This window comes from Rosa chinensis, chromosome 6 (genome assembly GCF_002994745.2).
Source record: "Rosa chinensis cultivar Old Blush chromosome 6, RchiOBHm-V2, whole genome shotgun sequence".
In the NCBI taxonomy this organism is placed as follows: domain Eukaryota; kingdom Viridiplantae; phylum Streptophyta; class Magnoliopsida; order Rosales; family Rosaceae; genus Rosa; species Rosa chinensis.
In genome coordinates, this window is record NC_037093.1 from 24,653,786 (window position 1) to 24,723,633 (window position 69,848).

Here is a 69,848-nt window from a genome sequence, read left to right on the forward strand (position 1 = left end):
TGATGTTCAAACCAATGACAATATTGCAATTAGCAAGAAGGCCTATGATTTGCAGTCATTTACTTTTGAGGGAAATCCCTTCTTGCCTGGTTACAAGGATGAGTTGGGAGTGACTGAAAACCTTGAATTAGGAGTCAATAAGGATTCTTGGGCACCTGAGATCGAGCCTTCAACTGAGGATATATTCAAGGTTTGGAATTTGGAAGTTCCAGAAGAAGAAGATGAACTCGTTAAGCAGTTGAACAACGCCCTTGAAGAAGTATTGCCTCAATCCTTACCATCAAGTTTTGCTGATTCCGATGCACATAAAAATTTGGAAGAAACTTCAGTTAATGATCTGATTGCTGGGATTGCTGACCTTTCTTTGAATCAAATTTTCAGTTGAACAGTTAATTGTTTGGTTTAGATTTGTATTTTCATTATTGTTGTTGTGCTCGTGACAGTTAGCTTCCTGTTGCACATTTTCACTGAACATAGATGGGGCCTAATTCAGTATAGTTCAGCCAACAGTTTATAGATCAACGGAGTTTCATGATTGAATTACCGAGTACTTTACCAATGCAGTTCTGGAAGTTCCATTTATGCCTTTGTCACATTATGTTTCACTATTGGAATGCGGCAGATTGATAATATTCTCATTCATGGAAGATGAATTCTTTAGGTGGGGGTATCTCTAATACAGCATGTGGTTCAACATCTGGCCAAAAGGTCTCATGGAAGCAAGTAGAATGGTTGTTTGTGGCTTTGTGCAAGTCAGTTTTAGAAGGGTCTTAACCACTCATTGGCATTGCAAATCAGCCATGACTGAGGTACTTGGTGAGGACCATTAGATTGGAGCTAGGTAGCAAGGAAAATCGCTAGCACGATCACGTCAAAGAACGATGTGGGATGTTATGTACCGTCCACGTTAATATCGCAGTCTAATCAAACCCTATGTTAAACTAGAGCCATTAGTCGCTAAGAAGGGAACAAACGAGCAAGAGAGATGATATACCAACCTCATATTTACTTGCCAATTTGGAGAGGAATCTCTTATGCCAAGTCTATTTTGGACCTTTTCCCATTGCAAGCGTCATTCACTTGTCTCTTTGCTAAGCAGAAGAGAAACAATATCATGGGTTTTTCTAGACAATAATCCACCCTTTTTACAAGGTGAGCAAAAACCCTCACGTCTGAACCACGTATGCAGATGCCAAGTCAGCAAGTTATCATCCAAATGGCGGACTGGAATTGGCCATCACATAACAGCCTCAAATTGGACATCTTTGATAATACATAGGACAGTTATAAATACAGGAGATTGAGTGCATGTGTGGCAAAGAGCACAAGAGCGCTTTGCAGGAGATAAGATTATATTTTATTTTATAACTGCACTCTCAAAGCGCTGCTAAGTTACACTGCAGCAAGCAATGGCATCTGCATCTCTACTCAAGTCTTCTCCAGTTCTTGACAAATCTGAGTGGGTGAAAGGCCAGACCCTCCTCCGCCAGCCGTCTGTCTCATCCGTCGTCAGATGCCATCCTACAGCCACATCTGGTCTTACCATTCGTGCTTCATATGCTGATGAACTTGTCAAGACCGCTGTATGTTATCTTTTACAACATTTCAACTCATTATGTAACATATATTATTGCTTTCCGAAAGATATGCATGCCTTTATGTCTTGCTCTTAGCTTATACAAGCTTGAATATATTCCTGACCATGTAGTAAACTTACAACATAACATAACATGTCAAGCTGTTTGACAAGTAAATATTAACTGAACATGCTCTAGACAGTGAATAAAGATTAGACATGTACTTATCGATAATGTTATGATAATAAACAAGATACAAGCTCTGTTAGGATTTGAATTGATGTTTGCTTGTTTTTGGTTGGTTTAGAAAACTGTTGCATCCCCCGGCCGTGGAATTTTGGCCATGGATGAATCCAATGCAACCTGTGGCAAGCGTCTGGCTTCAATTGGGCTAGAGAACACTGAGGCTAACCGCCAAGCCTACCGTACCCTCCTTGTGTCAGTCCCTGGCCTTGGCAATTACGTCTCTGGTGCCATTCTTTTCGAGGAGACTCTCTACCAATCCACTGTTGATGGTAAGAAGATTGTGGATGTGCTCGTTGAGCAAGGCATCGTCCCTGGGATCAAAGTTGACAAGGTGAGCCACTGTAATAAAATATCTACGTACTGTAATTAAGCAAGCTAGCTGCAAGCAAAATTTAATCTCATGATAGCTGCATATGCTGATAAGATAATGATGTTGATAACAATAGGGTTTGGTGCCCCTCGCTGGTTCCAACAATGAGTCATGGTGCCAAGGTCTTGATGGACTTGCTTCTCGCACAGCTGCTTACTACCAACAGGGAGCTCGTTTCGCCAAATGGTATGGATCAAATCTCAACAATTTCACCATATGTTTTTGGCCATACCATAATTTGTGACCTCATGATTGAGATAAAGCTAGCTATAACATAATCGCGGTATACTTTGATGAACTAGGCGTACTGTTGTGAGCATTCCCAATGGTCCATCCGCTCTTGCAGTAAAGGAAGCAGCCTGGGGTCTCGCTCGCTACGCTGCCATTTCTCAAGTAAGAGAAATGCTAGTTGTGTCGCAAGAGAACATTACTTGATGTTATACATGTTTTCTTGAATTAGTTGGCAGTCAATAATTATTTTTGACAACGTTTTTGAAAATTTATTGATTAATTACTCTATCAGATTGCTTGATATTTCTGTCTAGTTAGGATATGTTCCTGATTGAGAAAGGTTGGCTTATTGATTCTATAGGAAAGTGGATTGGTCCCAATCGTAGAGCCAGAGATCTTGCTTGATGGTGAGCACGGCATTGACAGGACCTTCGAAGTTGCTAAAGCAGTGTGGGCTGAGGTTTTCTTCTACCTTGCCCAGAACAATGTCTTGTTTGAGGGTATCCTCCTCAAGCCTAGTATGGTTACTCCTGGAGCTGAGTGCAAGGAAAGAGCCACCCCGGAACAGGTTGCCGACTACACCCTCAAGCTCCTCCACAGGAGAATCCCCCCAGCAGTCCCTGGAATCATGGCAAGTCTCACAAAAACTCCCCAAAAATTAACACGTGTTTTTCAAACTTTTATGTTTCGTGTGCTAATATCTTGGGACTGTGTTTTGTTGAGCAGTTTTTGTCTGGTGGACAATCTGAGGTTGAGGCAACCCTGAACTTGAATGCAATGAACCAATCACCAAACCCGTGGCATGTGTCATTCTCCTATGCCAGAGCTCTCCAGAACACTTGCCTGAAGACATGGGGAGGCCGACCAGAGAACGTGAAGGCCGCTCAGGAGGCACTACTTATCCGTGCCAAGGCCAACTCTCTTGCTCAGCTCGGAAAGTACACCGGAGAAGGAGAATCAGAGGAGGCAAAGAAAGAATTGTTCGTCAAGGGCTACGTGTACTAGAACGTTGGTGCCAATGCTATAGATGATGAACAACCGACAGTAAAGATTATCATGATGCTGGAGGAATGAAGACTAGGTTCTGTTAAATGTGTGTATCGGTTTATAGCCCATGAAAGACTATTTTTGTTCATGATCATTTCATGTACTTCTAGCAACTTAATAAGCTTCTTGATGATGAGTTTAGCTAGTGTTTATTTCCTAATCATATATTTAAATGCTTAAAGTCTGAATTCTGAACCCAAAGCTTCTCTAATGATTAATATTCACCGGAAATTAAAATGATTAGGTGTAAGATAACTGTGTTTTGTCCCTTGTTCTGCGATGGTTTGCTTGGCAAGCAGATTCCACCATGATTTTAGATCGTGGATTTTGGGTTGAGCTAGCACTAGGGCCTCGTTTCTCTTTCTTCCCGTGGTTCTCGTTTATCATAAGTTCTAGTGTTTCACTTTTGGGGTTTCTAGCCCTTATGGTTTATGGTTTGCTACTGTGATCGGCATTGAGCCACAGTGTTACGATTGACGTGTTTGTCTGATCAAGTGTCTTTGGTGGTGGAAGTGGTGGCGGCCTTGGTCAATAGAAGATTTGTTTGATCAGAGGTTCATTTGGGTGTTTCGAAAGTCTCGACGGTCTGGAGTGAAAGTTGTTTGTCTTTGTTGGGTATAGTGGTGGTGGATGTATCCCTTTGATGGTGGTTTCTCTACACCTAATGGCACACATCCATGGTGGAACTCTGATGAGTTTCGAGGTTTGGTAGTTGTGGTGGTGTTTTTGTCTAAGAAACAAAATATACCATCTTTTTTATGATAGTTTCGACTCAATCAACACCGATTTTTGTCAGTTCGTGTGAAGGGTTGGTGGCAAGTGTCTTCGAAGATGGGAGAAACATGTTTTCGAGTTTCTGACTGATGTAGGACGAGATTTCGGCCAATTTTAACAAAGAATTTCGAAAAGAAAGAAGCGTCTCTACATTAAGAAGAATGATTTGAATATTGGAAATTGGTATTCAAATAGGCTTCTTAATAATGAAATTAATCATAAATTACTCTTCTTAATTTCACGTCGCTTCTTTATTTTTCTAGTTTTTCAGCTAAACCAGACTCATTCTCGTCCTACATCTTTCTCCTCCACTATAAAAGAACTCGCCCTTGAGTTCCTCTTGAATAAAAGGCGAGAATTGGTAGACAAGAAACCCGATAAAAAATTAGATACTTGAACCTGTGAGTCAATGGTCTGATCTTTTGCATATTCTGATGACACAATCATGAAGCCAACACCATAGATGAGTCTGTCATATGCACTTTGGCTGTCATAGGCAACCTTAGTAGATTCTTCTTGGCTCTTAAAGTTGCATTCTTGAATGACATCTGGTTCTGAATGGTTTATTTCAGGCTCCAAAACTTCTTCATTATTAATAACCCTGTCTACATGAACAATTTCATCTTTAACCTCTTCTTGGTCATGACGGATGATTTCTTGTGGAGCATCTTCCATTAGAAATTCTTCTGACTTTTCTTCAGATAAACTATTAATCTCGTCCAACATCACTGACATTAGTCCTTGCCTCGGGAGAAATATGAACTTTGAGCTAAAGCTACCAACATTGATCCTTGCTCTTGGAGGAAACATTGCATTTGGGTTCAAGTAACTGATATCAATTCTTGCTCTTGGCATGGAGGTTTAAGACTTTGTTTTTTGTTTGAAGAATATCATGGGACCCAGACAAGAAAAAATGTAGACTAGCTAACTCTTAAGCCCAAAATTCAGGAAACAAATCAACATCTGTTCAAGGAAATGCTATTTGTAACTACCACATGTGGTCGAGTTGGTAAGAGCCTCCAGATGTGGAACCCCCACACTCAGGTTAGAATCTCACTGACGCTGATTGGAGTTAAATCTCAGTCTATTCTTGATGGTCAGGGGAGATGAAGCGTTCTAACATGATCCCCCGGCACAGACTAATCTCTGGGTTTAGGAAGCCTTTGAGGAACTGTGAAGGAAATGTTGTTTGTGTGTGCCTAGTTAACCTAGGATTAATCATATATAGATCAGATTAAAGAAAGTGAATTCTTCTAGATTATGGTATTAGATTTAGAATAGGAATTCTGATACCTACCATATTGTATCATGTTCATTCAATGAAATACAACAACAACAACAGTACAACACATCTATTATCTCTACTTTCTCTATGCATTTGTTTTTCTACAACACGTTATCGGCACGAGCCCTAACCCTAAATCAAAAGTCAAATTCTATTCTGCAAGGCATCCTGTTGTGCAAACCTCAAAACCCTAAACCCCAAAACCCTAGGAACCCATGCACACCACCAGAGGCCGAGCTGCTCCGCCGTGCTCCTCCGTCCGCACGCCTCCACCGCCACTGCTCAAGCAACATGTGCTCCATAATCAAGAAGAATACTTCAAGACTCCGAGAAAAAGAAAAGAAAACCAAGTTTTAAGATTAAAGTTGCTGCTTTCCGTACTTTCAATTTATTCTTCTTTTCTCATGGGACTTGCAACCTCCATTCTTCTTCCTCCAACCTTTCTGTAACATGAGATCCTTATAGCTGAGCTATGGGGGTTTGACCTACCTCCGGACGAGGAGTCCATATAGAGTAGAGATTAAAATGACTATGTCCGTCAAAGTTTCACCTAAATCCAACTACTTAGAAAATCGTTTCTTGGGAGCAAAGATTTCTTAGAAACCCCATTGTTTTGGTGGAAGTACCTAGACTCTGAAACTAACCCGAATATCTCTTGTTAATTTCAGGAAAAGATGAACAACTTGAACAAGCTGGATTTCACACCACTGGATACAACAGGCATAGGATACCACAAGTGGGTTCGCGACATTCGCAACCCTCTGAAGGCCCAATGGATCATATCTGCGATCCAAGAGCAACCTGATGTCGCTGCAGAACTTGACCAAGCCACCACTGATGCCTTATAGGCCAAGAATACCAAGGCAATCATCATCATGATTCGTTATATGGACGAGTCTCTTCAATCCGAGTACCTAAATGAGGAAAACCCAAGAACGCCATGGGTAGCACTCGAAGAGCTGTTTGCCAATGTCAAAGAATCCTTGCTTCCCAACTTAGAGGTGAAGTGGCAAAATCTGTGCTACTGTGACTATGCTTTAGTCCTTGAGTACAACTCAGAAGCACTACACATAAAATCCTTAACGGAGTTCTGTGAGAAGAATATCATAGATGCTATGCTGATTGAGAAGAGACCCTTTCAACCTTCCCTATCTCCGACTTGATAGTTGCAAAGAACTATCGTTTGGAAGTCAAGACAAGACGGATCACAATATTCCATGAATTGATCTCTGTTTTGTCTATTTCTAAAAAGCATGAAAAGATCCTTGTGAAGAATTATAATGCAAGGCCCATGGGAAATAAACATGTGCTAGAGACCTATTACAGTGGTGCCCCTAAGAGAAGAAGCCGGGAGAAAAACCCTAAATGTAGGGACAAATCCAGACGTTTTGGTCCATATGATCACTCTACTCAGGAAGGAAGCCACCGCAACAAGCGAGGTGGTGGTTGTTGCAGCCACCAGAAAGGGAGAGGCACAGCCAGTCCCGTGGTAGGGACTGGCGCCAACACCATAGTACTCAAGGGAGGTGCTCCACAGGCGAATGAAGCGCCTCAAACAAAGGAATCTGAACAAAAATCCAAGTGCTTTCGGTGTGGACAACCAGGACATTAGGCAAAGATATGTAGAGCGTCCTTGAATGCTGCTAATGCATACAGACAGTATCATGAAGCCCCAGAAGCTAACAATGTAGAGCACGAGGACAATGATGGTGACGTCAAAATGAGAATAGAAGACTTTGAAGCTGGACCGAGTGAATAAACTCCTAGTTTCGCTTAAGTCGTTATGTTTTCCAAGTATTGTTATAAGGCAAATTTGCCAAACTTTAGTAGATGCACTTTGGCCTTAATTTTTCTTCAAATAGGCTCACTCACTATAGATGTAATCCTGAATAAGTTGTTGAGATAAGTGGTACTTAAGCGAGCCTCACTCCACTGACATCTCTTCTAATTTATTTTGATTATGTTTATTTTGGAGTTAATGAAAGAAGTTAAGTGATGGCCATTGTTTTTGCATTAACTAGTTTATTTTGGATTTAGTTGATTTGTGATCAATTGGAACTTTGATGTAAAGCGTGGGCTATTATATTAATAAAATTTGAGTTGTTTTCTTCCTGAACTTGATTTTAATTCTGAGCTTTTAATTTAGGAATGAATTATGGAGAACTTAAATGTCTCGCAGATAGTGGAACGTCACACCATATTGCATCATAGGCAATTATTTTTAGACATGGTGCCTACACATTCCTCTGTCACTACGGTGGCAAGACCATCGAAACTTGTGCAAGGAAGAGGAACTACCCAATTCCTCTTGTCCAATGACACTTAATTAATGTCACAAATGCTCTCTACACTCTAAAAGGACACAGTACTCTTTTGAGCTTTAAAGATATAAGAGCCAACGAATTCCATGCTGAAACGCATGATGAGAATGGAAAGAATTCCTTTGCATTACTTCTAATAATTGCGGGAGGAAGCGCGTCTTATAAACACTTATTTGTCTCTCTGATGGGGTTGTATATCACCACTATTCGAGTTATTGAATCTAATAATATCATACGGGATGATCGCTTGGATTCAGACACATATTGGCTTTAGCATGACAGGTTAGATCATCCTGGTTGTGACATGATGATCCGTATATTGAAAACTTCACACGGATATTCATTCTATCGAGCTAATAGAAACAAGAATCAAAAATTGATTCAAGGAGAGAGGGTCTCCGCCTCGCCTAGCTCCTCTGCCAGCGGTGCTGCAGTCAGCCGCCGCATGAGGACTGCTACCACCGATCAGCCATCCCCCTATGTCGTGAGCAATTTCTCATGGCCTAACCCTGATTCAGGTTTGAATCAGGATGCCTCCTATGTTTCTGATGCCTCAAAGCCCCATCGCTAGTTTTGCAAAGCCTGTTTCTTAAGGAAATTAGGATCGGGACCGTCCTATCAATGGATTCTAAAACACTTCTTCCATTCTTACATAGAATCCAAAGGGATATCTGTGGACCTATTTAACCACCTAGCGGACCATTTAAATATTTCATGGTGTTGGTTGACATGTCAACACACTGGTCACATGTCTTGCTATTGTTCACCAGTAATGCTGCTCATGCTAAACTCCTAACACAAATAATTCGCCTACAGGCTTACTACCCGGATCATCCTATTAAATCAATAAGGCTTGATAATGCTAGAGGATTTACATAAGAGGCTTTCGATGATTACTGCATGTCTATTGCGATTGATGTTGAGCATCTAGTCCCCCATGTGCACACCCATAATGATCTCGCATAAGCTGCCAGTAAAAGGATACAAATGGTCACTAGGACGTTGGTAATGTACACCAACCTCCCTCTTTCTGCTTGGGGGCACGCAATAGTGCATGCAACCATGCTTATTCGTCTGAGGTCTACCACCACCTAATCCTTTTCTGTGTCACATCTAGTGATAGGTACGAGCGAATTATCTCGCACTTACTCATATTTGGGTGCACTGTTTATGTGCCTATTACGCTGCCACTGCGTATTAAAATGGGTCCTCAACGACTAATGGGTATTCATATTGGATTTGAGTCTCCAACTATTTTCCGCTATGTAGAATCCTTGATAGGCAAACTATTTACCACATTCACGGATTGTCACTTTGATGAGACAATCTTTTTGTCATTAGGGGGAGATAAGAACACCAACGTTAAAAAAGAACAACTAGAATTGTCGTGGCTTGTCCCCACTATATCTCATAATGATCCCCCTACAGCATAAACCAAAATAAAAGTGCGTAGAATCATTAATCTTCAGAAAGTAGCATATTCTCTTCGTGATGCTTTCTCATATCACTAGATCACATATATATGTTGTGAACGTGCCTACAAGGATGGAAGTCCCTGAAAAAGGACTTGAAGCTGCCGCTACATTCAATTCTGGAATAAAACCTGTTGGATATAAATGGGTCTTTGTTAGAAAGCATAATGAGAGAAACGAGATTGTAAGAAACAAAGCTCTCTTAGTGGTGCAAGGTTTCTCTCAACGCCTTATAATCTACTACGAGAAGACATATTCTCCCGTAATGGACATTATAACGTTTCGTTGCCTTGTTAGTTTGGTAGTTTCTGAAAAATTGAATATGCAACTTATGGATGTGGTTACTGCGTATCTCTATGCAGATCTAGATACAGAGATTTATATGAAGGTCCCGGATGAACTTAAATTACTTAAGTTAAGTGGCTCTAAACCATGGAGCATGTTCGCCATTAAATTTCGACGCTCACTATATAGATTAAAACAATCCGGACGGATTTGGTATAATCATCTAAGTGATGACTACTTGATTAGAAGGGAATATGTCAACAATGAATTATGCATGTGCGTGTTCATTAAGAAGACAAGTTCTAGATTTGCAATTGTCGTGGTATATATTAATGACATGAATATTATTGGGACTCTTGATGAGTTGAAAGAAACAGCCGAATACTTGAAATTCGAACTTGAGATGAAAGATCTTGAGAAAACATAGTTTTGCCTTAGATTGGAACTTGAGCAACGTGATAGTGGAATCTTGGTTCATCAATCAGCTTATACCCAAAAGATGCTCATGCGTTCTAATATGGATAAAGTTCACCCTACTTGCACTCTCATAATTGGTGTAGCCTAGACCCAAGGAAGGATCCGTTTCCTCCTAAGGATGATGATGAGGACATTTTAAAGGTTGAGGTGCTTTACCTAAGTGCAATAGGCGCATTATTGTGCTTGGCACAGTGCACAAGACCCGATATCTCTTTTGTTGTGAACTTGTTAGCTAAATATAGCTCCGCGCGCTCGCAATGCCATTGGACTGGCATAAAAATCTATCTTTCAATATTTAAAAGGTATGACTAATATGGGCTTATTCTATCCCTACAGAGAGGCAAGAAAATATGGCAAGATGGGTTTGGACCCTATCCCTGTTGTTGCCGCTGGCCATAATTCCGCCTCTGCCTCCCTCTCCTACCTCCAAAATCCCTGTGATGTTTTGGTTGGTTTTTCCTAATGTAGGGTATCTCTCTGACCCTCATAAAGGGCGTCCAATGGGGTGAAGCAGACGTCTTGTTCTGTCTGAAATATGGAGAATAAGAATAGAATTAGTTTCGGAGTCTAGGTACTTCCACGAAAACAATTAGAGTTTTTGAGCAATCTTTGCTCCAAAGAAAAGATTTTTCAAGCAGTTGGATTTAGATGAAACTTTGACGTAGATGGTTGTTTCAAATCTCTTTTCTATACGGACTCCTCGTTCGGAGGTAGCTCAAACCCCCACAGTTCGGTTATAAGGCTCCCACGTTAAATAAAGGTGGGAGGAAGAAGAAGGGAGGTTGCAAGTCCCGAGAGAAAAGAAGAATAAATTGAAAGTACAGAAAGCAGCAACTTTAATCTCAAAACTTAATTACTTGGTTTTCTTTTCTTGTTTTTGGAGTCTTGAAGTCTTCTTCTTGATTATGGAGCGCAGATTTCTTGAGCGGTGGTGGTGCAGGCATGTGGACAGAGCAGCACGGAGGAGCAGCTCTGCCTCGGGTGGTGAGCACGGGTTCCTAGGATTTTGGGGTTCTAGGGTTTTGAGGTTTGTGCAGCAAAATGCCTTGCATAATAGAATTTGGTTTTTGATTCAGGGTTAGGGCTCGTGCGGATAACGTGTTGTAGAGAAACAAATGCAGAGAGAAAGTAGAGAGAATAGATGTGTTGTTGTTGTTGTATTTCATTGAATGAATAGAGACCTCTATATATAGAGGATTACATGATAACAAGATTCCTATTCTAAATCTACTCTTTGGACCTCTTTTATTTTGAGTTAATTAGTTATAAGTCCAAAAACCATGACCTGTTTTGATTGTAATCCGGACGAAAAGTCTTTTTAATTACGGCCCAGTAACTAAGCATCCACATCAGCTTACTTTCCTATATTAGCATGATGAGTCAACTTCTACTTTTTCACATACCAAATTTACTCAAAACAATCAATAATTTATGCATCAATAAATTGAGAGTTAATATTGTTGTTTTTCAATCAATTTGGTATTCATAAAAACCATATCAATTATAATATGTCATCAGCACAACAAAATCCTTAATTGATGCATCGTCATTAAAAAAAAAATTATAACTTATATAAAATGATCATACCTTACCATCATTTTTCTACACCATATATCTTGTCTCTTTTCTTCTCCTTTATTCTGATCACTTTCTTCTTATTTCTACATCTATATTATAGAATTGTCCTGTTGTTCAACTTCATTATACAATCAAATAGATATTCTAGATGGGTATTCATAAGAATGTTTTGATCCATCTAAAGAGGTAATATTCTACATTGTATCTCTACCTTTGCACCTTAGGATAAATCGTACAAAGGGAAGGGATTCTAGAAAGGGAAATACATTTTTCATATCTTAAGAGAAAGACAAGTTGCTATGGTTCTTCTTTTCCGTACCTTTAGATTAGGAACAATGTCAAAAACTAAGTTGCTCTTTTTTCATTACTTTGTGCATAGATATGTTTGCAATTTTGATACCTAGTACAAAGGTAATTTCTTAAGGGGACAAGCAAGCTGCAATGATTCTTCTTCTTCTTCTTTTTTTTTCCCCTACCTTTTTATTAGGAACCATGTTTAAACTACCTTAGTCTTTTTTCATTACCTTGTGCATAAAAATTTGCACTTTTCATATCTATTACAAAGGTAGAGTAGTGTTGGTTTCTTTTTCTCTACCTAGTAAATAGGAATAATATTAGAACTTGATCATGGACTAATAGACCTCTCGGTATACAATGTCAATAATGCTACTTAGTTTGTTTTATTTTTCCTTTTTTGACTCTGATATAGATACACTACAACATTGTTTAAGAATTTATTGACCTTTCATGTAGGTACATTATATGTTTACATAGATTTAAATGCCATATTATTTATTATAATTACCTTGAGTAGATTTTAGGAATTTGAAATTCAAAATTTGAATATTTAAATTGAAAAATAAAGTCCCTAAATTATGAGATTTTGATTAGTTTCCTTTATTTACCTTGAAGGGCAAAATGGACAACGAAAAAAGTGGTTGGACTGCAATTAAAAATAAAAAAGTGACCCGACTACAATGAAAATTGATGTAGCAAATTGGACCTTGATTTAAATACCTCTTATTTTTATTAAATTTAGAGGTCCAATTAAAACCACTCTCCCTGTATCCAATGAGATTGGTCTAGCGAAAGCATGTTAGGCTGCATAGTGCCCCACTTGCAGAGCTTCTCCTGGTAATAGGAGGTCTCTGGTTCTGGGGTTGTGAAAAACATTCCTTGGGGAGGGGTCATACCCAAGTTGCTCTCTGCCCAGAATAGCAGCTCACTCAGCCACCATTTAAAAAAAAAAAAAAACACTCCTCTTGAAATCGGAAAAAAGTTATATACATATATAAGCTCTGGGCACAACGCCCATTAGTTTTCAACAAAACCCAGGTTGTCAAACTCTGTTCACTTCTTCTTGTTCTTCCACAAGAAAAGAAAATGTGGAACTGGACCGATTCACAACTTGAACATTCAACTAGTTCCATGGTTGCAAAGCCCGACTTGGTAGAACCTTAGAAGATTGAGATACATGATGCCAATTGAAACAAGGTGGCTGCCAGGTATGCCCACCACCTGTTTGATTAATTGTCTGTTTGGTTCTTAGTGCAGTAAAATTATACCAAACACAGGTCACAACTTTTGCTACTGAATCCACTCAAGTCTACCCCTATACAAAACAGTATAGCACTTTTTCTCTGTCCATTGAACTACCATTAATACCCTCACCTCTTTATTGTAATTTTTCCTGGCAGAAACTTGGCTTCATTTTTTTTTCCTTTTTTTGGGTTCTCCCCAGTACGTTAAAGAATAAAATTAGTGAAGTATTTACCAAGAATTTAATTACGAGAAAGTTTCTCTGCAGTGATCGTTTAATATGGATTATTGTCTCCATGTGCTCTCTAGTGTTGAATAATAATTTATTTTTTCACGAGATTAATTATTAAGAGATAAGCCATTGCTTGTCACGCATTTCAATATAGTTCTTTTTTGTATGTTTTTGTTAATCTCATTCTAGTTGCTGTGGAACAAGTAGGAGATTCTCTGAAAGAAATATTCAAACTGATGACACATGCAAGTCGGCTTAAAAACAATTCATATTGCAAGTGCTGCTAAACAACACCTTATTTTATTATAACTGGTGTAGAAATCGGGAATACAATACATTATCTAATCAACTTGGAGTATTTTCATTGCTGGAGTAGTTGACTTTGAGCTGTCCTGGAAATTTCTTCAGTTTATAATCACGGTAGCAGCAGGAAAGGCAACAGCACAACCATTCTGCATTTCTCAGTTCATATCTCTCTCATTTATCTTGTTATCCTTGTCTACGATTTTCTAGCATCAAGAATGGCTGATGCACTGATTTCAGTGCTAGTAGAAAAGTTGGGTTCAATGGCTTTGGAGCGTATCGAAGAAGAGGTGAGACTGGTTTTGGATGTCAAGAAAGAAATTGAAGAGTTCACTGGAAACCTTGAAGCTATTCAAGCTGTGCTTGAAGATGCAGAGCAGAGGCAAGTGAAGGATGCCAGCGTCAGAAACTGGCTGGATAAGCTGAAAGAAGTGTCCTACAAGATGGTCGATGTGGTGGATGAGTGGAACTCTGAAAGTCTGAAACAACAAGTTGAGAAGCAAGAAAGAGAAGGACCAGAAGGTGGAAAAGCTCTTGCTATCCAGAAGCAGAAGAAGAAGAAGAAGAAGAAGAAGAAGAAGGTATGGTTCTCTATTCCCTCTCATTGCTTTTGTCTTGGCCAAGTCAGTCGGGTAATTATTCGTCGTGACATTGCTCTCAAGATTAAAGATTTGAATTCGAGGCTTTCACTGATAGATAAACAAAGACAAACATATAAGTTTCAATACTTAGAGAGAGGTGTTGAGCAACCTGAACGACAAAACTTCATCTTTTGTCGATATATCAAAAACTTTTGGCCGTGAAAATGAAAAGAATAGTTTGATAAGCAAGTTGTTGGGTGAGAGTCAAGAAGAAGAGAGGGGGCTCCTTGTCATCCCTATTGTAGGGATGGGGGGTATGGGAAAGACAACTCTTGCCCAACTAGTCTACAATGATGAACATGTCAAAAGCCATTTTGAGAAGAGGTTATGGGTTTGTGTCTCTGACCCTTTTGATGAGATTAAAATTGCCAAAGCCATTATTGGTGAGGATGCCCCAAATTCAACTGAGTTAGATTACTGCTTGCAATGTATGTCTGAATCCATTAAGGGGAAAAGGGTTTTCCTTGTGCTAGATGATATATGGACTCCAGATCATAGAAAGTGGGAACAATTAGAGTTGCCTTTGATGCAGAATTGTGCTAATGGTAGTAGAATAGTTGTGACCACACGAAAACAAGAGGTTGCTACTATGGTGGGAACAAGCACGCACATAATCCACTTGGAAGAGTTGAGTGAACAATATTGTTTATCATTATTCAATCATCATGCATATTTTGGCAGGGGAAAAGACGAGTCTAATGTTTTTGGAGATATTGGATTGAAAATTGTGAAAAAATGCAAGGGGTTGCCACTTGCTGCGAAAACTTTAGGTAGCCTCTTGCGCAATAAAAAAACAAGGAAAGAATGGCAAGATGTTTTGGATAGTAAGATCTGGGATATAGATGAGGTTGAGCAACAAGTTTTTCAGCCACTATTGCTAAGTTATTATGATTTGGCCTCAGAGATAAGAAGTTGCCTTTTATATTGTGCAACTTTCCCAAAAGATTATCGGTTTGACAAACACAATTTGATTGAGTTGTGGATGTCACAAGACTATCTTGACCTGAGAAGAAACAAAGAGTTGAAAAAAGTAGGTCATACTGTTTTTGATAACTTAGTTCTGCGATCTTTTTTTCAAGATCTTGAGGACGATGTAATTGACAAGACTACTATGCATTGCAAAATGCATGATATTGTGCATGACTTTGTGCAGTTCCTCACAAAAAATGACTGTTTTATGATGGAGGCTAAAGATGATAATGATGAGATAGAGTCAGTCCCTGCTAACAACATTGTAGAGCAAGGGAATGACAAGCTTCGTCATTTTACTTTAATGTTTGCACCTTATGGTCCCTTTCCATCTTCTGTTTCATTTGACCATTGCAAAAATTTGCGCAGCCTCGCAACTTTTGAGTCCAAAATCACTGTCATAGACTCAAATTTAGTTTCACAATTGAAATGTCTTCGGACATTAAATTTGAGTCATAATGACTTAAAAGAAGTTCCAAAGGAAATTGGTGAATTAATACATTTGAGGTATCTTGACTTGACTAAAAATCGTTCTTTAGAGGAACTACCAAACACACTGGGTAACTTATGCAACTTGCAGACCTTGCGCCTTCTTTCGTGTCATAAACTTAGAAAACTACCTGAGACCATGGGAAAGCTGGTAAGCTTGAAGCATCTTTACATTTGGGATTGTAGTCTTCTGATGCACTTGCCAAAAGGGATTGGGAGATTAACAAGTATGCAAACACTAGATGAGTGTCCTCTTTATGGTGGCGACTCTGAGGAAGCTTGCACATTTGGAGATCTGGGAAGGTTGAACCAGCTTCAGGGTAGATTAAAGATAAAAGTTTTGGGGGATTGGATGGATGACAGTGAAGCTGAGAAGGCACATCTTGGTAAGAAAAAACAACTTTTCCATGTGGAACTAGATTTTGCAAACTTGGAAAGCAAGAGAAGAAAAAGCAATGTAGAAATTGTAGATGTCTTACAACTACCACAACATTTGGAGTCTTTAACCATTGCTTGGTATGAGGGCGTCTGTACCTGGCCCACTTCGTTGATGTCATTAAACAGTTTGAGAATCCTTTCTCTTTTTCGTTGGACTGTCTGTGAAATTTTGCCTCCACTTGGGAAGTTGAATTCCCTTGAAGAACTGAAAGTATACAATACGAAAGTCAAAAAGGTTGGAGTTGAATTTTTGGGAATAGAATCTCAAACATCTTCCTCATCATGTATTTTATTCCCAAAATTGAAGAAACTTAAACTTGAACAAATGCCAGAGTGGGAAGAATGGGAAGGAGTGGAGGAAGTGTGGAAAGAGGATTGTAACATTTCGATAATGCCATGCCTTTCTTCCTTACAAATTGATAGCTGCCATCAACTTAAAACACTACCAGACTTCTTGCGGAAGACATCACTACTGCAGAATCTTACCATCAGTGGATGTAGGACACTTGCTGAAAATTGTCAAGAAGGCAGCGGAAAGGAGTGGCCCAAGATCTCTCACGTCCCAAACATTGAAATTGAAGCCCAATCATGGATTGAGAAGCTTTATGCTATGTATTATGGTGGTCATGATGATGGTGACAATGTTGATATTAAGGATGAGGATCAATGATCCTGAAAGGCATGCCGAAAGGAAGATTCTGCAAATCATAGGTATGAATTGAGCTGAGTTCCTCTTCATTTATGACTTTGTTAGTTACTATAATTTACAGTTCCAATTCTCACCACCAGTACCTTTTTGGTTTTATATTAATTTTTATCATTACTATTTATAAAATCTTCAAATAATCAATACGAGTTTCCTTAATGGTTTAGGGTCCACAACAGTGCTACTGGCCAGACAACACCGTGCAGCAATCACCACAGGATCTTGTTTTTACAAGCTTGGTAGAATCCAAATCATACTGCAGGATCAATGCGCATCGGCCATTACATTTTCTGGTTTTATTTCTTCATTTTAAGGTAAGTATAAAGCAGCTTTAGTTATGACATGTAATGAATTAGTATTCATCAATATATGCAAGCTTACGTACTTGGAACCTTGGAAAGAGCTTCATTTTTTTGGCTCAGATGCAGTAATCCTTCAAAAAAAAAAAAATTGATGTAATAAAATTGTTGCGCTCTGGTGTCTTTTAGTCCCTTGATTTGAGACTATACGTTTCAGGATTACACAGCTTAAAGAAAAAGAAAAACACCTGCAAACAGTACAAATTTATGATAAGCATTTTTCTTTTTCACAAACTATAAGAGCACCCTTTTGGCAGGTAGACATCATAAGAAGCAGTACTCACTCATGAGAACCAGGATACTCCGCAAGCTTTGTGTGTCTGAGGTGTGGACGTAAGGGTTGGCATATTGTTACAAGCCTTGGGATGGGATACATTTAAATCATCCTCATCCTGTACCTAAGTTGAGGAACCTCTCAGCCTTCATGGAAAAAACAGAATGAAGAAGATTTACATCCTTGAATGTCTGGCCCAAGAATTGTGACATTAACATTGATGAAACTAATTCGGTGGGAGGATCGGGATGAGTATCCTTATAGTAATACCAGAAATTACTGAGAGGAGATCAAACTCTGTCAATCTCATACACCTTCGATCTTCTGGTAATCCCACTATTGTTTACTTGCTTTATTCATTCATCATATTCTTACTTGGAATTGCAACTATCATCATATTTCATTGTTTCATTTCTTCAGATAATTATATGATCCAATATTCATGTTGCTATTTTGCATTTGAAATTTCAATTTCTATTAGAATATAGTGAACCTTTAATTGGAACAAATTGTCAGAAGGTCTTGGATAAGTGGACAACTCATTGAAACGGTCTCTTGGTTTATCAGCAGGGCACAGAAAGACTCGGAGTACTATATGGAGAAGCATGGTCATCTGAAAAGGCAAAGCTTCAACATTACTATATGGAAAAGCATGGGAGTACTGGATGGAATTGGATGCCGGTAACTTTCACCTAATTTTTTCATGCAAAATCTTTATGATTGTGCTTCTAATTGGTTTGTGATTAATCACTTTTGGGGTTTAACCACAGGTATTAGGAGATGTGGCAAGAATTGCAGATTAAGATGACTCAACTATCTCAGGTCCAACATTAAACATGGAGAGTTTTCTTATGAAGGAAGATAGAATATCAGCTAGTGGTGGAAGCAGGTAACTTGAAATTCTTTTTCCTTTTTTTTTCTTTGGGTGAATTCCATTTCTTTATATTATGTTTTTAGGTCCTTTATCTTCCAAATCTTGGTTTTCTTCTCTCACATCTATTAAAGATGTTATATAACGAGATCGAATATAAAAAATGTACCACAAGAATCATCAATTTTTCTTTCTGGGCTAGTGTGGAATCAGAGACAATTATTACATATACTAGAACATTCAAATTCTTTAATCTAGAACTCAGAAAGGAAAATTTTTGATTCCAAAGGAAATGCGTTCATTAATAGCCTTTTTCTATGCCATGGCTTTTTTTATATTTCTTTGATTGAGAAAATAAGCAGCTTATGTAAAATCACATGGAAAACATACAAATTTATATTGATGAATTTTGCAGAAATAATTTCAAGATCACCTGGTTGGGAAGTCAGATCTTGAAGTCGCAGTGCTTCAAAGACAACATGACACTCAGGTATCCATTCTAGAATGCCAGATTCTGTAAACCTTTTATGTGGTACTATGGAATTTTTCTTGTAATCCAGGTTACAAACAAGTTCTTCAGCTATGCATCTAATATAGATCGAAACCTAATGTGTAGGCAATGTAGAAGCATGAAGAGCTCACTATTGCATTGGATTTTTTATGCTGATGATCGAGATATGGAGCTAGATGTAAGGTAGATACCTCTCTATCATCAATTCACGCGAGGGTTATTTTTATGTGGGTGTGGGTGTGGCTGAAGGGTTTGCATTTAGCTTACAGGGGATTTTTATGTTGTGTTCTCAATTCTCTACACTAGATTTATGTCCTTTGCTTTCCTAATCAATATAATTAAATCAGCTTAAAACTTTGCTAGATGGATAGCAACTGCATGTTATGAGTTAAGTTTGCAACTGCTAAAGAATGCAGTTCTGTCTATATTTCTTCAGTTTGTCTTGCATTCATGTAGTTGACTTTCATTACTCTCTGCATTGTTTGGGCAGGACAAAATTAAATTCCATGACACACATTTTGAAATTTGTGTCGATCGATTTGACTTTTGTGCTGCTTTCTACCAAGCTGTGTCTTGATCTGTATGTGCGATAAGAATGTAATTGTTAGTTATTGCATGTTCTGGCAGGCGCTAGTTGTTAAATTTCGATAGATATATGAAGGAGGATTTTGAAGCAGTGATATCTAGAAAACTTGTATCTTCTGTTTCTGCATTCATATGACTGAATGGTGAGGCTCTTAACTTGATGGTGTGATTTTTTATCTGTATCTAAAATAGTCCTCTATAAAAGTTTAAGGCTTCAGTTTGCAATTGTGAGTTGTAAGTTATAGTCACAGGTTTTTGTTATCCATTTTCCTTTAGGTGGGGTTTTATAGCCTGAAAGGAAAGGAAGAATCAATGGAACCCAAAGTCTTAAGTGAATTCACTTTTGAGTTCTTAGCATATGAGGTTGGCTGTCCTGTTTTAATCTGTTGGGTTCACTCATTCAGTTGTTCTTTTCAATTTTAATTCTAGAGAACTTGTCGTAAGAAATAAAGTAACCTACATATGCATTAGAGAAAGACTAGTGATCATAATCTTTCCCTTACTAACGTCTTAGTCGTTCAGTAGGTGCCAGAGAAGGCAAAGAAAAAGAGTGGCTCAAGATTGCGAAACCTCAAAATTCAAGATGCATGGTTAGCAAAGGTGGATGGTCGTGGAGGTATCTATAGCTGTTAATACAAATGGTGAATCTTCAAAATTCAATTGGGTGATTGCTCATGTGTCTAAAGTAATTTGAATTTGTAGTTGGACGCTTATTCCAACCTTTCAATGTTTTATATTTTAGGGATAGATGTAAATATGGGTCAGGACCGCCCAGTGAAATACATATGAACATACACTAGCTCTAGAATTGAGCATCAAGCAGGGTCTTGATTTTTCAACATTGGTAGAAGCGAGTATCATATTGCAGAGACTGAGTTGTAAATCTTGCTGGTTGTATTCATTCCAATAACAAGTAAGAACAATGTGTATTTACAACTCTTTTGAGAGTTCCAATGCAATTTTTTTGTTAGTCTAATACACACATGTTTTACTTATTTGGAACACAGATAGGAGCATAAGGGTGTCGATTAATAGCTTCGCAGAGTTCTGAATTGCCTTGAATTCTTAGATTTAGGACTATATGCAAGATAATTTGAATTATCTGCAATCTATAACAATTTAAGGTCATGAAACTTGGCAGCCAATATTGCATAATCATGCTCATACCTCAAAGTTGCAGTGGCTACCCCAACACCTGATGAAGCCTTGGTACTCCTTCTGCTATGCCAAACGTAAAGAATTAACTGCATATATCCCATTTCAAATACATTGTATATCTGCTGTATGTAAAAGTCTAAACAATCTTATGCACAGGCTAGGCTGAGGCATAAGGAATTCAGAATTGCATTGTTTCTGTCAAGCTTCTGAGTGCTATGGTAAGTGGTGGAGATAGAAATGGTAGCAGGTAGCTTGTTAGGGATTCTATGGTGAGTGTTATTCATCCTGTTTCTTCTCTGCTTGGTTCAGATCTTAAAACTTTGTATTTATTGTATCTCTTTAATGGAGCAAGCGTATATAATATATATACATACATATATACATATACATACATACATATATATATATATATATATATATATATATATATATAGACACACACACCACATATATTGCACATGATCTGTTGAGTCATAACATGGGATTGTTAGTCATTGTGTCATCTTAATGCTGTCATTACTCAATTTAATACTAGTTGATTTTGTAAGACTTGCCATGGGCTTTTGAACTCTGCAGTGGATGCGGAAGTATGTGCAGCAAATAAGGATCTCAAACTTGCTATATTGTCAAACCAACAGCGTATCATACTTGGTGTCTGTACTGATCTGGTGGTCTCGTTTCCAGGTACACTTGAGAGTGATTTGGAGGAGCTATTCTCTACTTTTATGAATCTCAGCACTCTGTGCTTCCAGCTCTTTGATGGATCAAGTTGGACTGGTATTCATCATTATAGCTACCAGCACTGCTGATCACACTGCAAATCAAGCTTGCTAAACAGATGTTATGCATGGAAATGGGTTTCCTTCAATCCCTAACCTCTCTCCTATCTTTGCTTTCCATGGCTGACATCAAGGTTATTTTTTGCTTCCTGTCTGTTCTTTTTCCTTGTACCTTTTTCTTCCATTCTCTAAACAATTGGCTGGTATTGTTGTGTATATTTCTTTTTCCCCTTTCTCATTTTTAGTTTTGGTTTAGGTTGTTTGTACCCAGGGGCTGAGTGCCATCCGCCGCATGTTTCTCTGTGTTGTTTCCATTGTACCCTATTTTCCTTAATAAAGTACAATTACAGACCAAGTAAGTGGAATCATAACTCTTTCAAGAGTAATGGGGTTATTTTTTAGAAGTCTAAAATTTCCTCGTTTTGCATGTTTGGAACAGAGAAAGGAGCTGTTACATATGTTTCATAAAGTTGCTCATGCTGTTTGCAGAGCTTTAAATTCCTGCGGACTCTAGATTTAGGACTCCATGCAGCTTATTATGAAAATTATTTGCGCTATTAATAATAGTTTATTTTCATGAAACTTGGAAGGAACTTAAACAGACCTCAAAGTTGCAGTCGCTGGATTCCTCAAGACATGATGACTCTCTGGTACTCTTTATGCTGTGCAATACTTGACGAATAAACTGCATGATTCCCATTTCAAATACAATATATATCTTCTGTATAAAAAAAATCCTAACCAAGTTTATGTGTAGGCCAGGGTGAAGCAGAAAGAATTGAATTGGTGCTGCGACTGCTGTCCAGCTGATTAGTGCTATGGTAAGTGGTTGAGGTTGAAGTGTTGGTAGTTAGCTTGTTAGGGATATCTATGGTGCTAAGTGTTATACATATATCATGTCCTCTGATTAGGTCGAATCTTAAAACTTTGTATTTTATTGTATTTTATCTTATCTCATAATTAATGGAGCATCTATTATACGTAAATTGTAGAGGAACTGGTTAGTTTGAGTTGAGTTTCCTGGGATTGTTAATCCTTTGATCTTCGTAAGGCTATCCTGTAACTACAGATGCCAATTTCTAATTGTTTGAATGACAAAAACATAGATTTAACTACATCTTATATCTGAATGACAGATTTGATGCTTGCATTCTAGGATCCACTCGACTGATTGATGTACATGCAATTAGCGTTTTATATTAACTAGGAAATTCCTATCAGTAGTGGAAGTAATCCTATGTAAGGGTTTAAAGGCTTCAATACTAGTTTTCTGGCTGTAATATTGTTAGTTGGACTTTTTCATTTTCTTTGTTTTAGCAGCTGAATCTTTTCTTGCCATGGAACGCAGGGAAGAGTACGTACATGTACATGCCCCAAGGTGTCAATTGAAGCCACTTTCGAATTCATCATGTGACATAAAGGCCACATGAGGTTTGTTGTATTCTGATATGTATTTTAATTCTGTTGAATTTATTTCCAGAAAATGCGTTAGAGAAATTCTTGTAATGAACAAATTTGACAACCTTTATATGTAAAACCAAATAGGCGGTTGATTTGTAGTTTGTTTTTGTTTCCTCACTCTTTTGTAATGATAAATGTTGGAGCATGGGATATACCTCGAGATAAATATTGTCATTTCAATTGATTCTTGTCCCTTTTGCAGGGAATGTGGCATGCGGATGCTTTTGAAATCTGTAGTATTAGCTGAAGCATGTGCAGCTACTTAGAATTTCAAACTTGCTGCTCCATCAAACCACCATCATATCACTCCTGGCTGAAGTGATCTTGTCTCCATAGTACACTTGCTGAGATTCCAAAACTCTTCTCTACCTTTCTTGTGGAGTTGGACTACTCACAAATGAAGCAAATACCGCTGCTGATTATGCTGCAAATTAAGCTTGCTAAACAGAGCATATGCACCCAACATAACCTCCAACTTCTGTGTGATTACATTGAATTTATTTTTTCTTTAATGAAGTACAATTTCAGACGAAAACCAAAATGGCGGTAATAGTTGTACTACTAAGACACTAGTGTAAAGCAAGACCAACAGACCCCATTACATATGGTACTCTTTGTTGGAAGTGCTAGTTGTATCGCCAGAAGAGTTCGTATTTGGTATTAGTCTCTTGTGATTCTTTAACCAGAATAGGTGACATTTTACTGATATTTACATATGATTTGGTTGAGATCCTCTTTTCTTTTTCATTTTTTAGTGCACTTTATTTTTCCCAAGGTAATTTGATTTCTTGATGGAAGAGAAGATTGTATAGAAAATAAATAAAAAAGATAGAGAGAGCTATAACTCAGCCTGGGGCCTATTAAAAATTTCAACCTACAACTTCCTTATTAATCAAAATCTAACATAAGTTGATTGTCATCATCATGAATCATACTATGATCACTTCCACATGTCGCCCTTACTTGTCCGCAAAACCCAGGTTCTTTAACTCTTGTTCTTTGTCCACCAAAATGGGACTTGATCATTTTTCCTTTTAGACAAGACTCGCAAGTAGGCATAAGATCGGATCCTAATGACTCCAATATCCATCTTTGGATAACTTGTGAATTCTATCTTTGCTAATATGACTAAGCTCAAGGTGCCACTTCTTAATGGATTAATCGTTTCTCAAGATCTCTTGGATCCTAAAGCATTTTCCTTCATAAAGTTAATACTACCATCTAAAGCTAGATGAAAGAGACCATCAATAATATTAGCATGAATACAAACCACTTAGTTTATCAAAATATTCTATAACCATTCTTCAAAAGCATGGAGATGGAGATAAGGTTCTTTATACATATAGCGAGATAAAGACAACTCTTCAACTTCAATGTATCTCCACACGTAAAGAGATTTTTCCAGGTTTAAGCTTCCTTGCTCCCATTAGTTCCTGTAATGAAGTGTCAACATGGTGAGATGCACCTGAATCAAATATCCAACTAGAAGCATTATTAACTGTAAATATTGATTCAATCACATTGATCATACCTGCTTCTAAAGACTTGTTCTTCAAGGATGCAAGATAAGCTTTATAGTTCCTCTTCCACCCATCGTTGTTGCAAAAGAAACAAACACCTTTTGGTTCTTTTTGTTCATTCTTCTTCTTTTGAACTGCTCCCTTAGGTTTTGCTACTTGTTTCTTCTTCCCTTTTACCGTTACCTTTGGACTTAGTGGATGAAGATGAAGTGATAATGGCCACACTTCCACTCTCTTTCTTAATTTATTTCTCAGTTGTTACCAACATATTGAAAGATTAGGAAGAGTATGATGCATTTGTTGCATATTATATTCATTATGAACTAAGAAAATGAATCATCTAAGGAGGATAGAAGAAGATCTTGAGCTAGCTCCGCATCAAGAGTGCAAATCTTAGGTCTTGAATTTACTCAATAAAACTTATCATTTTGAGACCATGTTGATACACAGGTGTACCCCTCACATGCTTTGTCTTGACAAATTCATTGACAATGGTGAAACGTATATTTTATTTCTTTCACCAAACAATTCAGTGAGATAAAGCAATATAGCAATGGCGTTATCCATATTCTCATTCTGTTTCTGAAGTTGTGAGTTCATGGATGGAAGCATAACACATTTAGCTTGAGTGTCATCATCCTTGTGTTTTTAATGAGCAACGTGCTTTTAATGAGCAACATATTGCTAATCAATTGCATTTTCAGCCAAATAAGTGTGAGAAGATGCATTTTGTACAAAATAAACGATCTTATCGAATGTCAATACTTTCTCACCACTCTCCTATGCCTATTAGCCTACGTACCCGACTTTGGGCCCACGGGTCAAATGAGTCCTACCAAGAAATTAATCTCTCTCCCCTATTCCCCTACCACGGGTCAAAGACATTAATTTCTTCTCTAACTCCACCACTCCTTTATATCACTTGCCAAGTCACTGGCCAGTTGTTTATGATTTTTTTTTTTTCAAAAAAAAAAAAATTTATTTAAGTGCAGCTGTGCAGATGTCATGTACCCACCGCTACAGTCAAAGAAGAAATTATTCCATCCTGCTCCAACAACGAACCTCTCCTCTATTTACTCCATCTGCTCAACGAATTTCTCCTCTCTCTCCGACTCCATTCACTCCCCTCATTCACTCTCTCTGCTCCGAACTACTCATAGGTGTGGGTTAAATTTAAAAATGCTAACCAAATTAAACAACTAATAAGTGTGTCATTTCTTTAAACAATACTTGGTTATTTGAGTAAAGTAGTAAACCGTTAATTATATACAAAAGCCTCACAAAATTAGCTTGAATTCAACTTTTGCAACATAAGTAACAACCCACCATAAATCCATAACACTACTATCGAACATGTTTTTTTTTTTTAATAACATATTATCTAACATGTCGTTTCTGCAATAATCTAGCTAAATTGGTTTTCCAAAGAAGAAGAAGTTAACTTAGAGCTTAGACAATTTTTGTAATGCAACACATGCTATATTTGTGACTATTGTACCTAACTTTCCAAGCTTGAGATGAAACTCATGCAACATATATGTTCGTTTATTTTTCTTATCTTGTTGTGATGTTTAAACTTTTTATGAATTTAAAAAGTTTTAGTTTCTGAGGTTGGAGTATTTGATATGTTGATGGACTATATGAAATTTGAACTCTATATTTTTGCGTATTTGATATGTTGATGCACTTATGAACTTTAGCCTATATTATTTATTCTAGGGAAATTTGTCCAAACAGTATCTGAATTATTGCTCCTTATAAACTTCGGTACCTCACGTTTTGAAAATATCATAACGGCACTTTTTTTTTTTTGAAAGGAAGGACGACAAACTTTATTGATAAAACCTAATTGTTACAAAGGATTTCATCAAGTGCTGGAGGGACATCCCCACTCCAAGAAACTTGCAACCCTGAAATCAAAGCACTATGAGCTAGCTTATGAGCAATCTTATTAGATTCCCTATAAACATGACAAAAGAAGGAACCCGCCAAGGAGGTCAAAGCCAGAGAGATATCATCAATAACTCTCCCAAACACAGAAGTATCCTCACCCTCTGCTTGAATAGCCTGAACCAACTGTAAGCAATCAGTCTCAATAGTAACAGGTGACAAATGAAACTCTAAGGCTATCTGGCAAGCCAAGCGACCAGCCAAAGCCTCCACCATATAGGGAGAAGTTACATTATCACATCGGCAACAAGCACCAGCAACAAAAACACCCAAGGAATCATGGACTACAACACCTAGTCCTCCCCTGTGCAGATTCTCGTCAAAAGCACCATCAACATTGACTTTTAGCCAACTAGCTGAAGGAGGTGACCAAGGTTTGATCTGCCTACCCAATTTGAATCTGCTCTTCACACTAACTGACTTGAAGCTATGAAATAAAGACAACACTTGGAATTGAACTTGAGCTAGAGAATGAGACTTCCCAGACCAAACTCTCTGATTTCTTTCCTTCCAAACTCCCCAAATAAGCATAAGCAATAATTCAAAGTCCTCATGCGACAAGCAAGACAGACAGAAGCTCAACCAATCAATAATAGAGCTCACCCGTGCCACCATAACTGGCTGTAGAGATGGAAATAGACCGAACAGGTCTTTCACAAATGCACACTCCCTGCTAATATGTGCAACAGACTCCTCTGCGTCATTACAGAAATAACAGTCATCCTGGAGGTAAACTCTACGATCTCGAAGCTGAGAAACAGTAGGTAAAATTGAAGCACAAGCTTTCCAAATGTGAACTTTAATTTTACCTGAAATCTTAGCTGCCCAAATTGATTTCCAGATAGGAGTGGACTCCACAGAACTAGAGCTAGCCGCGACATTAGGGTGCAGCAAACTGACTGCTAGTTTATAGGCACTTTTGGTTGTAAACCTTCCTTTCATGTCATAATGCCAAACCAATCTATCTGCTACATGATTAGAGCTAAGAGGAATAGAAAGAATGAGAGAAGCATCACCCTCATCAAAATTAGCCGCAATCAAATCTCTATCCCACGGTCCATGACGCAATAGCTCACTAACCAAAATCAAGGCAGAGTTGCATTACCGTATAGGACGAAATAGAGCTGGTCTAGGGAGCCATGCATCCTCCCAAATCCTGATCATAGCACCATCACCAACCTGCCACCTCACACCATGGCTGAGAGTTGATTGGGCAGTATAAATTCCCCTCCAGCAAGCTGAAGGAGAACGAGCTAACGGAGCAGATAAAAAATCACTATGAGGAAAATAACGAGCTTTAAACAACCTTCCAACCAGAGAATTAGGGTTACGCAAAATTCTCCAGCCCTGCTTGGCTAGTAGAGCCAAATTATGCGCATACAAGTCTCGAAACCCCATCCCTCCTTCATCCTTGGGCCTACACAAGCATTCCCAAGATATCCAGTGAATTTTCCGGTCATCTGCTTTATTCCCCCACCAAAACCGGGCACACATCTGATGAAGAGAATCACAAAAGTCCTTTGGTAACAAAAAACAACTCATAGCATAAGAGGGAAGAGCCTGAGCCACAACCCTTATCAGCAAATCCTTAGCAGAACCGCTTAGTAATTGACCTTGCCAACCTGCCAACTTCTTACTCAAACTTTCTTTGATATATGAGAAAGGTTCAGTTCTGTTGCGCCCCAAGTAGGTAGGGAGGCCCAAATATTTCTAAAGTTTAGCTTCAATAGGAACTCCCAAAAAACCAGCCATAGCCTGTTTGTCTGCCTCTGGAACTTTCTTGCTTAAAACAATGCTGCTTTTAGAAAAATTAATCTGTTGTCCGGATGCCAACTCATAATCCTCCAACACCTTCTTAATATGAAATTATACAGTAGTGTTCACCTGGTCAGTTGCTGACCAAAGAATTTATGCTCAATAACCCTTAGATTTACATCAAATAGTGGAAAACAAAACACCTCAACTTAATAATAATTATCTCTGCCATTGGATTTACATCCAAGGGTGGTTGAGCATTATTTTCTTGATCAATAACTAACCAGGTAAACATTTTCGTGAAATTATAACCCCGAGATTCAACTTTAGTACCTGCTAAGATTAAAAAAAAAATATATATATATATATATATATATATAACACGTGATGAGCACGTGACCCCTCCAATATTACCGCTATTTTTTATCTTTCTATTTTTGTGGTTTGACCAAAAAAAAGAAAGAAAAAAAAGTAAAAAAAAGGGTTTATAGGTCGGGTCCGGTTATATCAGAAGGGTTTAGTAATTCTCCGTCTCCTTCATCCCTTCCCGTTTCGGTTCGCCGTCTCTGTCTCTGTCTCTCTCTTCTTCAGTTTCGCGGCACTCACCGCTCCTCGACCGTTGACGCTCCACCAGTCTCTCTCTCTCTCTCTCTCTCTCTCTCTCTCTCTGCCCCTCTCTCCTGGTAAGTATCTCTTCCTCAATCCTCTGCTTGCTGACCTGCTCTGATTGTACTAGGCTCCAGTAATCAAAAGCAATGTTGTTTATACTCTGATTAATTGATCAAATTGGAAGTGTTTGTAATTCTCCAGAAATCATCAATATGAAGGTGAAAGTAATATCTCGATCCACAGATGAACATACCAAGGAACGAAGCCAAGACCTCCAGGTCACTCATTCCTCCCCTCTCTCTCTCTCTTTGTTTCTCTCTGTTTAACTCAAAACTCTTCAATTTAACCAATTTCCAATTTAATCTCCACAGAGGGTGTTCCACAATTACGACCCCGCCATTCGACCCCAAGAGAAGGCCGTTGAGTATGTTCGGGCTCTTAATGCCGCCAAATTAGACAAGGTACCTATCTAGTTTCCCTAATTTTCTAATGGATTGCATATTTGGATTTGTGGATTTGATTGGTTTATTTCACCGGGGTGGTTTAGATTTTCGCAAAGCCGTTTGTTGGAGCAATGGATGGGCATATAGATGCTATTTCGTGTATGGCAAAAAACATGAACCACTTGGTAGGAATATTCTCCGGTTCAATGGATGGAGGTACTTTTATTCATCTTTTATCCTCACCCATGTTCATTATGTGTGTTGCAATATCTAATGTATGTTTGATTTCTCAAACTAAGCATTCAATGTTCTTTATTTTTGCAGATATTCGGCATTGGGATATAGCTTCCAGGTAATCCCACACTCTCAAGGTTTCTTGTCCATATTATGGTATATGTTACTCTTTTGAAATGTTTTGACATTGTCATTTGATACATATATGATACAATAATGGTACTTTTTTTTTTTGGGTACATATACAATAATCGTACTTAGACATTAGACATAGTAGGGTTGGAAAAGACTCTTGTTTGTACCTACACGAAGACGGAGTGGAGTGGAGTGGAGTGGAGATAAATTTTTTATGGCACTAATAAAAATGGGGTGAAAGAGTGGTTCTGTATATTTGATGATTTTGTCCAAGACAGGTAGTAGTCCTCATATGTTTTTCATCAGGATGACTACACAAATTGATGATGGTTTGGATCAGAAATCCCTGAACCTTTAAGTCAATTTGTTGGTTTTAATATATAGTTTGGATCGTCAGTGTCATTTTGATTCTTCAAGCATACATTGTTGAAATTTATTTACCTTTATTATTTTATGAACAAAAAAGGCGCACAGTTCATCAGTTTCCTGGCCACCAAGGTGCTGTGCGAGGTTTAGCAGTCTCTACAGATGGACGTGTTCTTGTCTCTTGTGGAACTGATTGCAGGTAAGAAATAACTGCCTCGATGCATTCCCATTTCCATTCTATTCATAAGTTTTCTATCCATGTATGAAGATTTGTCCACCCATAAGGCAGTTTGCATGACTTTATACAACTACTGCTTTTTGTTTACAGTGTCAGGCTCTGGGCCGTACCTATTTCTACTGCGATGGAGCTAGATGTCTCATCTGACAAGTCTGTTGAGGTATGGCCTTCCTAATACTTTTATATTTCTTTCCTATGAATTATGTATTTTAAATTATACCCATCTAACTACTTTGTAAATTCCAGCCACTAGAGACTTATGTTTGGAAGAATGCATTTCGGTAAGTATATGAACTCAAATTTCAGATACTATGTTAATTAGTTAATTTCGCAAATATATTTATATGTTTTGATTTACAAAAGGTTTCTAATATTGAGGTTTGCGTAATTATTTTCAGGTCTGTTGATCACCAATGGAATTTTGATCGCTTTGCCACAGGTGGAGCTGGTGTAGACATATGGAACCACAACAGGTTTTAGTCTGGTACACATGTTTATCTGTTAAAAGAAGTTATTTTCTTCCTCAACATGACAACAAAAATGTACTTTCTGATGCATAGGTCTGCACCGGAACAGAGTTTGGAATGGGGAACAGACACAGTTATATCTGTCCGGTTTAATCCTGGACAGCCTGATCTTTTGGCAACATCCGCAAGGTATGCGCTGATCATTTTAGTTAAGATTTTTCGGAACAAATATTAATTAGAAAAGAAAATTGTAAATTAGATCAATTAGATGTCATGTGCCTTTTTTGTTATAATTTAGGTTCTGAATAGATTCCTTTCTTGTTTGAGCATTGTCCTGTTCCATGCCTGTTCTGCTATCAGTACTTTATTTTGTTCATGGAAGCATTTTCCCCGCAAGATGTCATCAATTTAGACGACATTTGAAATATAGTGAAACACTGAAATTACTTGGTCTAAAGAAAATGGATGTAACTTTCAAAGTTGTTGAGGATGTTTAGGTAAAGTGTGAAACCACCAAGTAGTACATGTATTTGAGGTAGTTAGTTTTGTTGTTAGAATAGTATAATGGTTTAGGTGGACTTATGTACTGCATCTATTGGGGCATTTTGTTTTTTTGATAAGAGCATAATGATTAGAGACACTTTTAGTTAGGCTCTGTACGTTCACATGATAGGTCCAAATTTTCTGTAGAGTTTTCTTCTCTCTTTTTTTGGCGAACTATTTTCAGGATGTAGGCTAAAAGAACTTTGAGGGTTTACAAGTCTTCTCAACCCAACTCTTAAATCATTGAGCATTTCTGGTTGAAGAAAACCTCTTTACTGCAGTTGAGGGCACTATCATTCTGGTCACTTCCATTAGCTAAGAATTTATTTTCATAGAATATAGACCCAATGGATATTTCTGCTTAAGGAGTTCACAGGTACCATTATATGTCTTGGATAGCCCTGAGATACCTTAGGCTGTAAATTATTTCTACTGGTACCCTAGGCTGTATATGCCATGTGATTAATGTGTACTTCTTTTACTAGTCAAATTGCTGTTTTTGCATGCTGTCATGATATATTGTTTCTTTCATTATCTGTTTGTTTTTCTCTAGAATTGAAGTATCGTATGTAGGAGTGACATTATGTATTATTCTGTTTTATAGTGATCGCAGCATAGCACTATATGACTTACGCATGGGGAAACCAACAGCGAAGCTTATCATGGCGGTATTGATACCACATCATCACTATATTTAGTTCTAGATTTTAATTTGGAACTGTTTTTAACTTACCGTTCTTCTAATATTTTTTTCTGGTTAAATTAGTAGAATTTATTGTCTCCTGAAGTTGAGCTTTGCACTTCTGACTTATAGTTTCTTTTGACAGACAAAAACCAATTCTATTTGTTGGAACCCAATGGAGCCATTCAACTTCACTGCTGTAAGTGCACTATTTAACTTTTATTTTTAACTAGTTGTTCGGAGGAAAGAAATGGGTGGATGTGGTTTGGGTGATTTGGAGAAATAGGAAGAAAGGAATTTTTGAGGAAATGAGTTACGAGGATATACTTGTGGGAAAGGGTCGTTTTTGGGCTTCTCTTTGGGTGTTGGTCTCTTCAAAGTTTAAATTACTCTCTTCAGGCCATTCTTTCTTGTTGAGATCCAGTTGTGTTCTAGTTCTTGGATGCTTGTCTTTATTTTATCCTTTGTGTTCTACGTGGCTGTAAAATTCTTTTAACATATGGCTCTACCACTTTCAGTCCACTTTAGGAAAACAGACTTACTTCTTGTTTGTGTACTGTCTGTTGAACTGTATTAGATTGTTCAATATTATAAAAACTTCCACATGTAGAATTTATTCTTCCTTGTATAGCATTTTCTTGTAAACAAGGTTCTAATCTGGTTCGTCAATTACTTAGGCAAATGAGGACTGCAATTGCTATAGCTTTGATTCTAGAAAGCTTAATGCAGCAACGTGTGTGCACAAAGATCATGTTTCTGCTGTGTAAGTTGATCATTTTGTAATTGAAATTCTTCTTTCATATCTTAACTTTTAAGTCTATTAGTCTCATTGTGCATGTGATAGATATAGATTATATGACTTGCATACGAAATCTTTATGTTTTGTTTTTCAGGATGGATATAGATTATTCTCCAACTGGTAGAGAATTTGTAACTGGGTCTTATGATAGAACAGTGAGTTTTGTTATTCGAAATTATTAAATTCCATCTCAACAATTCGGTTATTGTCTAAAAGTGCATTGGTGATATTAAAATATGTCTTTTTCAGGTGAGAATTTTCCAGTATAATGGTGGTCACAGCCGGGAGATTTATCATACAAAGAGAATGCAAAGGTTAGCCCCATTTATCTCTTGATTATTTGGCTGCTTGGATTTTGTTGAAGACATGTAATAAACAACATGCATATCAAAGTGTCCATTTTTTGAACAATGTGTTGTTGGAGTGTTTGACAGAAGAAAATAAAAATATATTTCTTTTTATTTTAGGGATCTTTGAACCTGTTGTTTCTGTTCCCCCTTTCTTGTAGGGTGTTTTGTGTCAAGTTCAGCTGTGATGCTAGTTATGTTATTTCTGGGAGTGATGACACAAATCTTAGGCTTTGGAAGGCTAAAGCATCAGAACAGTTGGGAGTTGTAAGATATCTCTTCCTTTCCTCATGTCTCAAGTGTTGCCTTGGCTTCTTGAAGCACCTACTTTTGATTCACTTTAGATTGTCTGTAGTCGAACTGATTCTATCTTGTTATGCTGCAGCTTCTTCCAAGGGAAAAGAAAAGGCATGAATATCATGAAGCTGTCAAGAATCGCTACAAGCACCTCCCTGAAGTCAAGCGTATAGTGAGGTATAAAAGGATTATAAATCTTGAATTGGGTCTGCAAATTTTATTTACGTATATAAATATTTATATGAGAGTTTCTATTGGGACCTCCAAATCTGCTCAATTGACCTCACTCTATTATGAGTTATTGAAAGACATATATAACCTACTATAAAATGACTATTAAGGACAATAATTATACCAAAAAAAAATTATATTTATTTTATGTAGACTTTCCAATTCAATAATATTAGATTGTATTCCTTATTATTTTCCTTATCTATTTTTATTTTCCAATTTCACAACATACTCATTAAAATATTCATATATATTTAATAAGAATTAAAAATATGATTAAGATCATGTGACATAAAAATGTATGATATATATATATGTTGAACGCATATTGGTGAGGGAAAAAAATAAATCCTCTTATGATTTATGACCTAAGTCTAAGTCAATCCATTATCTTAGTAAAAAAAAAAATAATAATAAATAAAAAAATAAAATAAAAATAATCATGTGGTACAAAATATACAGAAAAAAAAACATTAAAAATAGAATGATTTTTTTTTTGAGAATAAATTTTTTTTTTCACACGGTAAAATAGAAAAAAAATTAAAAAAACATAATTGTTCATGGAATTTTCTTATTCATTAGACATTAATTTTTTTAAATCAAGTTTGATTAAGAAATGTGTATTTAGTTCAGAATTATAGAGTGATTAAATCATTGAAATGACTAAATTTTTTATTTTATAGATAATAATTTGTTTGTAAATTATATGAGTGAGGTTATTTGAGGAAGTTTAGTGAGGTTTAGTGAGTAAATTTAGTATTTGAAAATTTGATAAGAGGTGTAAAAAGCATAGAGGTCAAGTGAGTAAATTTGGAGGTTCTAATAGAAAAACTCTATTTATATTTGTATGTGGTCTATAAAAAATAAAACAAGTAAGCATGTTTCACCATGTATCATAGGACCATTTCATGGTTTTGAGTCGAATGTAACAAGCATATAATTAAGTATAGCATCCCACGTATAGAGTCACCATTGTTGATTCTGTGTTGAAAGCTTGCTGTTGATGTGTCTGAAATCTGTATTAGGAATTTCCAGTGGAATATCTATTATGATGCAATAAAGGAAATGCTTCCAAATGCTATAATTTTAGATATGGCATAACTCCTTTTGCAGAACTTAATTATGTTCTAAAATGTGGAGTTGTAGATAGGTTGGTTAGTACTTTCTGGTTAGAGAAATGGTCCCTAACTATGCAATTGTTGCACATGGTGTTTCTGCAGGCACAGGCACTTGCCAAAACCAATATACAAGGCAACTGGTCTCCGGCGTACTATGATCGAAGCCGAGCGAAGGAGAGAAGAGAAGAGGAAAGCTCACAGTGCCCCAGGAAGCATTACATCAAAGCCATTACGGCAAAGAAGAATTGTCCGTGTTGAGGAGTGAATTATACAGGGAGGTACATGCTGGTAGTCAACTGTTGCCTTTGTTGAAGGATGAACTTTCATACCCACGTTTCCTCTGGATTTACAGCATGGTTCATCCCTTCAGTTAGTGACTTTCCAATCGCAGAAAATCTTGACATGCGGAAATGTCTGTTGCCTTTGGCTTTGTATTTAATTAAAGTTTTGCACAAATGTCTGATGGCTTTGCCATTGTAGGTCATATTATAGTTGAATTAAATTTGGAAATTAAAAAGGATTAAAGTTTTGCACAAATGTCTGATGGCATGGCTTTGCCATTGTAGGTCATATTATAGTTGAATTAAATTTGGAAATTAAAAAGGATGAAATTCGTCCTCCTCTTGGTGGCATTTATGTATTTGGATGAAAGTATTTGTTGGTACTTAACCTCAATGCGATTAAGAATAGGAATGCAGATCCCTAGCATATGAAAACTTTTTTTTTTTTTTCTTCCAAGACCGAAAGAAGGCACGTCTTACTATCTTTACTATTATAAAGCAAGGCTCTCAAAGTTTTACCAAATTTTGATTTGCCTAAAACAACTTTTGAAACAAACTCATCATCTATATCTTGGTAAAACAATATGCTTTTATTTGGTAAAAACTGAAAAAAGAACGTGCTAACTCCCCATCAACTTCTATGTTTTGTTTTAGATGAAAAAGTTATCAATTATGCATTTCAACAAGCAGTACAATAACGGTGTTTTCGTCCCTTAACCTTGACTCTGGCCGACTGCGCAAACCCCCCACCTCAGCTTTGTTCTTGGACCTCTTAGGGTGTCCAACCTTCTTCTTTATGGGTGAGATGATCACTCGACCCAGTGGCGGAACCAGGATTTGATCTTTGGGGGGGGGGGGGGGGGGGGTTCTGGACATAGAGTGTCGATCATATAACCGAATTACTATAATGTAAGTTGGAAGTCAAAAACAAAAAAAAAGTATAACAATAATCTAAAAATCTTATTCAATAGAATTCGTAAGCAATAAGCCAACAATCAAGAAAAAATAAAACAATAATTCCTACGAAAAAAATCCAACTCAAAGGATGAAATAGAATACAGTTTCAAATTAACCATATATCAAAACATAACTCGACATTCTTGCATGTCTCGAAAGTCATCTATTATTGAGTCAATGGTAAATTTTTCTGCAATTTCCTTCTCAATGTACATCAGTAACGAGTATGTAAGAAAGTCATTCTCCATTCGGTTACGAAGCCTTGTTTTGACTATACACATGGCAGAAAATGATCGCTCTGTAGTTGCTGTAGACACTCGAAGAGTAAGCACAAGCACAATCACTCTATAAATAAGTGGATACCTTGTTGATCTTTTAGTTCTTACTAACCACTGAGATAAATCAGAAATAGTTGAAATACTTTTGAACTCTTGATCTTTAACCACATCATACTCAAAAAATTCAAGTTATTTCTTGAGTTGCAGCTTCTCATGATCTGCAAAGTCATGTGGATAAAATTTTTCTACCAACTTACATATGGCATCAATCTTGAAACACTTGCTTATTTCACTAGGATCCAAAGCTGAACTAAGAATAAATAACTCTACAGCATGCTCATTAAACCGGTTGTTTAATTCTTGCAATTGAGAATCTATGGCAGCATAAAATATATCTGCCTGGTAATAATGTTGAACTGTCCAGTCATCTTGTTGGTGACGAGCTCGACCTCCTCTTCCAACATAATGAGCATTCATATCTAGGATATCTATGTTACATGCCTCACAAAAAGAATTTACCTTGGCAAACAAAGTATCCCATCCATTATCTCTCAACTTTTGAATGAATGCTTTAGTAGAGGAAACAAGACTCATGGCATTCAAAATGTCTTGAGATTGACTTAGCAGAGCTAGACAAAGTTCATTAGTATTCTCCATAATTTCTTCCATGAGATGTAAGATGAAGACAAATTGATAGGATGTCATTGACTCATAAGCTGAATCTGCATCTCCTGCTTGAGGACTCTTCCCTTCATCAATTATGTTCATAAGAACCTGACAAGTTGGGCTAAATCTTTGTCTCAAACTAGAAATAGATCTGAAGTGTGAACTCCAACGTGCTAGAGATACTCGTTCATCAATTGATTATGAAGTCAAATATGCAATCTCTTCTGCTTGAGCATTTTGAAATTCATCATTACGCTTGCATGAAGCACCAAGAATATTGACAATAAAAGTCAATTTAGTAAAAAAATTTTGAATAAGAATAACTTCTCTCGATGCTGCTACTAAAGCCAATTGCAATCTATGTGCTAAACAATGAACATAGTAAGCATACAGACAATCCTTCAAAATCAAAGCTTGTAGCCCATTCCACTCACCTCGCATATTACTTGCACCATCGTATCCTTGGCCTCGAATGTTTTGGATATCTAAATTGTGATTTGATAACACTGAATATATTCCCTTTTGCAATGTCGATGCCTTGGTGTCTGAGACATGAACAAGTCCAAAAAAACGCTCCCGAATAAAACCATCTTTGTCAACAAATCTCAATACTATAGCCATTTGCTCTTTCTTTGACTCATCACGAGCTTCATCAACAATTATGCAAAATTTTGAATCATTAATTTCTTCCCGAATGGCCTTCTTTACTCTTACTGAAAATGCTTGTAACATTTGTTTTTGAATCTTTGGCAATGTGTAAGAAGCATTTCTTGGAGCATTCTGTAATATAACTTCAGCAACTTTTTCATTATATGAAGCCAACAATTCTAAGAGTTTCACGAAATTACCAGGATTGATTGAATCAACGCTTTCATCATGACCTCTAAAAGCACAACCTTGAAATGCAAGCCATCGAACTGCTTCAATTGAAGTTTTGACTCGTAGACGGTTGTCTGCAATTTGTTTTGAAGTATAATTTTCAACAACATTCTGTATATGCTGGGGTTGCTTCATCAAGTCGTCACAGGCTCTTACAGCATTCTTATGAAAAGAGTCAGAATCTTTACCCATATGACTCAAAAAAGCACAACCCTTTCCATATCTTACTTTCTTCCAACTTTGAAATCCCTCAATAGTGAAAGCTTTGTGGCCAGAATGGCCGGTGGGCTTATTAAAAAGAAAACAAGGTAGACAAAAAGCTTTATTTTCAGTCAGAGAATATTCTAACCATGAAGAAAATAGTGCAAACCACGAAGATTGGAAGCTATGGTTGCACTTTCCTTTTGGTGGATATGATGAAAGTAAAGGCAGGTATGAACCAAGTTTAATATAAGCACGTCGGACTTCATCTTGCAGGTTAGGATGATATTCCCAGATTTGCGGACGTTTTCCTGGATCACGTTCTAGTGAATCAATCTGAATTTCATTGATTTCAGTTCTTGGAAATTTAGCACGATTTTCAGCCTCTTGAGTCTCAACATCAGATTGTGGTAAGGTAGCACTAGATTAAGAGTTTTCAGGCATTTTTCTTTTAGTAAATCACTTATCAAGTGTTTTCTGTGTGGATGACTTTTTCATCTACAAATAAAAAAAAAACTGCAGATAAACAATGAGTATTCAAACAAAAGAATAAAAAATGGAAAAAGTACAATACAGCACAAAAAAAAAAAAGTGGTTATTGCACCTTTCACAATTCTGTTTTTTTTTTTTTTCAATGACTACCTTTCACAATTTGGTTGCTGCAGATGAGAGAGAGGGAGGAAAGAAAAAAAAAAGGTATGGAGCAGAAAGAGGGATTGCAAACCCCAATTTATAGAGATAGCTGTCAAAATCCTAATCATATAGGAATACTAATTTATCACTATTCTGACTTTGTTCTCTTATTTTATTGATTCTTTATAAACTGAATATTATTGTTTTTATTTTTTTAAATATAAACCTGACAATCACTTAATCACGTGGTGGATGAGTTTGGAAAGTGGGATGATTAGTATAATAGATATTTATCAATATATGTACAATTGAACTTGGGGGGTCCAGTTGCTGAACACATACATAAAAACCCTCATTTAAATAATAATAACATATAATCATATGTGTTTGCCGAAAATCTGGGGGGGGTCCGGACCCCGTCAGACCGAATGACGGGTCCGCCCCTGACTCGACCATCTTTTTGTGGAATCGATAAAGTCAAAGCTATAGATGAGGAGGAAAGAAAATAGCTACACATTTAACTTGATATCAATCTACCACAACAAATGGTATAATTACGTACCATTTAATTGGCATCATTCCCTCAAACTTCTCTTGAGCAAAACTTAAGGCTCTTTACTGTAAGTTTGCTTTCTTCTTCTTTTTATGTATACTTGGTCTCTTAAAATATCTCTTACGGTTTTCCTAATTGCTTAGTTTTGCAATCTGCTCTAATATGTATATAGAAAACGTCTTCTACACAAAAGTGCACAGGTATAAAGGCTAGTGAAAACTTAATTATGAGCAATGTTCTTCTACTTGCAATTTCAATCACAGGATGGCTCTTAATATTATCTGCACGAGGAGAGAAAGCCCATATATGGACTCCATTTTGTAGTTGAAATATTTGATTTTGATGTGGAAGTTATATTTTGTTTCTCTATTTCTTTGTTTCTCTGAGAAATTTTTAGAATTGAGAAATGAATCTAGTTGGATTTCTTTCAAAAATTCTTGTATTGTTCTTCTACACCATGGAATTCTCTAATAAGTACAATAAAAATGACTCATTGAGGACTTTTGAATTTAATCGTGGGATGAGTTGTATAATAATGCTTCAAAAATCACCAATAGTCATTAAACATATGTACTGTCAAAGTCTTTATTATAATACTAGCCTCTTAACATGCATGAGATGAGATGAGATGAGATGAGATGAAATAAAATGAAGAAATTCTATACAATCCTCTTCCACCCACCCTCTCATATTGATGATATATTATTGCCAAAAGACACACAAACATCAAACACAAATTAACGAAGACTCGAAAATCCTATGTAGAAAACTGTCTCAATCACATGCATGAGATGAGATGAAATGAAGAAATTATACACAATCCTCTTCCTTCACCTATGTCCTACTTAAAAGGCTCACCCTCTAATATTGAAGGTTGTTGCCAAATGACAAACAAACATCAAATCCAAACTTATGAAAACCTGAAAATCCTATTTAGAAAACGGTGCTAACCATATGCATAAGATGAGATGCAATGATAAAATTCTACACAATTCTCTTCCACCACCTTTTTCATGCTTAAAAGGACCATAATCTCATATTAATAATTGTTTGCAAAAGACAGGGGTGGAGCCATGTAGGGGTACTTTTATTTTATTTTTTTAAAAAAATTCTGTATGTAAAATCATGTATAATAAATTAATGTTTCCCAAATTGTTATTAGCCAGCTTGGTGTAGTGGCAAGGCACGCTTAGATTTTGTTATTGTTCCCAAGTTTAAATCATGTTGGCAAAATTAGATAGACAGTTTTTCAATTTTTTTGTTTTTGAGAACATTAACACTATTCTTTCTTATAGTTTTAAAAGTAAAAAATAAATTATGTCACCATAATGAAAAATTGTCTAATATCTAAAAACTATAAATTAGATTAATTAAATATGTAATTTTAGGACAACTACTGTAACTTTATTTAAATTTAGTATCTTTTATTAAAATTTTGGTATATATCTTAAACTATGATTTTTTGTTCTTCTAAAACTTCCGAGGGATCTACTTGAGATGAAATTTGGCTCCGCCACTGGCAAAAGACCCACAAACATAAAAAATAAACAGAAGAAGACCTGAAAATCCTATGTTGAAAACTGTGTCAACTACATGCATAAGATGTGATGAGGTAAAATGGAGAAATTCAACAAAATCCTACACCACCACCTATCTCATGCTTTAAAGGTTCACCGTTAGATTTTGATGATTGTTGCCAGAAGACATACAAACATCAAACAAAAATCTAGGAAGACTCAAAAGTCTTATGTACAAAATTATGTCAATCAAATACATGAGATTACATGAAATGAAGAAATTCTAGACAATCATCATCCGCCACCTATCTCATGCTTAAAAGGCACACCCGTTCATATTGACAATTGTTGCAAAAAAACACATAAACATTAAACACAAACCCAAAATGTCACACCTTGACACTAGAGATATGACTAAAAGACTTGAATATATGGAATATAATAGTCCATTACCAAAATAAATTGTTGTCTACTACAGTTTACTTTTGGCATACGTTTCAAATTTCAAAACTTGAATTATCACTGCCAAATACGCTTTTCATTCTATTAACCCGCAGGTGGTGTGGAATCCATGACACTATTACCAACCTATGAAGCATATGTATGTAAACCAAAGTTGGCCTAAAACCGAAAAAAGATATCTATTTGCTGGCCCTCATAGGTATGCATGATATTTAGGGAACATGTCACTTCCCAAAGCTGCTGACTGGTTGAGTGCGGCTACCCAAAACCACCGCCATCATCGATGATTTTAGACCACAACTTCAGTGTTGCTGAGGTCATAGAGGATATTGAGGGATTGTCCATATTTATCTGGATTTATTCTTTTGAAAATTATGATCTATTTGTTGAGAAATATATCAAGTACATGTTGTACCCGTATGTGGAATGTGGTTACATCACCTTGAAGTTACCCAATTGTTTTGACGGTTTCCTGTTCTAACTATTTTTATATCAGATGATGAATGGACTAATAGAAATGGTAGGTATCCCGCGCATGCCATCTTAGATTGTCAAATGCACTGAATGGAAGGAGTCAGAATTCGATACTTTTAGAATGGTTAATATTCCACAAAACATCTCATCTCTTCTATATCCACCGCCCCCAGAGGTCAAATATGTAAGTAACAACAATGGAGGTGTCTTATACACACACACACACACATATAAAATCTTATCAGATAACTCCAACCTTGAGCTTGAGGTTTTAATTTTTTCACAATCTTGCCCTTGTTTGACTTCATCTTTACTAATGATTAAACTTGTTTCATTCAAACCTTTATTGTGATTAGAATTTGCTACTGCAGAATAAACCATTAAATGTCATAACATGTGTGTGTGTGTGTGTGTAGTTCTACAGTACATACAGAGAGGCCCCAAAGGTAATGTGTTATTCAATCGGGTTATAAACTTGGTTCATGGACTTCTATTGCTGAATGCTTCATGGGATTGCAAAGTTTTAAGGTGTATCATGCGGGTTAGTAAATTTTAAATATTAAAAAAAAAAAATTCCAATTGCGGCGATGATGACAACGGGGCTGAGCCATAAATGTTTGATTGCACATAGCCCAGGGAGATTAGAGATGGAAAGATGTTCTTGGCTGCTATCGATAAGAGATGGAGATTTAGGTTGAAGCTAGGGGATAGCAAAAAGCTATGAGATTCTCAGATATGTTTTTGATCCTAAAGAACCAACGAATGTAGCAATGTTGTAGCCTCTAAGGTACACGTGTATGATGACCGTGGGTTCTCAATCAGTGATGGGTTGCCTGTTGATAGGACCTGCCCCAAATTTTACCCTGAAACCTGAGGTGGCCATGTGGGGCCTACCTTAGGAATAACTTTAAAGAAAATTCGGCAAAGTCACTCCTGAAAATGGACTACCTAAAACTTGTGGAAAACATATTTACACTTCTAAACAAACCACCCTTGTTCTCCTAGAGCCAACCCCTCCCCAAATCACAACATCTCCAATTTCACAAATACAAGTCTCAATTTAATAACATTAATCCCACAGGTTATCAGAGCAATTCTAATACAAAAAGTATATAAGAAAATAAAGTTAAGATAAAGACACGAAAGTTGTGATGTTGACTATGTCTCGACTCCAGGTACGCCCAACCACAACTAGAAAGTCTGCAAACTGGGCATTTGAAACCGGAGGACCCAAGGGAAAGCATATAAAAATATGTTAGCGTGAGTGGATAAAAATAAATAAATAAGATAATTTAAATAATATAAGTTTTAATACTTTCGCACATATTTTCCTTTAAAATCCGATGCATGAAACATTTAAGAAATATAATCCAAATAATGGTCAGCTCAATAAAACCGACTAGCCCTGCTAGTCACAACAACCAAGTAAGAAAACTGAAACTCTAATACTCATAAAATAGGATCAGCCTTGCTGATCAAGTAAAGTATGGGGAAGAAAATATCACCATACAGTAAATAAAACCTCCCAAACTCGGGTCATAGCCTTCTAGGCTCTTGAATTGACTACGACCACAAACACAGAGTAAGTGAGGAGGAGTACTAATAGGCTAGCTAGCAATAAAATAAAACGACCCAGGTATGGTGAAGAAAAACATACGAAAACCGAAAACCAATAAGACTTCCCCAAAATCTCGCAAATGAGGGCACGAGTAAGATTTCCAACCGTACTCAGAAAAATCTCATAAGAAAATCAATTAAAACTCAACGACATGTCACACACGCCAAATATTCTCGCAATGTCAAAACTGAAAGTCGATAAATAATAGCTAAATATAATTCCATTGAAAATCCCATTTTCGCAAAACCTTTCAGAAATCTCAAAATCAACGAATAAAATATATTTAATTCTAGAAATCACCTCAAAAAGTAATTTGTTGAAAATCATCACAAATCTTACATCCAAATCCGAGCATAGAAAAATCATATCTGAAATTGATGACGGAAAGCCAATCGATATAGCAAATTATTATCCAATAATGATGTGCTCGATAAATAAAAAGAAAATTAAATAAATCATTAATGCGGAAAATAAACGCATGCATCATTTAAAATCAAAAGTCCATTCACTGTATGACTTTGGTAGTTTCGCTTAAGGATTTCCTCATTGAGCAGTGACTCGGTATGTCGTCCTCGAAAGTCAAGAGGCCGAAAATTTCCAAAAATCTTCCGATGCTCAATTCTCCGTTCTGCTTCGATTAAGTTCAAACCACTTGGAAGGATTGATGTACGTCTCACAAGCTTCAAAACCCAAGAAGAATCGCCATTGGAGGTGGCTGGAAAAAAAAAGTTTCGGCCGGGTTGCCAAATTGTCCCACCGCACCGCCTTGCTACTCTTCTACGGCTTGAATCAAGCCATAAGACCATCACCTATCGAAATAGTAAGGGAAGAGGGTCTGAACGCCACCAAACGACGGAGAAATGGTGGAAAATCGATCCGAGTAGGGTTTAGTTCGCAGGTTAGAGAGAGGGAGAAAGGGTTAGGGTTTCCAAACCGAAATGGCAACTTTCCATTTTAGTTCATGGTATTTATGGCAACTTTCCATTTTCGTTAAACTCCAATTTGAGCGTACTACATATCCACAAAGTTAGTTTAACGTCTTTTACAACTTCTGTGAAGAAAATTTTCTCAAATGACAAAGGATACAAAAAACTACCTTTAGGACCCCCTAAAAGTACTGAAATGAAGTTAAAAGTGAAGGTAATTATCGTATACCATCTGAATGACTAGAAAACCAGTAAATTAAGATACGGGATGTAACAACTATGGTTTTCTCCCTGCTTTATGCATTATTGCTTGGTGGTGGCGATTTTGAAAATAGATGGCTAGATGCTGGTGTCCGATTCTTGTAGCGGTGGAGGAGAGATAGAGAGAGACAGAGGAGTTTCCTAACTTCATTTTCTTCGACGTTGAAATAGCATAAAGATGAGTTAAAAAAAAAAAAATAGATATGTATATATTTGCGACAGCAAGATGAAAAAGCATTGCAATTAATAACAATCTTACTAAGGTAAAGATAGATTTACCGTAACCAATTGCGACGGAAATCATTGCCGAAGTAAAAAGGCAATGAAAATGGAATTGTTTTTAGTAGTGATGCCCATATGGAAAATAGTAGTCCACTAGTTAAATAAATTATATGTTTACTTGGATTTATTTTGGGCCTACGTTTCAACTTTCAATACTGACTCTCCAAACATATTGTGCTATTCTCAGGTATGTGCAATTGATATCTACCTACTTCTAGAGTGGGTTAATGGTGTGACTTCATTGTTGTGCAATCGATTAGTTGAATGTAAGGACCATGTTAATTAATGAGCGTACTCATTTGAGGAAATGCAACAAAGAATATTCTACATAATCCTCTTCCACCACCTATCTCATGCTTAAAAGGCCAACCCCCTCATAGTGATGATTAGTGCCAAAAAACACAAACATTAAACACAAACGCCCAAGAAGAACCGAAAATCCAGTTTAGAAAACTGTGTCAATCAACTACATGAAATTAGATGAAATAAAGAAACTCTACACAATCATCCTCCACCACCTGTCTAATGCTTAAAAGGCTCACCCTTTTATATGGACGATTATTACCAAAAGACACACATATATCAAAAACAAACCGATGAAGACCCGAAAAATCTTATGTAAAAAACTAAATCAATCTCATACATGAGATTCGATGGAATGAAGAAATTCTATAAAATCCTTCTCCACCGCCTATCTCATGCTTAAATTGCTCGCCCTCTCATACTGATGATGGTTGCCAAAAGACACACAAATATTAAAACAAAATGAAGAAGACCCGAAAATATTATGTAAAAAACTTTGCCAATCACATGCACGAAATGAGATGAAATGAAAGAATTCTACACAATCCTCCTCCACCACCTCTCTCATGCTTAAGGCAGTGTTTGATTAGAGGATTTGGAGGTTCCAAGGGACTTCAAGGTGATGAGATTTTATGGTGAAGGGAGTATGAAATGATGAGAGAATGAAGTGAAGAGATATAAGTGGTGGATTTTACAAATAACTAGTTCGGGTAATTTTTTTAAGTGAAGGGATTTAATTATGAGATTTTGTAAATATTTTTTGTTTTTGACATTATTAATCTTTTTTTTGTTTTTGAAAAATGAATTAATCCTCTTTTCTTTTGAAAGGATTAATCCTCTTTTCTATTTTGCTATAGAATTACTGTAGTCAAGTGAATTACAATTTTTAAAACTAAATACATGAAAAAAGAAAAATTTTGTGGCCCACCAATTAATTCCAAAACTTCCATTAAATGAAAAATCATGAAAAACACTAGAAATATGAAAAATGCATCCAAGACAAAATTAATGAATATGTTGTAAGTGACCACAGATCTTTTGTTGGCAATTTAGCATGCAATCTTAGTTTGTCTGCATTTCGAGCTTGAAGAGTGTATCGTGTAATGGAATCATCTAAATAAGAGTAGCGCTAGAGACCCCAAAAAATTATACCAAATATGAATCCCAAATGACGTGGCAGCTGCCACATAATCTCTTTTAACTTAGTAACTTCCAATGTGTAAATAAAAATTAATTTATTTGAGGAACTAATATACTTTTTGAATTAAAATCCTAATATTAGCAAAAGAGAAGAGGAAATAAACTCTACACACAAAAAATCAAATTCCAACAATCCCACTACTGATAACACTGATTCTTAAAATCACAATTTATTGTCATCAATTTTTTAATGTAGCTCCTCATACATAAATAATTCCATTTAATAGAAAGTGATAGCACCAAAAACTTCACTTGATCTAATTCAAGGAATCATCTAATCTTTTTAATATTTTGAATGGCAACATGCACAATTGTAAAGGAGACATCTCCATTTCAAGTGAAGATTCTTGATCAAAACACTGTTTGTATAATCTTAAGAAACAGTTATTGGAGTTGGTCGGTTGCTAGCACATTGGGGGATTTGGCAAGAAGCTTCATGGTCGTTAGGGTTTTGAAAGCAAACTTATACATAGATATTAATATAATTCCATTTATTTTAAATAATTCCAATGATAATCTAATTATTGGGGCTTCAAGAAGATGAGACCTGAGTTAAAACCATATGATCATAATTGGTGTGGTTGAGGTTATTGAGGGTCTTAACACACCAAGGAAGGACGTACGTGGATTGAAAATACTAGTTTGATTGCAGAGGTTTTGTCCAAATTGGAGAAAATAACCCTAAAGTTTTCGCTCTCTAACTAAAAATGGGATGCAATGGAGGAAGTTTTGGTTGCAACTATTGTTTAATAACTAAACACTTTTTTTTTTCTCTTAAGAAAAATATAATTTTACAAAAACATATACCATGTGGAAATTATGGGGTGATGATATGGCAAGTGCCATGTCATTTGGGATCTTATTTTGGTATAAATTTTTGGGATCTCTAGCATTTTTCTCTAAATAATTGTTGTTAGAAAAAAAAACAGAAAAACATAAATACAAAATTTTATTTTAAAGAAGTAGGTGACAATTGAAGGACATTAACCAATCACACGTGTATGAAACTATAATAAAGAGCTCTCTAAAGTTGAAAAAATGACGGATATAAATCTGAAATATTAAAATTTTTAGAAACTAAAATAACTAATGGGGACAAGAATCTCAATTTGAAAACTAAAATAAAATGGATAGTAATTATTGTCATAGGAAACTACCTTGGTTAGTAAGGGCATGTCCTGTAATATTTTATGAAACTGTTTTTACAATACTGTTTTATGATACAAAAATCAGAGACTGAACTACAAGTTTTTAAAATCCAAAAATGCATCCGGCAGTAGTATTTCAAAAACAAACTTACAAAATTATAATAATAAAAACATGTATGGTATCAAGTTTATAGCTATACTATTATTAAGATAAGAGGTTTTGTTAGTCAAAGTGAATGCGAAAAGACGACTTAATCCTTAGACCATAGACTATCTAAAAATATTTTTTAATAAATGAAGATCATAATCGTAATAAACAAAATAATAGAATAAAATTTTAATTTATTTCCCCCTAAAATCTCTCTCTATAACTTTCCCACTTCCATAGTTCAACCGCAAAAGAGGTCAAGAGTTCGAGCCCCATCAAGGGTGGGACTGGGGTGGGGTTTTTTTTAAAAAAAAAAAAAAAAAAAACCCACACACAAAGTGTGTGTTTTGGTCTAGTATAATCTAAAACTAGTCTTCTTCTTTCCTAAAAATGATATATATATTTTTCCTATTGTTAGTACTCCTCAATAATCATGTTAAAAATGAACTCTTTCTAATGAAATGATTCGGATCTGTAAGTAAATTCTCTCTTGGTTAGAAAATTTTGCGGAAGAGTTTGAAAAAGACAATAGCCAAACACCCATTTTCTCTTAAGAGATCAGATTAGACCATAGGAAAGAGATGAATTATATAAATGGTTTGAAATTGCACACATTTGATGTAATACGTACCCCGGAAATTCTTTATTAATTTCTTGAAATTTCTTAGAATTAAGAAATTGTTCGTTTGTAGGATTTAAAGTGTTTCGGACGAATAATTACTCAAAATGTTTTATTTTCGAGGGGTCAAAGGGTTTATTTTTATTCGTTGAGTTTCTTCCAAAACTTCCTTTACTAAAGTCATAGAGCACATCGATACGAGTTTGTAGATATGTGGAACACAAAAATCGGAGTTCGTATGAAGAAGTTATGACTTTCGGAAAAACTTTCCATGTTTGTATAAAGGACGAAATTTTATGAAAATTGCAAAAAATGCCAGATTTCCAAATTTGGAAACCGAACCTTATTTTCTCTCTCCCCGATCCGAATTCGCCTCCTCCTCTTCTTCTGGCGATCTCTCCGCCGTCCGGCCACCGTTGGCCGCTCTACCGGTCCCAAAAGCTTTGCCTCATCTTCCTCTAGAAGTCTGTAGTTGCATCAGAGCACAAATCGAATTGTGGAAGGCGCAACAAGGAAGAGAAAGTGCGTGGCGGTGCTGCATCGAGCCTTTGTTGGAACTCACAACTTCGGCCACCATAGGCGACTATTCTTGAGGGCTTTTGGATCCCAGAGGACGTAGATGCTTCTCTCCAAAGTGGCTTGCAACGATTCAAAGTTTGGAGATCAAATTTTGCAATTGAAATTTTAGGATTTCAATTGGCCCTCTTTCTTCCAAGGTAAATTCAAGCCAATTGGCGTACAATTTGACTTTGGTGTAGTTGTGAAAGTTGTTGTACATGTTGTGAGGAACATTTTGGCATAGGTATTGTGGCCCAATTTTAAAGTTGGCTGGCGGCGATGCCACTTTTTGTGGCAGCGCTTGGCGGCATTTTCGACCATGCCAGGGGCAATTTCTTGTTCTATATACGATCTACTGGTCGATACAAGTATTTTGATATACAACACATAATTTTTGGAGATCGTATGATTATGTTAGGTTTTACCGTTTAGATCGTTTCTATTTTCTCTGTTTGCGATCAACTTGTCATTTTGACATATTGATCGTAGGAGTGTTCCGGAGACCTTGGGAGGTCTCAAAGGAAGTTTTGTCTCGATTGACGAAATCTTCGGTTTTTGGTTCAAGTGATCGGTTCGAACTGTAACCGCTTTCGTTTTAATCGTGTACTAAGTTGAGACCTATTTTACTGAGGTGATTGATAGGAAGTCTTCTGTACGTTATCTCGGATTCACCTCCTCCCCTTCTTTCAGGGATTTCTCCGTCGTCCGACCACCATTGGCCATGCCACCGGTCCCAAAAGCTTTGCCTCACCTTCTTGTAGAAGTCTGTGGTCTCATCGAAGCCCGAATTAAGCTGTGGAAGGCGCATCAAGGAAGAGAAAGTGTGTGGCGAAGCTGTGTCAGGCCTTCCTCAAAACTCACAACTCTGGCCACCATAGGCCACGATTCTTGAGGGCTTTTGGAGCCCAGAGGACGTAGATGATTCTCCTAAAAATGGCTTGCAACGATTCAAAGCATTGAGATCGAATTCTGGAATTGAAATTCTAAGGTTTCAATCGGGCCTCTTTCTTCCAAGGTAAATTCCAGCCAATTGGCTTACAATTTGACTTTGGTGTAGTTGTGAAAGTTGTTGCACACGTTGTGAGGAACATTTTAGCATAGGTATTCTAGCCCAGTTTTGAAGTTAGCTGGCGGCGCGTGGCGGCGTTTCCGGCCATGCCAGGGAGTTTCTGGTTCTATATACGATCTACTCGTCGATACGAGCATTTCGATATACAACACATAATTTTTGGATATCGTACGATTATGTTAGGCTTTTTAGGGTTTCGATCGTTTCAATTTTCTCGGTTTGCGATCCGTGATGATCCGACCGTTGGATGGACTTGTCATTTTGACATATTGATCCTAGGATTGTTCCGGAGACCTTGAGAGGTCTTGGAGGAAGTTTTGTCTCGATTGACGAAATCTTCGGTTTTTGGTTCAAGTGATCGGTTCGAATTGTAACCGCTTTCATTTTAATTGTGTACGAAGTTGAGACCTATTTTACTGAGGTGATTGATAGGAAGTCTTCTGTACGTTATCTCGGATTCACCTCCTCCCCTTCTTCCTGCGATTTCTCCGCCGTCCGACCACCATTGTCCATGCCACCGGTCCCAAAAGCTTTGCCTCACCTTCTTCTAGAAGTCTGTGGTCGCATCGAAGCCCGAATTAAGTTGTGGAAGGCGCAGCTAGGAAGGGAAAGTGTGTGGCAAAGCTGTGTCTGGCCTTCCTCAGAACTCACAACTCTGGCCACCATAGGCGACGATGCTTGAGGGCTTTTGGAGCCTAGAGGACGTAGATGCTTCTCCTAAAAATGGCTTGCAACGATTCAAAGCATTGAGATCAAATTTTGGAATTGAAATTCTAAGGTTTCAATCGGGCCTCTTTCTTCCAAGGTAAATTCCAGCCAATTGGCTTACAATTTGACTTTGGTGTAGTTGTGAAAGTTGTTGCACATGTTGTGAGGAACATTTTAGCATAGGTATTGTTGCCCAATTTTGAAGTTAGCTGGCTGCGCGTGGCGGCGTTTCCGGCCATGCCAGGGAGTTTCTGGTTCTATATACGATCTACTCGTCGATACGAGCATTTCGATATACAACACATAATTTTTGGATATCATACGATTATGTTAGGGTTTTTACGGTTTCGATCATTTCTATTTTCTCTGTTTGCAATCCGTGAGGATCCGACCATTGGATGGACTTGTCATTTTGACATATTGATCCTAGGATTGTTCCGGAGACCTTGAGAGGTCTTGGAGGAAGTTTTGTCTCGATTGACGAAATCTTCAGTTTTTGGTTCAAGTGATCGGTTCGAACTATAACCGTTTTCGTTTTAATCGTGTACTAAGTTGAGACCTATTTTACTTAGGTGATTGACGGAGAGTGTTCTGTACGTTATTTCGGCTGTGAGATAAGACGCAGTTGGATTTAGAGGTGAGTAAATCTCACGAGGTTCATTTATGAACATAGTGACTTTATTATTCAAATTATTTGATAAATTGTGAAATCATTTTCAGAAATGAATATTTGTTTTAAATTATATGAACTTGATCATATACGGTTCATGGATAAGTTAAAATGAGGTTTTATTATAAAAATAATTTTTTCGAGTTTTGCGATTATGGACTATAGTTGGTATTAGTGGCATTCCTGAGTGAATGACTACGTATATACATATTTACATGAAATATATATGTATTAGTGGAATTGTTGTGAGGCAAGCAATATTTGTGAGTGAGTTCATACTATTATTTTGGAGTATGACTTTTCGAGAAACAATATGTTGTGGGAAATGGTATTTTCTATTGTTTTGAAAAGTGTTTGAAGATTTGGGAGCCACAGATTGTGATTTCTCCTTGTTGTTGATTTGAAATATTTTAGGTCCAGCATGACTCGTTTAAATGTTTTGATCTTAAGGGTCAGGTTGGCCTAAGGATCTGGGGTTACAGGTTGACCTCAGACAATTATATCGGATGTCATAACCTTGGCTGGGTGACGGACTACGATTCAATTAGAGCTCTAGTCTGTCTGTCATCGTATCTTATGGATCTAAGTAGGTTACTTACGACTCCTGGGTACACATTTTGTCCAGGTTGGACCAATGAATCATATTTAATTTGTTAGGTTAACATTTTATATCCTTTTGTCATGAAGTTACTTGTTGTATTGTCCTTTTGGGAAAATGTGTTGAGTTTTGGAAGGATTCATTGCATGAGTTGCTTCTTTAAGTTCTTTTGTCCAGGTTGGACCGGATTTTCATATTGATATGTTAGGTTAACATTTTATATGATTTCGTCACGGTGTGACTTGTGTTGTTTCTTTTAGGAAAAAAATATTGAGTTTTTTAAGGAATCATGGTGTGTGTTTCTTTACCTTGAGTTGAAGAGTGTTCCTCGTTATTCGCCTGAGTTGTTTGACTTCCTTATTTATTTTCCTTTTTCATTCTATTGGTTGATTTTAATGTAATCTCCTGAACTAAACTATATGCAGAGATTACTATGACTTCTATTGTTTGATTTTAATGTAATCTCTTGAGCTAAATTATATGCAGGAATTACTATGATTTTGGATTGTGTGCTTTTTGGTGATCTCTTGAACTAATTTTCTATGCATGAATTACTGGTTTTATTTAGTTTATTGGTGTGTAGTTGTGGTTGAGATTCGTAGTGAGTTGAGAAATCATTAAGATTGATTTGTTGTCCTTGAGTCGGAAAGATGTTTTGTGGTTATTTGGGTTTACTCACACTAGCTTGCAAAAGCTTATCGGGTTTGTTGTTTCAACCCGGTGCACTATTCCATGGTGTAAGGTTATTGTGTAGGTTAGAGTAACGGGTAACCGTCGTTGAAGCTGAGGTGTTGTCGTTGTCGTAGCTTGGATATAGAAGTACCTTTGGTTTTAGTCTTACGCTATGTAATGAATGTGATGGGTGTGTTTACTCATTGAACTGTTATTCAGTTGAATTTTTAAACTCTTTTGTAATGTAATATGTGACTCTAAAGAACTAGTCGGTATTGACATTGTGAGCTCGGTTGGTTTTGTTGCATAGTTTAAATGAAAAAAATTGAAAGTGTTCTTTTTGAGCTCGTTAGGTTTTCGCGTTTTAGATTCAAATTTTTTTATTCTAAATTCAGGGCATGACATTTAAATCCTTATTGTAATTCAAACAATCAGATCCCTCAACCTTAGTTTCAATCCCCTATGTTGTAGGACAATTAAATTGTCTCCAATTAAGTCTAAGAATGTCACCCCAAACCACCAATCTCATCATCGATCTAAACCAGATTTGACAACGTTCAGATCAAAATAAGAACTTTGATCAATCCTTGCTCCTCTTTCTTCACAACACCTCTGTTTAGAAAAAGTGAAACATTTATAGAAATATTAGCATGAAGAAGTATTGTATTGTAACTTGCAAATCCAACATATAAAGCATATGAGATTTATGGTCTTATAGAAGCTGTAGAGAGAGGAAGAAAGACATGAAGGTCTAAAGAGATGAGTAAGTATATATTTTTTTCTTTGATTGCATGTTGGATGGGTGTTCTCTAAAACCTCTATAAACAATGAAAACTATATAAAGACGTTTCTCATATGTACTCATAGCCCCGGAGATGTATTCTTGAATTTGTTTTCCGTGTTTTATAAGTTGGATGGGCTGAAAGAGTATATATTATGCTTGTTTTTGTATTCATAAAACAAAAAAAAGTATTGTGAAACTATATCGAATTGCTCTAAATCACCCACTTCCAACCAAAAAAAAAACTCAAACACATAATGATATTATTTAATTTAATTAGAAAAACATAAACATATATTGTTATCAATTATTTCTAATATTATTTCATTGTCAAATATTCTATGCATGCTTGAGTAGGGCTGTCAATTCTGACACGACCCGATAACACGAATCGAAACCTGCACGAAATAAAGCGGGTTGAACCCGCACGATTAAAAAACGGGTCGGTGGTGGGTCAACCCGTCATGACCCATTTAATAAATGGGTCGGCCACGGGTCAACCCGCCAACACGAAGTGAACCCGTATAACCCGATTGTACTATGTTTCTTCTTGAAATTTTGGACGTTTGGAGTATTTGATCATAGGATTAGACAATTTGAAATATTTCGCTTTTTAATTATTTGATTTAATTATTTATAAATTATATATAATTATTTATATTTTTCGTCTTGTGGAGTTTTTAGTGAATTTAATCAATTTATATATTTTTTAGTTAAATGGGTCCCATTGTTAATGTTTAAATGAGTCATTTTATGTAACAAAACACGACCTATTTATTAAATGGGTTAAGCGGGTTGGAAACGGGTGACCCGTTTAATAAATAGGTTGAGTTTGAGTTTAAATTTTTGACACGATTATTAAATGGGTTGAGTTTGAGTTTAGGTTTATATCTTGCGACACGACAAATATTTTGACCCAACACGATCCATTGACAGCCCTATGCTTGAGTACAGTCTTTCTGCACGGTGCGTGCATGAGGACTATTGTGTGTGTAAGAAGGCTAGTATGATATTATTTTATATTTTATTTTTTTATTTAGGTAAAAAGGCTAGTATAATTTTAAGAGAAATAACTTGATCAGATTTTGGTGGGGTTGTGAATGGTTGTCCTTTTTGGGTAAAATGTCACTCTTTTTACCCTACTTGCAATATAAAATGACTTTTCCTTTTCTTGGTCCGGTAATTTTTTGGTATACAAGTAATCGGGTCAATGCTTGTAATGATTCTTACACCACTTTTTTCAGTTCCACTGCCTCCCATGACATGACTTCTTTATCTTTCCCCTTTTCGGTTCTTTTACTCCACTCCCTTCCACCGTCCAATCCTGACCGTCCCCCCCCTCTAACCAACCCCAAAACCCCATCTATCCAACGGTGATCAACCTCAACCGAACCAAAACAGTTATAACCCCCAAACTACCTTCCCACACGCGTGAACTGATTACTCGTTCCAACCCTTTTTCACGTTCCAACGGTTCCACCACCTCTCTAGCCAAGGGCAAAACAGTCATTCCCTCACTCGGTCCCTCCCTCCCAGATCACAGAGAGAGCTCAGAAGGCTCCCCAACGGCAATTTCCCAAACAGCCCCTCAGAAGTTTCTCTTATTAGTCCTAGCAAACCGTCTCTCATTCCCGTTTAGCTGCTCTCAGATCGTGCGACGTGGTCCGTTTTAAAAATCGCCGATTTTTACTGTTCCATAGAAGCTCCAGTTTCCGTTCCGTTTGTGCTCTCTTTTTCCTCGCATTCTCTGCTCTCCGTTCCGCTTTTGCTTTATTCTCCTCCTCAGCACTCTTGAAAGTAGTTTCCTCCTCACTAAATCTCGGCTTTTTTTAAAGCTCAGAAGTAGCTCCTCCTCTTCCTTGTGATTTTCCCGGCACCTCCGAACGCGCGACGTCGTCGAAGGTAATTAAATTGAAATTCCAGGGGCGTTTTTCTGAAATCGGAATCTGTGATTTTGCGCCACGTTTTTGGCGTTTCTCGAAGCGATTAGCCGTTGGATTTGTTTTTATAGCTCCGACGTCTAATGCATTAAATTTTTTTGGTTATTTTTATCAGGTTTTTTTTTTTTAATTATTTTGAAATTTGCGTAATAAATGTAACTGTTTTTTGTCCTTGGATGAATATGCAGAGCAGAGGGAGCAGAGAGTTCAGACTGGCCAGGCGGAAACGACGGCGTTCTGTCAGAGAGAGCTTCGTCTTCTTCGGTACTTTCTTAGCCACATTTCCAAGCTCTCAACGGTTTTGTCTGGTTGAGTGATTTTTTTTTACCGCGACTAAAAAAACAAAAAAAAAAATTACTGAGAAGCTTGGATCTTACTTTTGATTGTTGTGCTTGAAGATTCTTATGTGAGACTCCGTTGCTTGCTTGTGAAGCATAGTAGTGGGTCGCCACTTCCGAATTGACATTGCTGTTGGTCGACGTATAAAAAAATGTGATCTTATTTGTATGGTCCAATTTTTATATACTTAATGGAATGATTATCCTGAACAAAAACTATGATTAATTAGTTTATTTAATTTGCGACGTTGTCTTCTGGGGGTTGATTATAGCCACGACGACCCTTTTTTGGTGCAATAAAGGACGTGATTGGGGTGGGTCTCTTTTCTTTGGGGCCGGTCTCTTTCTTGATATCAATTTAAGTTGGTTGGGGTTAAAGGTTTAAAAGAGCCATGTTTAAGCATGCTGATGCTGATGTTACTGGTAATCAGCATTTTGGTTTTTTATGTTTGTGTTGTTGCTTTTCCTGAGGTGGTTGGATGGTAACCATGGTTTAGCTTTGCATTGCAGATAATGTGGTCATGGAGGGCCTAAATTATCTGGCAAGTGCAACAACCTTGCTTTATTACGTTTAAATAGTCTCGCATTGTGGTGGAAGCAAGAGTGACTTGATGGGATGTAGGCTGAGCTTGTTTTTGAGAAAGTTGATTGTTTCTCTTGAGTAATTGGCGGTTGGGTGGATAAGATCATTCGATAGGGAAAGTGATATAATGGGGGCAATTGGTAGGGAAGACCTGATGAAGTGGGAGAAGATGCAGGGAGCAAGTGCTCGCGAAGAGAAGATTCTAGTTTTGGTCAGGTTGAGGCCCTTAAATGAGAAGGAGCTTGCATCGAATGAAGTATCAGATTGGGAATGCATCAATGACACCACCATCTTATACCGAAATACGCTTCGGGAAGGGTCTACATTTCCAAATGCTTATACATTTGGTAAGAAAATGCTCATACACTTTGTTTGAGTTGCTTGAATTTTGGATCATAATGTTATTATGTCCTGCAGTAGATTTTTCTGGGAATAGATTGTTTAGTAACAGTACATAAATTAAGGAGATACATGTTTAACTAGTTTATAATTTTTGTTCTTATTTCTGTGATAGACAAAGTATTTCGAGGTGATTGCCCTACAAGACAGGTTTATGAAGAAGGGGCCCAACAAATTGCTCTTTCAGTTGTCAATGGTATCAACTGTAAGTATAACAATCTATGTCATGATTGTTTTCTGGTACCTCACTTGTGCAACTAGTGAAGAGCTTACACCTAAATTTTTTTCAGCGAGTATTTTTGCATATGGTCAAACAAGCAGTGGGAAAACATACACCATGAATGGTATCACAGAGTTTACAGTAGCGGAAATATTTGACTATATACATAGGGTAAACTACTTTTATGCTGTTTTTCATTTAGAGCTTTAAATTTCGTCCTCATAAATCCTCTTTGTTGCAACAAGACTAATACAGACACTGTTAACTCATTCAGCATGAGGAAAGAGCTTTTGTTGTTAAGTTTTCAGCAATTGAGATATACAATGAAGCTGTTCGAGACCTTCTAAGCACAGATAATACTCCACTTAGGCTCCTAGATGATCCTGAGGTGGCCACTTTTGTATTTTCTTGAAAAATAATAATCTCCTTTCTGCATATTAATTTTACTTTAACAAATTCCTGTTCTTCTCAGCGTGGGACTATTATAGAGAAAATCACTGAGGAAACTTTGAGGGATTGGAGCCATTTGAAGGAGCTTCTTTCTATTTGTGAAGGTAAATCATTTTAGAAAATGCTGCTTTTACTATGAAGTGTTGTATCTCAAATAATTTTTGGATATTCTGGCAGCTCAAAGACAGATAGGGGAGACCTTATTGAACGAAAAAAGCTCCAGATCACATCAAATTATTAGATTGGTGCGTCCCATCCTCATCTTTTCTTAATGCGGATATTCATTTGTATAACTTTTCTCTCTAATCCTACTTTTATAACACCTTGTAGGCAATCGAAAGTTCTGCTCGTGAGTTCTTAGGCAAAGGAAACTCAACCACCCTTGCAGCTAGTGTGGTACTTACTAATCAATTATGTATTGGATCTGTGCTCAATAGATAAAATTATGTCTTGTAACTAATGAATGACTTCATTTTTAAAATTACTTTGGTTGCAGAATTTTGTAGACTTGGCAGGCAGTGAGCGTGCATCTCAGTCATTATCAGCTGGGACAAGATTAAAAGAAGGCTGCCACATCAATCGCAGTTTGCTAACTCTTAGCACTGTTATACGCAAGCTAAGGTTGTCTAGTCCCTCCTACCTATGTTTATCTACTTGACTATATATATATATATATATATATATATATAATTCTTCAGGTTTTTTTTAATTGAGGAGTATATTTTTGCTGTATTTAGCACCTTGGACCCCTCTCATGGATTAAATGGACACTGTACGTAAGTTGGAGAAAACATTACGTTTAACTTATTTCATATGTATGCCTTTGATAATTATTTATGGCAGCATGATTGTTATAACCAAAGCAAATTGAAAAGAGTATCGTTTTGAACTTTCATCTATCAGACATGTACAGTGTTATGGAGGTCTAGCAATAATAATGACAACGTTGGGATTTATTGGGTTGGAAACAGACCGAAAGTTTTTGTTTTCTTTGGTTTTCTGTATCTGTTTTCTAGTTAATTTCAAACAAAGGGAGGCCTGAAACTGAAAATCTGATCAGATTTTCAGTTTTCCAGTATTTTGTCTAATATTACTTTGAAAATCAACAAGTATTGAATTACTGGGTAGGTAAGATCAACAACAAGCTGCGCCTAAATCGATGCCTAGTTTTGGTTCTTATCTGAAATAGATTCGAATATTCTTAGTGCGAGTTGATTAGAAGAGCAATTAATAATGTTTTTCTGTTTACATCCATGAATAAAAAGATCCTATTTCTTTGATATAAAACAGGAGTTTGCCTTAAAAAAAATTGTTTCCTTCTATCTGTTGAAACTTTATCCTGTCCTTTAATCACAGTGATATCATCTTTACCTTCATTATTGTGGTCATTTAATTCATAGCAGTAAAGGAAGACATGGACACATCAACTACAGAGATTCTAAGCTGACACGCATACTGCAGCCTTGCTTGGGTGGTAATGCTAGAACTGCCATTATTTGCACTTTGAGCCCTGCCCGAAGCCATGTTGAGCAAACTAGAAACACCCTTTTGTTTGCTTGTTGCGCAAAAGAAGTGACTACAAAAGCGCAGGTCAATGTAGTCATGTCAGACAAGGCCTTAGTTAAGCAATTGCAAAAAGAGCTAGCTAGATTGGAAAGCGAGCTGAGGACACCCGGCCCTCCTTCCTCAGCTTCTGATTATGTAGCATTACTCAAAAAGAAAGATCTTCAGATTGAAAAGGTAAAGATTCTCAATTTCAGTTCTATTTACAGTTGGGAATGTACCTGTTATAGATGGGAAGACATTGCTTAAGATGCAAATACATGAGATCACTGTTATTAAAAAAAAAAAAAATTAATGTGGTAGGAAGACTGCATTTGAAATATGTGGGATTCTGCTCCTAGGTTTCACAAACAAACACAGACTGCATTTGAAATATGTGGGATTCTGCTTCTAGGTTTCACAAACAAACACATGTTTATCCTGGAAATTTGGACATTCTTTCTCTGGCAAATTTTTCATAGTCCATATTCGTAAATCAGGTACACCACCGAGACCTTCTTGTAAAGCAGTAGAAGTTTCCATTTCTATTCAAACTATACCAATTGCCTGTTTTCCCTATGAGAATCTTCGTGTAATAAGTATCTACCAATGTCAAGATTACTTCTCCTCTTGTTACATCATGAACTGGGTTTCTTTGAATCATGTACTCATCTTAGGTCTAATTGGGTTCAAGGCATTAAATTCATATATGCCGATGTAAATTCAAATGCATTTAAACCAAGGCATTGCATCTGTTTTTGTGCAGATGGATAAGGAAATCAGAGAGCTGACAAAGCAACGAGATCTTGCTCAATCACGGGTGGAGGACTTATTGAGGATGGTTGGAAATGATAATGACTCAAGACAAGTACATATTATTTGCCTTCTATCATGTAGTTTCATTACATGTTAATGCCCATATTCTTCTAACTCTTGCATATTTTCTCTCTAACAGACTACAGATAGTCATCATCCTAAATGGCAAGCCGGGGATATGTCGGATGATGAATATTCAGTATCCGAGTCATCAGGCATTGCCGATCCTCGTTATTCAAATGGCGTCAGAAAGTTCAATAATCCACATTTTGAAGACAGAGACGGTGAGAGCAGTCCTGAGGAGTCGTACACCCAGCTTCCAGGGAACTCTAAAGACCAGAGTCTAGAGGATACTGCCAAAGGAACTGCACAAGACACTGATGACTATTGCAAAGAGGTTTGCTGTATTGAGATGGAAGAGTCAAGCAGGGACAGGACTGTTGGAAATGAAGGAGCATTCTCCTTGACATTAAATGGGGATACAAGTGTAGCTGGTCAAGAAATGATAACCCCCATGAATGCAGCTAGAGACAGCAGTAGGATGCAAAATGGTTTTGCATATGGCGCGTTAGAGCAGAGACTACAAGAATTACGAACAACAAATGATTCTCTGCGTAGTTCTTACCCTGTTGAATCACTTCCAAATGCCATTTCAGCAGATATGTTGAGTTCTAGAAGCCTTAAGTTAACCAGGAGTTGGAGTTGTAGAGAAAGCCTCATGACTGGCTCATCTTCTCCTGATATAGGAGAGAGAACCCCGACTAATGGGTTTGAGAAAAGTTTTCCTGGGAGACCTGAAGGTTTTGGGAGGAAGTTTGCTCTCTCAAGTTATGATTCCAGTATAAGGTTGTCAAGAAATGATTCTCAGTCTTCCATTGGGAGTGCTGTGGATGAGCTTGGGGCACAGAGTACTGCAGACGGGGATATTACTAGCGTCCATACTTTCGTCACAGGACTAAAGAAAATGGCCAGAAAGCTTGAGTTTGACAAGCAAATTGTCAACAGTGAGGTAAGAATGTGCCTGACTTCTGAATTTTTGGTAAAAAAAAATTAGAAAAGCTGTCATTTATGCATGTCCATCTTGCTTTCTCCAGAGTTCATTTCTTATTTGAAGTGACCACTTCGGTTTTGAATGTTATGAATGTCCTAGATCGTGGTGATTCATGAGATTATGAAATGTTATGCAGTATCGATGCTTGATATTCATGCTTAAAGTTCATAACTTCATACTGACCAAACTTGGGGAGCATGCGATGTTTATAGATGTCGACAGTCTCATGCGGGCTTGTTCAATTATGGACTATGTAACTTCATAAGCATTTTAAGTTGCATGTTCTCACAACTCATGTAATGCAAGTGCACTTCTTTTATATTTTGCATGTATGAGTTTCAGATTCTTATGACTCTTTTTGCTTCATTGTATTGCTATGAATGTGGCAGGACCATGAAACAGGAGCAGCTGGAAAGTTTGAAAAGAGTGTGAAAGACGTAGGAATTGATCCAATGCTTGAAGTATCAGAAATTCCTGATTGGCCTCTAGAATTTGAGAGACAGCAAAAGGCCATATTTGAACTTTGGGAAACTTGCTACATATCAGTGGTCCACAGAACCTACTTTTTCTTGCTATTCAAAGGTGATCCTACGGATTCCATTTACATGGAGGTAGAGCTCAGGAGACTTTCTTTCCTAAAGGAAACTTATTCCCGTGGAGATCAGGCTGTGGAAGATGGTCAGACTTTGACTTTGGCTTCAAGGTTCACACTCTCTCGTATACATCCAGTCTGTAGCTACTCATTTTAGTAAAATCTACTTGATGATTGTCATTTTACATGGCTACTCAGTTATATATAAAAACTGTTCAATAATTGTCATTTCACTAGGGCCGATTGGCACACATTAGCTGATAGCAAGATGAATTTCAATACACCAGCCAATATGCCAACTTGCCAAGAGTAAATAGATTGTCACATGGTTCTCTAGACTTATGTTAGAGTCCATGTAAAATTTGGACCTAAGTTTCCATGAACATAAATTTCATGCAGCAATTCTGTGCCTTCATATAATTTGACATGTTTATTTTTATACACAGCAAGAGAGCTATTGCTCGTGAGAGACAGATGTTAAGCAAGCTGATGCAGAGAAGGTTTTCAGAACGCGAGAGGAAGCGTCTCTTTGAGAAGTGGGGTATTGCACTGGACTCAAAGCGCAGAAGGCTGCAGCTAGCCAACCGCCTATGGAGTAACACACAGGATATGAACCACGTAATGGAGAGTGCTTCCATCGTTGCAAAGCTGGTCAGGTTCGTAGAGCAAGGGCAGGCCCTCAAGGGAATGTTTGGGCTTAGTTTTGCGTCCCCAAAGGCAAAGCGTAGATCCTTTGGATGGAAAAATAGCACAGCATCTCTTATATAAACTTGTTGCTCATATTCGTTCCACTTGGCAGTTTGTCATGTTAGATAGGCCATATAGGAATCATCGAATGGATTGGTCATGAGTATTAGAGGATTATATTAATCTTAGTTGAAGTGCTCAGCAGTTAGAAGGCTATGCTGGGTTCTGGTTTGGTAAAATGGTTTTCTGGCATTGTTCTATCTTTAGTGAAATGTAATTTGGAATGTTTCTGTTACTAATTGTGCTATGAAAATTTACTCATTAATGCATGAAGTAACAAGGTTCAAATTAGCACTTCCACTCTCAGCGCGTCTGTGTCTACCCCACCCTGTGTCTACAACAAAGCACTAACTCAACGGTCAGGCTGTGCTTGGTGAGCAGTCGCCTGTTGATTATTTGGAAAAACCTACACATTTGAGTTTATAAGTTCAAATTTCACTAGGGGTGGGGAAAAAGTTATCGTTTTTATTCAAAAAAAAAAAAAAAACAAGATTCTTCTTGGCTGTGTTTTTTCGTTTGGATAAATTCTTCTTGGCTATTTAGAAGAAGGAAGGACTCCTGATAGTTTCCTTTGTTACCAAAATTATCTCCTCTTAAGCGTCATAATCCCATCCCCATCTCTGACATGACACTCTGGCACAGATTAATCTCGAAGCCTAGAAATTCATCTCGATCAAAGGGAAAAAAAAAAAAGTTACATGCATGTAACATGAATGATTATCCTTTACTAAAACCCTTATTTGACTGAAAATCTGTCAAGTTAATTTCAACTTTAAGAGTGTGTTTGGATGAGAGAAAAAATGATGGAATTTAATTGAAAGTGAGGCATTATCAGATTGGAAATTTTAAATTTCTATGTGGAAAAAAACGAAGGAATTCGTTATTTAAATGGGTCCTTGACCAAAAGCCCGAAAATGAGCCAAAGTTATCCCACTTGCCCCATCAACAGATTTTTACTCCCACTAACCCAATTTAAATTAAAATGACAATTTTACCCTCGCCTTAATTAATAAACTACAGAATGCCACTCTATTTTATCTTTCATCTCTTTCTCTCTCTCCACTCTCTCTCCAGCACGATGCCCATGACGCCGGCCCCCTCCCTCCCCGTCACTACTGGGTATGCCGCCATCGCCGTGGAGCAAGAAGGAGTTGGTCCTCCCGGAAATCGACGAAAACGACATCGTCAGCACCTCCAAAGATCGACCTCGCTCCTCCGCCGCCTTCACCACACCTCGGAAAACGCTGTCTCCGCCGGAGATCATGGCGCCGGGGACGAGTTTATTCTGATCAACGATGGATTCGGCGGCCTTGTTCTTCCTTTCGCTCTGAGGCTCGAGAAGGAGAAGACGGAGGAGATGTTGAGGACGACGAGGATCTCAGCTTCCTCGAACAGCCGACCATGATCTTGATCCGGATCAACCGGTCAGAGAAGTTATTGTCGTTGAAGGCGAAGGTAAAATCGGCGTCCGTCGACGTCGTCACCGTACCGGCGAACTCTGACCCAATCATTCTACTATCTGCTATTTCCGATGCTCACAGTGGAGGAGATGCTCATATTTTCCGACGCACTCTTCACATCCGATCCAGATTCAATTGAGCCAGTCTTCACATCCGATTCAGATTCAATTGCATTTATGGTTTGATTGCTTGTTATAGGGTTTGCACTATCCAATATGAAATTATTATTTTGTTTTTGCATTTTGATGCTTTTGACTGTAAGAATTTGAAATGATTCTGTGTTACAATCCATCAGTAGTCGATGCTTCTGTCTTTCATTTCTTTGTTAGTTCAATTTGTTTCGTTTCTGCTTCATTTTGCTCCCACTTGAGGACTTCCTCTGTTTTCAATTTTCTCCTTTTCTCTCATCTGTGGGAGAAAGTGGCTAATGATGTTGAGAATCTGCTCCTCCTGGGTGTATTTCTCTGCTTAGATTAGTTTTCATTTTGTCTATCGAAAGTTCTATTGGGGGGCAATAGACGTTTTGAATTGATGTAATCTCCTTGTTTTTTTTCTGTAATCAAAGTTTTATTTGTCTAAATTTAGGGAGATTAGTTCCCATTCTGGCAACTGAAAGTCCTATTGAGGGGCAATAGGAGTCTATTGGGGGGCAATACATGGTTGATAGTCGTCTATTGGGGGCAATACATAGCTGATAGTCATCTATTGGGGGGCAATACATGGCTGATAGTCGTCTATTGGGGGCAATAGACGTCTATTGGGGGGCAATAGACGTCTATTGGGGGCAATAGACGTCTATTGGGTGACCGAAATCCGGCGACAGGATTCCGGCGAAAGTTGGCCGGAATCCGGCGAGGTTGGCCGGAATCCGGCGAGGTTGGCCGGAATCCGGCGAGGTTGGCCGGAATCCGGCGGCCGGTGACCGGATTCCGGCAGCCGGTGACCGGCTCCGGCGAAGTCTCCCATGGTTTCTCTCTCTTCTATTTTTTTTTTCTCTCTCTCTCTAAGTAACAAGGGGGTGAGGGTAAAATGGTATTAAAAAAAAATTAAAAACAAAAAAAAGGTATTAGAGAAGACTCCCTTAGAGTGTATTGGGTAAGAGAGAATTAAAAAAACTTAATGGGGTAAGTGGGAAAAAAATCCCTAAAAATGGGGTAAGTGGACAAAATCCCTATTTAAATTCCTCACTTCAATTTCCACCAAAATAGGTGTCATTTACGAATTCTTTTGCAGTATTCAATTTTTATTTCCGAAACAAGACTTTTTTCTATTTTATCTTTTTATTTGTTTTAAACTTTCTTAATTTATTACACATTTCAAATCCTAAATAGATGCAACCAAACAATAGAATTTGCAATTAATAGAATTTTAGATTGATGGAATTAAAGATTCCATCATTTATAAATTCCTACGGATTTTATAATTTTTTCATCCAAACGCACCGTAAATGTCAAATTGTTCCTAGTCATGGCATGGTGGTCGATATCAAGATTGCTCAAAAAGACCAACTTGTAAAGTTCTATATTGGGTAGAGGAAAACCTCAATTCAGCGAAAAGATGTCAAATTAGTTCTAAGAGCATTATGGCTTGGTGATCGGTGATCAGCAACATAGCTCAACCTGGATAAACTAGGCAATTTTGATGTTTTTTTTTTTTTTTGATTGAAAGAGAATTTTATTAACTCAAGTAAATGCATCAATATGGGGACAATTGTTCTCAAACGAGAACCTCCACAGAGCTAACAGACTAAACAACATCAAGTAAATCATGGAGCCAAGGAGGCCCTACATCTTTGCAAAACATAGCGTGTACCAATGATAAAGCCGATCTCGCCAGCTTGTGAGCCACCAGGTTGGAGCGTTTCTTCACATGCTTCCAAGAAATCATTTCAAACTCCTGCATAAGCAATCTAACTGCATCCAATACTCCTCCAATAGCACTCAAATCCCATCCAGAAGCATTCAGGCCATTGAGCACATTAAGCGCATCACCATAAACTCTCACACTTCTCACACCCAATGCTCTGCCAAACTTTAACGCATGCCATAAGGCCAAAGCCTCCGCTGCTATAGGGTTAATAGGAACTGGTAGTGGAATAGACATTGCACCCATTAATTGACCTGTACCACTTAAAATCACAGCACCCAGCCCTACACCTCCCTTTAATACGTCAACTGCACCATCGAAAAACAGCCTGGGTTCTACTCCTTCAAACTGTTGACCGGTTTCAAGGACACCCTCATGCTGTCCTCCTTGCAATGTAACGCTACTGGTCTGCATTCGTGAAAGCTCCAGCTGCCACTCCAAACTCCTTTGCACAATCTGTCCAGCTTCCAAATCGGACTTACCATGAACCACATCATTCCTACATTTCCAGATCCACCAACTAACCAATCCAAATAACTCCAACTCGCTTTGAGATCCAATTGCAGCCACATGAAGCACAAGATCGGTAAAAGAGAGCTCCTTCCAGTGTTTCACAAATCCTCTCAACCATGTCTTCTTCCAAACCTTATGAGATTGTGGACAGTCCCAGAGGCAATGTAAGACTGTTTCACTTGCTCTTCCATATCTACCACACTCATCATGAGAACAAACTTTGCGTTTAAACAAACGCTCAACACAAGGAAGGAATGAATGGCAAGCTCTCCATAGAAAAAGCTTGACTTTGTTAGGGACCGTGAGACCCCAAAGAATACTCCAAACATTTTTGGAGTTTGAATCATCATTCCCCCCACTACACTATGTTCTCAAACCTACCTGCTTCAACTCCATTCCAAGCCAATAACCTGATTTCACTGTATAATACCCATCTTCTGTAAAATGCCAAATAGCCACATCCCACCCCACTTCTTTCACAGAGAGGGATAGAGAGGATTTTCTCGACATCCATCGCCAGAAAGTTATCTTTAATGAAACTAATATTCCACATACCTGGCCTCTCCATCAATTGGTTTACAATAGTGTTTTCCTGCATAAATCTTGGAGTAACAATCCGGAAAGTCAATGGTGAAGGCAACCACTTATCCTCCCAGACTCTTGTAGTGCACCATTACCGATTCTCCAGCGAATCCCTGCACACAACAATTCCTTTCCCCACACAAGACTCCTCTAAATAAATGATGGCTTTGTTCCCAATCCCACCTGAGCTGCTGCCCAATTACCTCCAATGCCATACTTCAACTGTAGGATATGATTAACCAAAGATTCAGGATGAAGCGCAATCCGCCACAAAGTCTTCGCTAGTAAAGCCTGATTAAAGCATTCAATGTCCCTAAATCCCAAGCCTCCTGCTAATTTATTCTTGTAATTTTGATGTTTTATACTGGTTTTGGCTGTTTTTATTTTTTATTTTAATTTTTTGAGAAGAAATAACAAAATTTTTATTCATAAGCTAACAATATTACAAAAAAAACAATGTAACACTAACAAAAACGCGTCTTCTCTACGCCCAGCGTACTCCAGACGCACCCTTACTCGCCTCGCCTCTCCTCGCCTATATATAACACGACTTGACCGCTTTCCTTTTCTCCTCACTCCTCTGCCATTCTAATTTCTCTCTCTCTTTTACCAGAAAACCCTAAATTTCTCCGATCTTTCTTCAATTCGCCGTATTCTCATCATCGGAATACAATTGACGACGAGCTCAAGCCGCGCAGCACCGAACGAAGAAGATCAGAGGTGACGGCACAAGGCTAAACAAGCAAGCAAGGGTTCTTCTTTCCTTGTTTTCTTTCACATTCACTGTGTTTGTTTTATGTATTTGATTCAGTTTTCTCTAGACTAGACTCTTGTGTAATAGTTTTCGTTCAGTTCTTTGATTTAACTGTGAAGAATTGTTATAAATAAATTCAATTTCTTGATCATCATGATGAGTGTGGCTACTGTCTCTCCGATTTTACATAATATTGATAACCTTGTTGGGTATCTCAAGAGGGGACGAGGGTTAGATTCTGATTATAGTGACCTAGGATTGCTAGATCACAGGGCCAAAAGGCTTAAGGTAGAGACTGATGTGGGAATTTCACAAGAGGCAAGATTTGCTTTTGATGAAAAACCCATGTCTTCTGAAGTGAGATTGGGGTATATACCCAAGGGGTTGGTGCCTAGGGATGACGAAATTGATCGATTACGCAATGAAAACACTAGGAATTTATTGTTGAACCATAAGAAACTTCATCTGGTTCTTGATCTAGACCACACCCTGCTGAATACCACTTTCCTTGATGAGATGTCACCCGACGAAGAATATCTTAAGACCCAAACCCAATCTGATCATTCTCTGCAATATGTTCACATTGTGGACACCCCCAGTAGGCAACTGATGACCAAGTTGAGGCCGTATATTAGGACATTTTTAGTGCAAGCCAGTCAAATGTTTGAGCTCTCCATATACACAATGGGTACTCGAGATTATGCCCTTGAAATGGCTAAGCTGCTTGATCCCGGAAATCATATCTTTGGGGGTAGAGTCATATCGCGTAATGATAGCACAGAAACAGATAGAAAGAGTCTAGATGTCCTGCTTGCCCGAGATTCTGCTGTTGTGATCCTTGATGATACGAAAAATGTGTGGACAAATGACAACAGGGACAATGTAATACTGATGCCTAGATACCATTTCTTTAGATCTAGTTGTCAAAAGTTTGGCCTCAGTAATCGTAAACCTTATTCCGAGTTGAAGACCGATGAATTTGACCGGTATGGTGGAGCTTACCTTGCAAATGTACTTCGACTTCTTGGGTATGTCCACACTATATTCTTTAATGAAGTTGAGTTACGGTGGTGGGATTTTATTGACAGAGATGTGAGGCTCGTCTTGAAAATCCTTAAGAAGGAAGTCTTGAAGGACTGTAAAATTGTTTTCAGCCATGTATTCCCCTCAAATGTCGAGGCTGATACTCATCCTTTGTGGAAGATGGCGGAGCAGCTGGGCGCTACTTGTTCAACACAAGTCGATCCATCAGTCACACATGTGGTTGCAGCAAATGCTCGAACACAGAAATCGTGTTGGGCAGTTAAAGAAGGAAAGTTTTTGGTGAATCCTCAATGGATTCATACTGCAAATTTTATGTGGCAAAAGCAACCTGAAGATAATTTTCCCTGTCATTAGTTCATTATTACTAAAAGTCTACACTGAGCAACTCTTAACTGGACTATAATAGTTGCAACTAAACTCTCCAGTTTACCACACCCGACAAGTAAAAGCCAGTCCCCACAAATGGACACAAAAGAGAGAATGAATTGCAAGATCAACACGTTTGAAAGTATGAGAGAATTTTTGAATGTAAAAAATTGTAAAATTTCAATCTTATAAATAACCTTCTTTGTATGTAAATTTTGTCTGGTTTGTTCTTGTCTCAACTTTATATTATCGCCTTAAGAACTTGGTATACCTATTCATTTCTTTCCAATTTATAAAATCATTGACAAGAACCATGAAAATTGACGAGATAGAAATTATCAAATGACCAGAAATTTTATTTACTATCTTAAGCCAATTAGAAATTCAATGAAAGGAAATATAAGGAAAAAAAAAAATCAACAACAATAAGGGCATGTCCTATCGGGACAAAATTTAGGGGCAATGCTCCACTCATTTTTTTTTTCTTTCTGTTTCTGGGATCTTTTGTCAAGTTTATCAAATAACCAATTCCATTTCCTATACGAATCAATTAGTACTAGCTGCTACGCCCGCACGTTGGGGGGTTGTTGTTTGCTCGTCTTTTCCACCGCTTTAGCTCGGAACATCATTTATTCAAAATCACAAAAAAAAAGAGTAAGAAAAGAAAGTACTTCATTTTTCACACACACACACATATATATATATATATATATATATATATATCCTATCCAGAGCGAAGTTTCGTTCTGAAATTAAAGTGTGTGTGTGTGTGTGTATATATATATATGTATATCAGATCCTATCTATATATATATATATGAAAACAGAGTACAATTGAAGAGGGTGACATCAACCTTACCTCTTATGAAAGAAAAATTACAATGAACATGAAACTGAAAAAGAAAGAGTACAAAACAAAGTACAAATACAACTGAGAATAATACTCTGGATACCCAAGTAAAGATCCAAAATAGAAGGAAGCACAAGAACTTGGGAAAAATAAACAACAATCATAGGCGTCTTAAACAACATAGAGACTTTACATTAGTTAGAAAACTAAGAGATGCACCTACAGTGCGTGTGCAGTGCTTACTCTGTATAGAAGGTTATAGCAATCTTTTGTGTATCAAGGAAATTGAAACAAACCTTGGTCTTTTGCGAACATCCAAATTGTTGCACTCGTAGAAACAGATGACCAGCTACTGTGCTACCCAAACACCAAGAAAAACGATGACAAACAGGTTCAAGCACATCATCAAACTTCCTAAAAGATTCTCTGATTGCAACAGTAGACTGGTCCACCTGGATACAACCAAGGCACTGTCCTATATCTGTTTCTGCCAAAGAGAGTAGAAACCATGGTCATAAAATGCTGAGTAGCAGTACAGATTTTTTCTTGCATGGTCAACAT

The 69,848-nt window shown here is 37.3% G+C and overlaps 8 protein-coding genes and 1 long non-coding RNA gene across 19 annotated transcripts in view; 7 read left to right on the forward strand and 2 right to left on the reverse strand.

The window, feature by feature from the left end:
• LOC112171104 overlaps nt 1-582 on the forward strand; it is a 2,239-nt gene extending 1,657 nt beyond the window's left edge. The window contains exon 2 of the mRNA XM_040508748.1: nt 1-582. This exon is cut by the window's left edge and continues 334 nt beyond it. Within this exon, the coding sequence (XP_040364682.1) occupies nt 1-385 (385 nt within the window). The 3' untranslated portion in view covers nt 386-582.
• A 727-nt stretch (nt 583-1,309) lies between these two features.
• On the forward strand, nt 1,310-3,666 carry LOC112171994 (fructose-bisphosphate aldolase 1, chloroplastic). Its single transcript, XM_024309146.2, has 6 exons — nt 1,310-1,583; nt 1,885-2,154; nt 2,270-2,379; nt 2,496-2,586; nt 2,786-3,055; nt 3,151-3,666. The coding sequence occupies exons 1-6, from the start codon at nt 1,410-1,412 to the stop codon at nt 3,427-3,429; spliced, it is 1,194 nt and encodes a 397-aa protein (XP_024164914.1). The 5' UTR covers nt 1,310-1,409; the 3' UTR covers nt 3,430-3,666.
• Nucleotides 3,667-13,115: 9,449 nt separating this feature from the next.
• Nucleotides 13,116-23,706, forward strand: LOC112169119 (putative disease resistance protein RGA3). The gene is made up of 21 exons (XM_040507720.1): nt 13,116-13,168; nt 13,843-16,985; nt 17,148-17,294; nt 17,597-17,940; nt 18,181-18,294; nt 18,384-18,502; nt 18,900-18,974; nt 19,101-19,178; nt 19,623-19,723; nt 19,857-19,943; nt 20,106-20,221; nt 20,323-20,493; nt 20,722-20,812; nt 20,895-21,007; nt 21,423-21,651; nt 21,774-21,872; nt 22,108-22,167; nt 22,275-22,338; nt 22,654-22,756; nt 22,866-22,948; nt 23,181-23,706. The coding sequence occupies exon 2, from the start codon at nt 14,626-14,628 to the stop codon at nt 16,942-16,944; it is 2,319 nt and encodes a 772-aa protein (XP_040363654.1). The 5' UTR covers nt 13,116-13,168; nt 13,843-14,625; the 3' UTR covers nt 16,945-16,985; nt 17,148-17,294; nt 17,597-17,940; nt 18,181-18,294; nt 18,384-18,502; nt 18,900-18,974; nt 19,101-19,178; nt 19,623-19,723; nt 19,857-19,943; nt 20,106-20,221; nt 20,323-20,493; nt 20,722-20,812; nt 20,895-21,007; nt 21,423-21,651; nt 21,774-21,872; nt 22,108-22,167; nt 22,275-22,338; nt 22,654-22,756; nt 22,866-22,948; nt 23,181-23,706.
• Nucleotides 13,956-14,469, forward strand: LOC121049987 (putative disease resistance protein RGA4). Its single transcript, XM_040508497.1, has 2 exons — nt 13,956-14,318; nt 14,434-14,469. Exons 1-2 carry the CDS (start codon nt 13,956-13,958, stop codon nt 14,467-14,469), a joined length of 399 nt encoding a protein of 132 aa, XP_040364431.1.
• Nucleotides 23,707-28,723: 5,017 nt separating the features above from the next.
• On the forward strand, nt 28,724-35,409 carry LOC112172345 (DDB1- and CUL4-associated factor 13). Of its 2 annotated transcripts, none has more exons than XM_024309641.2 (18): nt 28,724-28,886; nt 29,014-29,090; nt 29,184-29,273; nt 29,360-29,471; nt 29,580-29,607; nt 30,091-30,189; nt 30,319-30,388; nt 30,475-30,509; nt 30,627-30,701; nt 30,789-30,884; nt 31,843-31,906; nt 32,066-32,119; nt 32,598-32,683; nt 32,814-32,874; nt 32,969-33,033; nt 33,228-33,333; nt 33,452-33,540; nt 34,815-35,409. In XM_024309641.2, exons 2-18 carry the CDS (start codon nt 29,025-29,027, stop codon nt 34,975-34,977), a joined length of 1,359 nt encoding a protein of 452 aa, XP_024165409.1. In that variant the 5' UTR covers nt 28,724-28,886; nt 29,014-29,024; the 3' UTR covers nt 34,978-35,409. The 2 variants fall into 2 exon arrangements, with proteins under 2 accessions (XP_024165409.1, XP_024165410.1); XM_024309642.2 differs by having other exon boundaries at nt 28,729-28,886; nt 28,997-29,090.
• A 1,008-nt stretch (nt 35,410-36,417) lies between these two features.
• On the reverse strand, nt 36,418-37,965 carry LOC112171105. Its single transcript, XM_024308339.1, has 2 exons — nt 37,329-37,965; nt 36,418-36,977 (listed from the first exon to the last, which is right to left on the reverse strand). Exons 1-2 carry the CDS (start codon nt 37,963-37,965, stop codon nt 36,418-36,420), a joined length of 1,197 nt encoding a protein of 398 aa, XP_024164107.1.
• Nucleotides 37,966-54,665: 16,700 nt separating this feature from the next.
• LOC112171908 (kinesin-like protein KIN-7E) lies at nt 54,666-62,121 on the forward strand. Of its 5 annotated transcripts, none has more exons than XM_024309044.2 (16): nt 54,666-55,076; nt 55,303-55,378; nt 55,725-55,875; nt 55,963-56,382; nt 56,550-56,639; nt 56,725-56,825; nt 56,929-57,042; nt 57,127-57,208; nt 57,282-57,349; nt 57,435-57,500; nt 57,601-57,725; nt 58,505-58,844; nt 59,413-59,514; nt 59,602-60,471; nt 60,903-61,216; nt 61,552-62,121. In XM_024309044.2, exons 4-16 carry the CDS (start codon nt 56,163-56,165, stop codon nt 61,871-61,873), a joined length of 2,814 nt encoding a protein of 937 aa, XP_024164812.1. In that variant the 5' UTR covers nt 54,666-55,076; nt 55,303-55,378; nt 55,725-55,875; nt 55,963-56,162; the 3' UTR covers nt 61,874-62,121. The 5 variants fall into 5 exon arrangements, with proteins under 5 accessions (XP_024164812.1, XP_024164815.1, XP_024164811.1 ...); XM_024309047.2 differs by having other exon boundaries at nt 55,308-55,378; XM_024309043.2 differs by lacking the exon at nt 55,725-55,875.
• A 4,698-nt stretch (nt 62,122-66,819) lies between these two features.
• On the forward strand, nt 66,820-68,644 carry LOC112174191 (RNA polymerase II C-terminal domain phosphatase-like 4). The gene has a single exon (XM_024311932.2). It carries the CDS (start codon nt 67,181-67,183, stop codon nt 68,423-68,425), a length of 1,245 nt encoding a protein of 414 aa, XP_024167700.1. The 5' UTR covers nt 66,820-67,180; the 3' UTR covers nt 68,426-68,644.
• Nucleotides 68,645-69,583: 939 nt separating this feature from the next.
• LOC112172892 overlaps nt 69,584-69,848 on the reverse strand; it is a 2,562-nt gene continuing 2,297 nt past the window's right edge. For 5 of the 6 annotated variants that reach the window (XR_002925389.1, XR_005801900.1, XR_005801902.1 and 2 more), the window contains one exon: nt 69,584-69,848. This exon is cut by the window's right edge. This is a non-coding gene — a long non-coding RNA (uncharacterized LOC112172892). The other variant, XR_002925391.1, reaches the window with a different exon arrangement.

Bases quoted from the DNA above. Each gene is read 5' to 3' on its own strand.
- LOC112171908 (XM_024309044.2), top strand. From the start codon at position 56,163: ATGGGGGCAATTGGTAGGGAAGACCTGATGAAGTGGGAGAAGATGCAG. The intron at 56,826-56,928 runs GTAAACTACTTT...TAACTCATTCAG, and splicing joins TATTTGACTATATACATAGG to CATGAGGAAAGAGCTTTTGT. The intron at 57,501-57,600 runs GTACTTACTAAT...CTTTGGTTGCAG, and splicing joins CCACCCTTGCAGCTAGTGTG to AATTTTGTAGACTTGGCAGG.
- LOC121049987 (XM_040508497.1), top strand. From the start codon at position 13,956: ATGGCTGATGCACTGATTTCAGTGCTAGTAGAAAAGTTGGGTTCAATG. The intron at 14,319-14,433 runs GTATGGTTCTCT...TTTCACTGATAG, and splicing joins AGAAGAAGAAGAAGAAGAAG to ATAAACAAAGACAAACATAT.
- LOC112169119 (XM_040507720.1), top strand. From the start codon at position 14,626: ATGGGGGGTATGGGAAAGACAACTCTTGCCCAACTAGTCTACAATGAT.
- LOC112174191 (XM_024311932.2), top strand. From the start codon at position 67,181: ATGATGAGTGTGGCTACTGTCTCTCCGATTTTACATAATATTGATAAC.
- LOC112172345 (XM_024309641.2), top strand. From the start codon at position 29,025: ATGAAGGTGAAAGTAATATCTCGATCCACAGATGAACATACCAAGGAA. The intron at 29,608-30,090 runs GTAATCCCACAC...TGAACAAAAAAG, and splicing joins CATTGGGATATAGCTTCCAG to GCGCACAGTTCATCAGTTTC. The intron at 30,885-31,842 runs GTATGCGCTGAT...TCTGTTTTATAG, and splicing joins CTTTTGGCAACATCCGCAAG to TGATCGCAGCATAGCACTAT.
- LOC112171994 (XM_024309146.2), top strand. From the start codon at position 1,410: ATGGCATCTGCATCTCTACTCAAGTCTTCTCCAGTTCTTGACAAATCT. The intron at 1,584-1,884 runs GTATGTTATCTT...TGGTTGGTTTAG, and splicing joins ATGAACTTGTCAAGACCGCT to AAAACTGTTGCATCCCCCGG. The intron at 2,587-2,785 runs GTAAGAGAAATG...TTGATTCTATAG, and splicing joins GCTACGCTGCCATTTCTCAA to GAAAGTGGATTGGTCCCAAT.
- LOC112171105 (XM_024308339.1), bottom strand. From the start codon at position 37,965: ATGGGTAAAGATTCTGACTCTTTTCATAAGAATGCTGTAAGAGCCTGT. The intron at 36,978-37,328 runs GTGAGTGGAATG...TAATTGATGAAG, and splicing joins TGGTGCAAGTAATATGCGAG to GGAAGAGTCCTCAAGCAGGA.